Raw genomic sequence first — 72089 nt, forward strand, 5'->3', positions numbered from 1 at the left:
ATAGCTTCATCCATTGGTTCCTGGGCCATCGTCCACACCTATAGGAAGAAGAAGAATAGTAAGGGGGAGGTGCTTATAATAGTGTAATAAATATTTTTACCAGAAGTGCTGTTCAGTTGGTTATTCCGGGAGGTGCTTATGTCTCACTTTTTACCCAATAGTTATTCTATTACAAAAACTCCTTCAGTGCCCAAGCAGGAGAATTGGGGAGTTGCGTGGTCCGTCTCACCACAAATCCGGGCCTGTGCCCAAATGACTTGGTGCTACACATGTTCCCCAGTGTTCCCACGCCTGCTAAGAGAGACTGCTGAGCCTGTCTGGGGTTGCTGAGCACTCACTGTGCATGTGCAACTTGGTTCTAGAACGTTAAAAGGTATTGATACCAAATGTAAGGTGATTTCCGCACCTCCAGCAGTCAGTGGCACCGCACATGCTCAGTGAGCTCTGGTATTCTGTGGAGAAGCTTTGGGGACGTGGGAAATCAAGATCTTAGTGAGGACTTCATAGGACATAGAAGCTGATGCTACCGTACTGGTTATAAATTAATCCCGATACAGACTGCACTTATGACAGGAAAGGTATGGGGCAGTTACAGTAAGCAGTGGAAGGGTTAGGGGCAGTTACAGTAAGTAGTGGCAGTGCAGGGGCAGGTACAGTAAGTAATGGCAGGGTTAGGGGCAGTTACAGTAAGTAACGCCAGGGTTAGGGGCAGTTACAGTAAGTAGTGGAAGTGCAGGGGCAGGTACAGTAAGTAATGGCAGGGTTAGGAGCAGTTAAAGTAAGTAGTGGAAGCGTTAGGGGTAGTTACAGTAAATAGTGAAAGGGTAAGGGGCAGTTAAAGTAAGTAGTGGAAGGGTTAAGGGCAGTCACAGTGAGTAGTGGAAGGGTTGGGGCAGTTACAGTAATTAATGGAAGTGTTAGGGGCAGTTACAGTAAGTAGTGGAAGGGTTAGTGGCAGGTACAGTAAGTAATGGAAGTGTTAGGGGCAGTTACAGTAAGTAATGGAAGGGTTAAGGGCAGTCACAGTGAGTAGTGGAAGGGTTGGGGCAGTTACAGTAATTAATGGAAGTGTTAGGGGCAGTTACAGTAAGTAATGGAAGGGTTATGGGCAGTCACAGTAAGTAATGGAAGGGTTATGGGCAGTCACAGTAAGTAGTGTAAGGGTTGGGGCAGTTACAGTAAGTAATGAAAGGGTTAGGGGCAGTTACAGTAAGTAATGGAAGGGTTATGGGCAGTCAGAGTAAGTAGTGTAAGGGTTGGGGCAGTTACAGTAAGTAATGGAAGGGTTGGGGCAATTGAAGTAAGTAGTGGAAGGGTTAGGGGCAGTTACAGTAAGTAATGGAAGGGTTAGGGGCAGTTACAGTAAGTAATGGAAGGGTTGGGGGCAATTGAAGTAAGTAGTGGAATGTTAGGGGCAGTTACAGTAAGTAGTGGCAGGGTTGGGGGCAGTTACAGTAAGTAGTGGAAGGGTTGGGGCAATTGAAGTAAGTAGTGGAAGGGTTATGGGCAGTTACAGTAAGTAATGGAAGGGTTAGGGGCAGTTACAGTAAGTAATGGAAGGGTTGGGGGCAATTGAAGTAAGTAGTGGAATGTTAGGGGCAGTTACAGTAAGTAGTGGCAGGGTTGGGGGCAGTTACAGTAAGTAGTGGAAGGGTTAAGGGCAGTTACAGTAAGTAGTGGAAGGGTTGGGGCAGTTACAGTAAGTAATGGAAGGGTTAAGGGCAGTTACAGTAAGTAATGGAAGGGTTAAGGGCAGTTACAGTAAGTAGTGGAAGGGTTAAGGGCAGTCACAGTAAGTAATGGAAGGGTTGGGGCAGTTATAGTGACAATGAGCTGAAGATATTGGGGCAAATATATGAGGGAATGGACAAACACACACTTGGGGCAATACTATTGGTTATTGGTTACACAGGGAAGATAATGAGATCCCGGGAGCAGCCGGCTATTAATAAAACAACTGGCCCTACACGAGCTCTGTGTATGAATGAGTTGGCCCCGCACTTCCCCACTGAGAGCCGGAGTCGCGCATCGCTACGTCCCAAGGGGCGGCCCAGCTGGGAGGGGAAGTCGCTCCGGGATCCGCACACAGACACCCAGCCGGGTTTTAACTGCGATCCCCGAGCAGAGGAGAATCCGCCCCACCCCCGTCTGCAACAAAGAACAGACGGTCTGGCAACTGGAGCGGGAGGGAGCCTGAGCTCATCCTCTCCTCGCCCTGCCTCCTACTTCTCTATCCGCCCGGCTCCCTAGTCCAGTGCCCGGCCTCACCCTCCTTCCACTCCTCCCCTACCTGCTCCTCAATTGCCCGAGGAGGAACCGAATCCAGACTCCGGGTTCCAATCCGCTCCGGAAATCACGCAGGACCGGAAGAGCACAGTTGCCGCGCGGGTCATGCTGGGAAATGTAGTTTCTGAGGGAAGAGTGGCTGTTGTGTGTCGGACGTGTGATACTATTGGCTGCGGTGTTAATCCTGCCAGCCAATCACGCGAAGGTCTGCGGGAACGGCAATAAATCAATACGAACAATCGAATATGTGGCCTATCATGTGTTGTGGAACTGAAACACTCACCAACAGCCAACTGTCGAGTTGCACTGTTTTTTCTTTTTCTTCAAACAATGTTTAAAGGTCACAAATCACCTTAAATGGCATTGCTAAACCCTTATTGCTTGGTGGTGTTGTTCCTTTAAGTGGAGATGCAGGTGCAGCTGTTCCAAGCACATTGATAAGTCATTCCTCCGATGGGGATAGGCTTGCCACCTTTTCTGGAAAAAATACCTGCCTTCCTATATATTTATAATTTTTCCCTATTATTAACATTGGGATCAGCCATCATTTTTACTTGCCAGGCCTGTAAAATACCGTCCAGGTGGCAACCCTAGATGGGACTAGGGTTGCCACCTTTTTCTGGAGAAGAATACATTTGAAGAGTAAAATTAGCATCAAACATCATTATTACCGGCAAAGGTGGCAACACTAATGGAGACACGAGTCTCTAAACTCCACGAGCCCTGGTATCGGATTGACAAAACGCGTTACGCATCCGATAAGTCAGAATATATATAATATAAGGGCAGTATTGGACTGGGCCTGCAGGACCCCAGGAAAGAACCCAGCCAATTGGGCCGACCCAGGACAGTTCCCCTTCCATGAACATCAGAGTTAAAGTTAAAGGAACAGTAATATCAAGAAATGATATTGTTTTAAAGTAATAAAAATATAATGTAGTGTTTTCCTGCACTGTTACAACTAAACTATAGTTTATATAAACAAGCTGCTGTGTAGCCATGGGGGCAGCCATTCAAGCACAGGATACACAGTAGATAACAGATAAGTACTACTATAGTTTATATAAACAAGCTGCTGTGTAGCCATGGGGGCAGCCATTCAAGCACAGGATACACAGTAGATAACAGATAAGTACTACTATAGTTTATATAAACAAGCTGCTGTGTAGCCATGGAGGCAGCCATTCAAGCACAGGATACACAGTAGATAACAGATAAGTACTACTATAGTTTATATAAATGAGCTGCTGTGTAGCCATGGGGGCAGCCATTCAAGCACAGAATACATTGTAGATAACAGATAAGCTCTGCAGAACATAATGGTGTTATATGTTATGCACTATTTATATTGTGCCATATAGTCTTTTTTCAATTTCCACCATGGCTACACAGCAGCTTGTTTATATAAACTACAGTAGTACATTTCTGTTATCTACTGCTTATTCTGTGCTTGAATGGCTGCCCCCATGACTACACAGCAGCTTGTTTATATAAACTATAGTAGTACTTATCTGTTATCTACTGTGTATCCTGTGCTTGAATGGCTGCCCCCATGACTACACAGCAGCTTGTTTTACCAGTGCAGGGCAACAGTATATTATATTTCCATTACTTTAAAACACTTTCATTTTTTGGAATTACGGTTCCTTTAAGGAGGGGGGTGTGCATTGGGGGGGTGGAACACCTGGTGGAGGGCCGTTCCCCAGTGCCCCAGACCCCTCCAGTCCAATGCTGGTCTCTTCCCATTCTGGAAGTGAAACTGAAAGAGAATTATAAGGATCCTGTCTAAGGGACAATGGAGACCTAAAGGCTATGGCCAGACGATACAGATCTTGTCCTGCGGAAACACAAGATTTTGCATTTCGTGCATCTGGTTGCACCTGAGCCGAGGCAATGTATTTGGTTGCCGGGACGTTGAGAGCAGCGGAGGAGTGGATTCTTGGCCTGTGTTTCCCTACAAGCTGACATCCGCATTGGCACGACCTAAAGACAAGGCCAACCGCCTCCAGCCCTCCCTCCACTCGCGCATGCCCGAGCCTGACTTCCGGGTTCCTTTTATAGACCGACTCGCCCCACCAATGACGTCACAAAAGGGGCGGGCGAGCAGATGCGCTTCTATAAAAGTTCAACCTGGAAGTTGGAAGCTGGCATGGTCGGCACGAACCTGTCCAACCCAGCCTGCACGTCACTAAAGGCCACATGTAGCGGATCTCGGCCCAAACAGAATCCCTTCCTCTCCTGCTGCTCAGTTGCCACCAGAATACATTTCCTCACTCAGGTACAGGCAAATTTTGGTGCAAAATCTTACACTTCAGTGCAGAAATCCTCCATGTCTGTCTGCACCCAAGCTGAGGCAATGTATTCGGGAGGCCGAAAAGCAGCAGCAGAGGAACAGACTCTTGGCCTGCAGAGATCCACTACATGTAGTAGCCCTAGCCGTAGGGCTCCTACACACAGGCATTTGATAATGCGTTATGCAACTCACAAAAATGCATATAAGATATGGGATCTGTAATCCAGAATGCTCGGGATTGGGGAGTCTTCTGGATAAAGGAGCTTTCTGTAATTTGGGGCTGATTAAAATTTGTATTTCTAATTTGTTTTTACATTACTCTTTAAAAATGTGTGGGTTTTCTGTATTTCTGTAAAACTCTAAAATTTTGGACCATTTTTAACCAACTCAAACTTTTAGAGGTTTTAACATATAATTCTATATATATATATAATACACAAAAGCCATGAATATCTTGTAAATTATATCCTTATAAACGGTGAGTTCTGATGTCATCAGTTATAAACGGTGAGTTCTGATGTCATTTCTGTCACATGACTCACTGAAACTTGTGTATTATAATAAATAAAGTACCCCAGTTGTAAAATATGAGGATATTAGAAGTTACCTCGGAGTTCCATGACCTGTATAAAAACACTCGGCATTCGGCCTCGTGTTTTTATATGGTCATGAAACTCCTCGGTAACTTATAATATCCTTATATTTTACAAGAGGGGGTACTTTATTCACTATATATATATATATATATATATATATATATATATATATATATATATATATATATATATATATATATATATATATATATATATATATATATATATATAAAGTATGAGACTTGTAATCCAGAATGCTTTGGACCACGGGTTTTCCAGATAATGGATCTTTCCGTAATATGAATCTTCATACCTTAAGTCTACTAGAAAATCATGTAAACATTAAATAAACCTAATAGACTGGTTTTGCCTCCAATAAGGATTAATTATATCTTAGTTGGGATCAAGTACAAGCTACTGTTTTATTATTACAGAGAAAAAGGAAATCATTTTAAAAAATGTAGATTATTTGGATAAAATGGAGTCTGTGGTAAACGGCCTTCCTGTAATTTTTTCTGGATAACGGGTTTATGTAGAACAGATCCCAGACCTATGGATGCATTTTTCCTTGCTCGGAAATAAATGCCAGGCTGAACCCCAGAATCCTTTGTGAAAGATTTGGCCGAATACTGAACTGAATCCTAATTTGCATATGCAAATTAGGGGTGGGAAGGGGAAACATTTTTTACCTCCTTGTTTTGTGACAAAAAGTCACACGATTTCCCTCCCCACCCCTAATTTGCATATGCAAATTAGAAATCGGATTTGGTTCGGCCGGGCAGAAGAATTCGGCTGAATCCTGCTGTAGAAGGGCGAATCCCGAACCGAATCCTGGATTACTCCCTAGTAAGAGCCCTTATAGGAGTGAGGGGAACTGGGTAAAAGACATGTCATTTGTTTACCCTGGACGTATGCCGTTAAGCTGTAGAAATAAACATGGAAACACACGACATATGATAAAAAAAATTGTTTTTTTAATTAAAAACTTTATTTTCAAATCAAGGCAAACACATTTTTATCCGGAGATTTTGCAGAAGACGCGCGTCCTGCACCTCAGCAACCTGGACCGTCGCATTTTGTGTGGGTGTTTCAGCGGTGGGAGCAGCAGGAATGCGATTGGATGAATTATGCGTGTGGGCGGAGCTTCTACCTTTCTGTGCAAGTAGATGTAACATTCCCTGCTATTTTTTCTTAACAATCACCCCAAAAAGAGAATTTGAGAATCCAAAAAGAGAATTCAACATTCCAATTCCCGGCAGGACATTTTCCTCCAGGCGATCCTATTTCTAGCAGCACCAACACTGCCAATAAGTCTCTGTATAATGGTGGGCAGAGCCGATGGGCACGGGTATGTACTGGCTTTGTTATGTCATGCACCTTAATCAGCCAAATACTGGCACAATTGATATGCTGGTCTGGTCAGTGTGCCAATAAGGCAAAGTCACTATTCCTGCGTATTGTCAAAATGCCAGAGCACCATTTTTGCAGTGATAGATACAAATCTTTAAAGGATCTGGGACTTTCCCCTAAATTGGCTTATGGTCTGTATAGAAAGATGCCATAAAGCTATACCAGCATAGGTATTCCCCTGTACTAAGCACAATTCAGCAGGAACCGGCCCCTAAATTTGCTCATAGACTGTACAGAGAAATCCCATAAAACTATGGCAGCATAGGTATTCCCCTGCACTAAGCACAATTCAGCAGGAACAGCCCCCTAAATTTGCTCATAGTCTGTACAGAGAGATCCCATAAAACTAAGGCAGCATAGGTATTCCCCTGTACTAAGCACAATTCAGCAGGAGCAGCCCCCTAAGTTTGCTCATAGTCTGTACAGAGAGATCCCAAAAAACTATGGTAGCATAGGTATTCCCCTGTACTAAGCACAATTCAGCAGGAACAACCCCTAAGTTTACTCATAGACTGTACAGAGAGACCCCATAAAACTATGGCAGCATAGGTATTCCCCTGTACTAAGCACTATTCAGCAGGAGCAGCCCCCTAAGTTTGCTCATAGTCTGTACAGAGAGATCCCAAAAAACTATGGCAGCATAGGTATTCCCCTGTACTAAGCACTATTCAGCAGGAGCAGCCCCCTAAGTTTGCTCATAGTCTGTACAGAGAGATCCCAAAAAACTATGGCAGCATAGGTATTCCCTGTACTAAGCACAATTCAGCAGGAACAGCCCACTAAGTTTGCTCATAGCCTGTACAGAGAGACCCCATAAAACTATGGCAGCATAGGTATTCCCCTGTACTAAGCACTATTCAGCAGGAGCAGCCCCCTAAATTTGCTCATAGTCTGTACAGAGAGATCCCAAAAAACTATGGCAGCATAGGTATTCCCCTGTACTAAGCACAATTCAGCAGGAACAGCCCACTAAGTTTGCTCATAGACTGTACAGAGAGACCCCATAAAACTATGGCAGCATAGGTATTCCTCTGTACTAAGCACAATTCAGCAGGAACAGCCCCCTACGTTTGCTCATAGTCTGCACAGAGAGATATTAGCATAGGTAATGTCCAGTACAGTGTCTACATTGCAGAGCAGTAAGTCACAATACAGCAGACAGTCTATAAGGAATATGGTTTCCGAAATGGAAATGAATCTTCTAAAGAATGTGAACTCATAAATAGTCTTTATTGCATATCTTCATTTCATTTAATTTCATTTAAAAAAAAAGTCAATATTTCAGTGTTTTATAAAAACTTTTTCTTGCAGCAGAAATGCCAACAGAACCCAGTGCCACCCACCTCGGGGCACAAGCCCGTCACTGCCTTGAGCGAATGGATATGGACTCTTTGGCTCTAGAACCTTTATATTTACTAATAATAACATTATAGTGGTGGGTTTAAATGAAAAGGGAAGTTCACCTTTATAGTAACGCTTAGTAACCCTTATTCTGTGTATATCCAACTTCAGCAACCCAAAACAGATCAACCGTGAGACTTCCTTTCATGTTCTTTTTAACTGCTTGTCTTTTTTATTTGGCCCTTTCCTGCTAATCTTCCATTCAAACTTCTGAACTGCTGCCGGTTGCTATGGTAATTAAGCCCCAGAAACCAGTAAGGAGCAGACATTCCAAACCTCGCAGTTGCAAAACAAAACAATTAAATATTTCAAAAACCAGAAAAAAAAAGACTAATTGCAAATGACATTGTGCTAAAAGTTGATTTTAAGGTGAATTTCCCTGCTGCTATTGAGAAGCTAAGAGTTTAGGCTAGTGCAATAAGTTCAGTATATAACAGATGGCATTTTTAGCCATATTCATTTTTAGGGTTTAGTTCTCCTTTAAAAGAATAGGGACAGTGATTAAAAAATTGAAATCAGTATTATAAGCTAAATGGAGACATGTTTAATGGGAGTACCAATTTCAGTGCTTAGGAGAAAATAAATCAATAATTTATTATATCAATTTCTTCCGTGCTCTCACATTAAAGGGATACTGTCATGGGAAAACATGTTTTTTTCAAAACCCATCAGAAATCTGTTTTTTAAAAGAGCAAACAGATTTTGTTGTATTCAATTTTGAAATCTGACATGGGGCTAGACATATTGTCAATTTCCCAGCTGCCCCAAGTCATGTGACTTGTGCTCTGATAGACTTCAATCACTCTTTACTGCTGTACTGCAAGTTGGAGTGATATCACCGCCTCCCTTTCCCCCCCTGAAGCCTAACAACAGAACAATGGGAAGGTAACGAGATAGTTAGATCCCTAACACAAGATAACAGCTCCCTGGAATATCTAAGAACAGCACTTAATAGTAAAAGCCAAGTCCCACTGAGACTGATTCAGTTACATTATGTAGGAGAAATAACAGCCTGCCAGAAAGTAATTCCATCCTAAAGTGCAGGCACAAGTCACATGACTGGGGGCAGCTGGGAAACTGACAATATGTCTAGCCCCATGTCAGATTTCAAAATTAAATATAAAAAAATCTGTTTGCTCTTTTGAGAAACGGATTTCAGTGCAGAAGTCTGCTGGAGCAGCACTATTAACTGATGCATTTTGAAAAAAACATGTTTTCCCATGACAGTATACCTTTAAATAAAGGTCAAGTTCTCTGCACCATGAAGATAATACACTGTTTCTATCTAAAGCTGAGTGGAGCAGTACTGACAGGCTTGTGATCACCAGACTGATCTCCAATCTACTTAATTGGCAAAGCTTACCCACTAGGGAGCCCAGGCAGGCAGTGGGCCAATGACATGGGCCCTTGGGGAAGGTGGGCTGGCAACTAAGAAGAAGGGGGCGCTATGATGTCTGGCCCTAACTTCAGTTAGGATTCATAGCAGCTATAGCAGTTCCAGCTGAAAGGCTGCTGGAACGCTGCTGATCCCCAAAACAGATAGTCATACCTGCCATCTTTGCTCAGCAAATACTTTAGATCCTTTGTCCAAACCCAAATCTGCAAATAACGCCACCCACTTTCCCCCATTTGCCAAAACTCCGGAGAATCCTGGGGAAAATATCCGGCAGGTATGAGATATGCTGCATAATAACTTTGTATGGCTTGTAATGCAACCTGATGTCAAACTTCACACTGCAGGAGAGTTACCCTGGATAATGTGTTTGCAATACACTTTGATGCATTAGCAGCTATGTTTAAAGGGGAAATATTCCATATTTAGAAACAGGGCTGATCGGTTTAATTTCTCATAAATAAAAATATCACAACATACTACATTGTATGCGCATTCTTTTTTTGAACTAAAACAACACCACCTATAGATCACAATGTTCTTATTTTTGAAAAAAAATGTCATTAACTTCTTAATTCTACCCTGACTAAAGAATAGAACACGCCTGCTTCTAAACTGTATATTTAAGTACTTGCCCTTTAAACGTTATTCCTCTTGAGTCCCCAGAAGACCAAAGGATACCCGCATTACAAAATGCATATAACTCTCTTCTTGCCCGTTCACCCCAGGCAAGCAGCAGCCCATCCAGGCAACACACTGTAGTCATTCAAAAATTCACAATTTAAAATTAATTTAAAAAAAAAAATTCTACTCCATGATTTATTTAAAAAAAAACAAACAAAGACCAAAACACACCCATAAGAGTCACAAGTTCCTATTTTTTAAGGTGCCATTAGTTGAATGTTCATGCAAGGTTGGCTACACCCTTTTCAAATGTACCATACCTCCCAATTTTACCAATTTAAGGATATTTATAGCCCCCCACCCAAGAAACACTCCCATTCATGCCTAATCTTCCCACTTTCATCTGACTAGGATGAGCATGGAGGTATGTGGAACCTGATATAGCCTAAAAATGGGTCACATCATAAGCGGTCACCTTGAAAGATGTTAATGGGTCAAGCCAAGATGCCAACAGAGCTTCTGGCAAATTAGGGACCCACACAATTCCTACAACTTGTTTCAGCATCTTCCTTTGTCGTTTGTTATAATAATATCATTATATTAATAAGGACTTCTCTTTATGTACAGTAGTTGTATATACATTGAGTTTATAGGACCTAATGTGATTATAATACGCACAATACAGTGAAGGAGCCTGAGAATAGAGCTTCTCGTTGCCTATATAAAGTCATCTACGTACCTAAGCCTGAGCAAGCTCCGGTAATTGGTTCCCTGAAATCCTATGTGAATTATCCCAGTCTGGGCCAGACACAGTGCATAGGAAAGCACCAATGCAGCAAAGCTTGCACGGATATGAATCAATGAGAATTCAGCATCAGCAAGCATTGCTATAACCATTGTACCTGCCAATAAGTGTTTAGTAGGTGTGATGAGCCGCTGTTTTGGACTGCACTCATTACATGCATAGGGGAACTACAGTAAATAAAGCTGCCCTGTGTTCTCTATAAGACAAAGGCTCTCTGGAAACTCGTGGCACAAGCCAGTCACTTCTAACGGTGATTTCAAAACAAGCATAAATATATTGCTACCAAGGTACTAAAGCCCTTTCCCAAGGCTTATCCGTTCCGCCTTCCATCAAGACGTTGGCTTTATTGCAAGCAATGCTATTTTCCTTCCCTGCCCGCCAGGGTGAAGAGAAAGTTCTTATGGCTTTTTCTGGGCTTCAAAAAAAAAAAAAACCTCACAGTGTTGAGCTATAGGAAAAAGGAGTGTTCACAGGTTCTGTAAATTCCTCCTGGGGCAAGGGGGTAACTCCATGATCTAGTGCAAAAGGCATCCATGCACAGATAGAAATGCCGATATGTAGCCTTGAAATTAAAGGTCTTTAGTTCCCTGTCGGGGGGGCCTGAGGTGGGCTCTTGCCTTTGTTCTTGGAGCGCTTCCTGTGCAGGAGTCGAGAGAGAGTCGCTCCCTTCTTGGGGTGTTCTACAGATCTTGGTGTCTCCAGGTAGACAAGGTCATTTTGGGACTGACTCATACCTGGCTCTTTCTGTTGGTGCCTTCTTCGGAAAAAGAGCTTTGCCCCTTTCTTTAAAAATCCCCCTATGGAAGACAGACGGATAAAGTTCAGAGATTCAGATTTATTCCAACAGTGTCATAGTCTACAGCCTCAATCCTCAATGCAATCATTGTTCCCTAGGAGGAAATAGTACAGTTTGCTTTGATAAAGTGAAAATAAAAAGGCAAAACATTTTTTTTACCAGTTAAATGATCTAATATGGGCTAATGTGTCCTTATGCGGGGCATGCAAGCTTAGATTTGGTCTTCCAATTTGCCCAACTTCAACCATACTTCTAGACTATCACCTCGAGAGGCAGTTTCAATGAGCTTAATGGATCACAATCAACCTGTCCAAACCAGAATTTGTAACCATCGGCATGAGCAAATGAAATTTTCACTTTGGACAGACTGCAATCTGATTGGAGCAATTAACAATAGCTGCTGGTTTTCTCCTCACAAAAAGGGCTTTTTTAAAGGAGAAGGAAAGGCTGGAGACACTTGGGGGTGCCAAACGTTAGGCACCCCCAAGTGATTGTAGCGACTTACCAAAAACCCAGGGCCGGTGCTCCTATCAGGAGAAATCTGCACTGGCCCCGGGTTATAGGAGCAAGCACCATGGAGAGATCTACTTCCGTCTTCGCGCAGCTGCACATGTGCATTAGAACTAAAAGCCGAACTTTAACTTTAAAGTCGGCTTTTTCGTTCAAATGCGCATGCGTCAGTCCGGGGGAAATGCGTAGCTGCGCGAAGACGGAAGTAGATAACTCTGTGGTGCTCGCTCCTATAACCCGGGGCCGGTGCAGATTTCTCCTGATAGGAGCACATTTCCGCCATTGCTACTCAGCAACTTGTTTATATGAACTAGTAGAGTTTCTGAAGCAAACAGATCAGTTTTACCAGTGCAGGTCAACACTACATGATATTTTCATTACTTTAAAACACTTAAATTTTTTGGTGTTACTGTTCCTTTAAGCTAAGGGTTGAATTCTCCTTTAAGCCTCTTTGTTCCCATAAATAAATAGGGAATGACCATGCAATAGGACAAATGGCTAAAAGCAGGAGGCCCACTGACACTGGCAGTTCTCCTGGTATCCCGGTGGGCCAGTCCCACACTGCACTGCTTACTATGATACTAACCCACGTGCACAACATGGTACAGCTGATGCCTCACAGTACTGTATGCAAGCATGGCCAATGTGGTCAGAAATCATCCATTTTCTCCACTGCTTAAAACAAAATAAATATGGGAGGCGGATGATTGTCTTCTTCTATGAGGTATGTGGGGTATATCATAATGAAATTCTGTAGAGCTGCTGTCCGCAGAGAAGGCCTTCATTTCAGATCAAATCTTGCTCTTCTAGAGAGTAAAGCTGGCCATAGACGCAAAGATCTGATCGTACGAATCGAGGATTCGTACGATTTTCGGACCGTGTGTGGAGAGTCCCGACATTTTTCGTCCGGCGGAGATCGGTCGTTTGGTCGATCGGACAGGTTAGAAAATTTCTGTCGGCTGCCGATAATATCTCTGCGTGTATTGCCGATCGTACGATTTTCAGTGGGAGACTGACACCAGCTTTGGTTGGACATAGATATCGTACGATTGCTGTCAGGGGCACAACATTGCTGATCTGTTCTTTAACTAATCTGACTGGTAAGACTTTGATCTGAATGGTTAGTGGCGGGTCGGGAGATGGGAAAGTCCGATTGTACGATCATTCGTACGATCGGATCTTTGCATCTATGGCCAGCATTACTTATACATAGGAAACATCCCCTTAAAGGAGAAGGAAACCCCCTGGGGGCAAAAACCCTTCCCCCTCCCCTGTGTTGCTTCCCCTCCCTCCTTCCCCCTGGCCTACCTGTCCCGCTGGGCAAATGCCCCTAACTTGTTACTTACCCTTCTGCGCAGGTCCAGTCCACGGAGTTCACAGACGCCATCTTCTTCCACGCGATCTTCTTCCTGCTTTGACCGGCGCATGCGCAGTAGGAGCATTTCGCTCATGCGCAGTAGATCCGTACCGGCGAAATGCTCCTACTGCGCATGCGCCAAAACGCCGGTCAAAGCAGGAAGAAGATTGCGTGGAAGAAGATGGCATCTGCCCAGCAGGACAGGTAGGCCGGGGGGGGGGGAGGGAGGGGAAGCAACACAGGGGAGGGGGGAGAGTTTTTGCGCCCAGGGGGTTTCCTTCTCCTTTAAACTTCAGCTGAACTTGAGCGCTGCCTTGGACACCCCTGACCTGAAGCCACTGCTTTTGAGTGCCTGAGAATGAAAGGAGCATCTGGAGACCTTTATTTAGACCTGCCTATACTTTGTATCTCGCACAGAGGCAGATTAATGCATAGGCTTGCGCAGGCTATAGCCTAGTGGTCCAGTGAGATCAGGGGCCCATCTAGCTTTTTTTTTTTAATTACTATTTCTCTCTATTTTGGATGCACCTGGGAGAAGAAGTCAGGCAAGGCCCATGCGTGATGAGTGTGCACCTGAGCTCTCTACATCAGGTTGGGTTTGGCATGCACCAATAATGTCACTGGTGTGCCTCTGGGGTCTTGTGGTTAGTGTAGCCTAGGGGCCTCACATCTCATTAATCCTCCACTGACCTCACAAAGATACTGTATACACTATATAGCCAAAAGTATTGGGACACCTGCTTGTCCTTCCCAAACAAAGGTATATAGATTTGGTCTTACCGTTGCATCTCGATCAGCCTCTATTCTTATCAGAGGGCTTCCCAACAGATGTTGGTATATTGTTGGTGGCAACAGATTGGACACTAATGTTGGAAGATCAGGCCTGGCTTGCAGTCCCAAGTATGTGTAAAACTATGCCAGCATAGCTCTAAAGACAATTCACTAAAATTGTTTGTGGCATGTAAAGAAGAATAGCATAAACCCGTGCCAGCATATCTTGTATGAAGCAGACTTTTGCAAGAAAATTGAGGGTTTTAAAAGCTGCTATGCCAAGAAAGTCAGGAGAAAATCTGCCTGCCAAGACACACATTAGACATTGTACCAAGCTCAGACCTTTGGATTTCTTTATGCTTCCTGTTTCAGAGATGCTCAGGTTGCTGATGGATATTCCTTCACAATCTTGGTCCTCCAAACCATTGATGTTCCACTCCTCTAGTTCACTGCTTTGCTCCCATGTACCAAGTCCATCCTCAGAGATCGGAGACGGGAGAGTTGGCACAGAGACCTCCAAGTGGTCTTCATCTGCAGCTGAGGTGCAGGTGGCAATTTCATTTTTGGAATGGGGAGAGTTCATAACTGAGTTGTCCATGGCCTCAGCGTAATTAAACATGAGTGACGCCTCTTCATCCTGAGATACGGTAGTCTGAATAAAATAAACAGCACAAATGAATTTTAGAAGTATTGACACAAATCAGAATAAAAACAAGAGGTAATAACAATAAACATTAAGGACCATTGGTTCTTTCAGCATACATATTATATTTATGAAGTTTAAAGAAAACAGATACAGATAGCTAGAATCTCAGCCATAAAGCAGGGAAGGACTGCTGCTTTCAATGGGGATCAGGTAGGATCTGTGCAGCCACTGGGAGATGCTCTGTTATACAGATAGCTAGAATATCAGCCATAAAGCAGAGCAGGACTGCACCACTAGTTAAGATGTAATGAATGTTAGTCAATGTGCACATACCGTGGAGATCCCTGATATAATAATTGTGCTCTTCTTTCTTGGAGACTTTATTGACTGTTTGGAAGATTCCCGGAGCTGGCGGATAGCAGCCTCTGCAACAGGATCTGAGCCATTCAGAAACAAAAGCTCTGCATGGGAAAGAAATTATAGGATAGTCAATACTTTCTTCTACTTTCCACAGCTTTGTATAAATACTTTAACTTCTGACAAGGCCAGATAAGGTAGTATTTTGAGTGCTTATTTGCTGCTCATGAAACTTCTATAAATCTATAGCAGGGTGACTGTTACCCCAATGTTTCTATATATCTGTAACCTTGTTATGAGCTAAGGGGGCCCAGCCTGAAGGCCAGTTAGGGGGAGATTTTGGGTGAACTACATGGGGTATAGATGAAATTTATAGAAGGGATAAGTACCCCCCAATCCTGGCTAAGCTGACCATTACCTGTGTCTGACGATGACAAGGCTTTGCTGACCATGGTGCTCTCAGAAGGCATAACTTGCACAGATAAGTCCCTCTCTATCACCTTCACTTTAGGAGGAGTCTTTGCAGGGGATTCTACAAAGAGAGAAAAACACAGATAAAGTCATAAATATAGAATGAGCAGTTTGGTTCTCCAGTCATCAATCCTGACACCAGTGAATGAATTGCTGTATTGGACAACGAGAGAGAGAGTTGCACTAACTACCCATCAGGGGGCAATAAAAGCCAGTGGAATCAGAATGAAGAGATGGATCACTGTCATTAGACCGCTTGTAGCCTGAGGAATCACTGTTCCCAATAACAGACGGGTAATTGCAGAAAGTGAAAGCAGGTTTATATCTGTCCAGTCGGCACATACATATGAACTGTATTTGGAAACACATTTCCTTTATTATGAGACAGATTTTTATTCTAAAGTTCTGTACTTAGGCACGGTTGGCATTTGTTCTGTCTCCTTATAACCGCTGCTTAACTGCCAGCTGCTATGCAAATGTGTGCCCTACTGCCCTATTTCAGCTTAATGGCTGCCCCGAGCCTATGCAGCAGCTTATCTATAGAAATAATATCGGAGCGTGTGAAGCAAACACACACTTTGTACCAGCACTTTATATTTAGACACATAGGAAAACCTTTTTTTGTGTTGGTGTTCAATTTCCACTATATATCCTCCCACTGAGCACATTGCACAGATGAGTTAGTGACTACTATTCCCAAAGCGGATATATTTCCTCGCATCGTTATCCAATTGAAATCGTCGGAGGCATGATCTGGGATGATGGTTTCAATTATGCATTGTGTGTCAGACCATCTGCAGAACAGGGCAATACATGAGTCAGACACCCAGGCTGCTGAATAATGTAAGAGTAGAGTATAGAGCTTGTGCAACATCCTCTCTTATTTGTGAGGGCCTGTTAGTTTGCTGAGACTGTTGTACCCATACTGTACTATGGAATAATCTGTTATGCCAACACCATTATGGAACTGTCAGATCCACACTAATGGATCTTTTTTTTTCCAAATTGAATTGCTTTCCCCTGTACTCCCCATATCTCTGAGCTGGACCCTTCCTGTCCACTGTCCTCATCATAGTTCTAAATTAGCAATAATCACGCCTCGGTTGTACATCAGTGGCTTCCAAACTGAACCTTTGGAGTCCCTTATATTTAGCATTGTTCTGAGATAGACCCTTCCCCACCCTTGTTCACCATAGCTCTGATCTAGACCCTTCCTGTCCCTTGTATTCGCCATAGCTCTGATCTGGACCCTTCATGTCCCTTGTTTTCACCATAGCTTTGATCTAGACCCTTCCTGTCCCTTCTCGTCCCTGGTACTCACCATAACTTTCACATGGAAACTACCCTACCCTTGTACATACCATAGCTCTGATCTAGACCCTTCCTGTCCCTTCTCGTCCCTGGTACTCACCATAACTTTCACATGGAAACTACCCTACCCTTGAACACACCATAGCTCTGATCTCGACCCTTCCTGTCCCTTCTTGTCCCTGGTACTCACCATAGCTTTCACATGAAAACTACCCTACACTTGTACTAACCATAGCTCTTATCTGGACCTTTCTCGTCCCTTGTATTCACCATAGCTCTGACCTGGAACCTTCCCCATCCTTGTATTAACCATAGCTCTGATCTGGGCCCCTCTCATCCCTCATCCTCACCATAGCTCCGAGTTTGACCCTTCCCATCAATTATACTCACCATAGCTTTGAACTGGACCCTTCCCATCCAGCCGAGGCTTTGACGTCACCGATGTCACTGTCGTGACCACAGTCCCACAAGGCATCACCGTCCGATCCTTCTCTACCTTCTTTGCAGCGACTGGTGTTGGAATCGTCCAGGATTTTCCATCGCTCGGTTCAATATAAAGGAACTGAAGAGTCATAATGAGAACAATGATAATAAGAATCAAACAAAGCACCACTAGGGCATAGATATTCTGATTCATATTAAGCAAAGCGCCTATACACGTAGGAATGTTAGGTACACAGGAGTATCTTCGGATACACGTCCACTTACTCGCTTTCATGTGCTATAGAAACCAAGATTCTCCCAAAGGGAAGAAGCTGCTGGCTGTTTTCTGTTCTCTGGTTTTGATACCTGAAACAATGTAGCAGAAGCCAGTTAATTAATAGGTATGTTGAAAGACTGATTCCTGATACCTTGTTTCAAGAGTGAGAACCAAGGAACAAAAAGAGACAAATACTGCTCTCCATTGCAAGTGACTCACAAGCCTTACACTGCAGCATCTATAATTGTTAAATAACGTGCATTCCTATTAGCTACTTTTTTAGTTTTGAGCAGGTTTGGGATATCAAGCCCCTAATGTCAGTGTAACATGGATGGATGAGCTTTACAGGGGCATTTCGGGGGAGTCCTTGCATCCCTGAGGCAACCTTTCTAATGCCGCTCCCCTTCGCACCTGGTGCAGACCGTTTTGTGCGCCAGAACAGATGTCGGGGGGCGCATCACTAGCGTAGAGAGCTCAATTGCGCTCGGAATTTTGGCTCTTAAACTTACCAGGAGCGGCTTTTTTGCTGCACTAGTAACTTGCGGGCTGCTGCCGCCTAAGGCGAGTTTCTCAAGAGCAAACTGAATAGCTGTTGTACGAACCTGAGCACTGACCAATCCGCACACAGCCTTGCCCGAAGAACCTCTCAGAGGGAAACTCTGCCACCCCGACGGCTGCTTATGGAACAGATCCAAGGGCACATTGGCTGAAGCCAGAGGGACACCTTTCACCAAAAAAAAAAAAAAGGAAAAAAAAACATTATTACTAAGGAGACGAGACCAATACTGGATACAATGGAGTCATAATTAACAATATATATATATATATATATATATATATATATATATATATATATATATATATATATAGTAAGCTGTGGGGCTTGCTCTAAGCAGTGGAGGGGGAGTTGGTATACCCACCCATTTTATGCACAGGAAAAGGTGGCCATAGACGCTACATTAGGATCAAGATCTTTCCAAGAAAGATGGTACGTTTCAATACACACGTGTAGAGCTGAATCGTCAGATATACAGGTAGAAACAATAAAATTCCACCTGCATCTGATGAATCAGCACTAACAATGGCTGCCCAATCAAAATATTCTGGCCTACCAATGTCTTCTGCCGATATCGGTCGGCTTGCCTTCCACCATACACGCACCGAATATAATTCAAAGATTCGTTTTGTACGATATTATCAGTACGTCCATGGCCACCTTAAGCCATTGGTAGGGATTTGCACTGTGTACATTGCCCAATCAGACGGCTGCTCTTATAATTCTGTAAAAGCTACCTGCTTGTAGGTTGCCATGGGTTACTAGACTGAGGGAAATCTGACATCACTTCCCAAGTGTTTATTTCAGCAACAGCTAATAGACATGAACAAAATACTTACCCACTGGGGACTTCCCTGCGTCCACAATCTCTAGCTCCAGCTCCCTGGATTTAGCACTAAGTTCACTGCCAAAGTAAAAGAAAATATACTTTACACATAAAGGCGGGAGCTTCTATACTGATTCCCATGCCAGTTATTCATGCACACAGAACATTCCTTCTCTTTACACTTGTATTCATGCATAGCTTGGGTATCAATGATCCTGCTTTCCAGCATTCCAAAAAGTAGCATAAGGCTGGCCATCTCCTGGCCAATATAACCATCTCAGTCTGAGGGGCTTGTGTAGAGGACTTCCCAACAACCTGCCCAACCAATATTTGACTAAAAGTTTGGGCAGAATAAAAATCCTGTTGGTTCCTCTCCAACGACTCCAATAGGGACAAACAATCAGATCAAGCTGATGTAGGCCAGCACATGGGTGGACAAACTGGGCTAAGATCTCCTCATTTAGAGTTATTTTTGTATATATCCAGCTTGTAAGTGATACTGATACCAAAAAAAGACAGTGGGTCAACAAACGTACAAGGTGAATTCTTCTTCCCATGATGGACTTGTAGTGTTGGAAGCTCCTGTAGTGACATTCTGGACGGGGTCATTTATCTGGATTGTGCAGGCTGCACTCGAGATCCCTGCAAAGGACACAAGGGCACATACATATTCAGCTATACAAAACTTCTGATACACACTGTAAATTCATAAGAAACCTCACCCTACTACATGTCCCTTGTATCTCTGGATAAAGGGCTCAGGTGTGGGTGGCAGGTGGGGTTACACAATACAAAATAACTGAAGCAGTAGAAAGTTCTGCATGAAACATTTGCACCTCTGTACAACCTCCTCCTCTGTACCAGCTGCAGCACATGCACTGTGATTAAATACCAAGTAGTGATGCACGGTATTTAAATTCCAAGCCTTACCCCTTCCAGTGAGGTAAGGGATAAGATCAGGTATGGTTGGAAAGATCACCAGAGGAGGTGGGATATTGGTGGTGACATCCCAAGGGTTGTTTGGTAGCCCAAACCTGTCCAGCTTGCAAGTTTTGGTTCAACTCTACCATCATTGCTACCAAGTCCATCCTGTACCTGATAGGTCATCTCCAGAGAGAGTTGCTCTGATCCCCTTCAGCTGAAGCTTCAAGTCATGAACTCTCGGTGGCTTGGGAGGACACATTAACTGAGAATTGGCTCCATGAATATTCTGAAGAAGAACAGACAGAAAAATGTCATGTAAATACTTAACGTGGGCAAGGGTAATGGCAAAGGCCAAGCAGTTTTTAGCATTTTGTTGTCTAGTAACCCCATGGGCAGGGGACAAAACACTGGAAACGCCCACCATTCATGGTGCACATTGGCCTTTTTTTACTTTTTTTCACTTGTGCTGTTCTCAGCACAAAGAAAGGAACAGCATTCATCACAGGAAAGGCACTTAATTGTCCAAGTATTCATTTTGGAACTAAGAGATGCTCAGCCTCAGTGGGAGATTTATAGACAATGTTAACACATTACCAAGGAGAGGTAAAGTGTAAATTACTGAGGGCACCGCCCTAGTGATTGTAATCATTTACCAGATACCCCAGGCTTGTGTCTCTATTGTGAACACCATGGAGTCATCTCCTTCTTCCCTATTCTTTTCTTCAATGCCCAGGGCAGACACATAAGCAGTAGAGTGAAAGCCATCTTTTTTGTTAAAGTTCAGCTTTTTACTCTACCTCACACCCATGTGAAGAAAGAAGATACAGGAAGATAATTGCTCCATGGTGCTTGTTGAGAAGAACCCCAGGCCCCAAGCTGGTGCAATTTTCTGCTAACTGCAGTACCCGTTTGGGGTATCAGGAAAACGATTACAATTATTGGGGGTGCCTAAATTTGACATTCCAGTGATTTATACTTTTTCTTCTCCTTTAAGGATTGCCATGTCCACTTGGGTTACTATGGAAACAGAGCAAACTCTTGGCACACGTTTCCCATTAAATCCAAATGGAACCTAGAGGACTTACTCCTGTAGGTCTGGTGCTGAGATCTACTGATGGCTGGACCAACGTCATCAAGTTCTTCAGAATATCTTCGAGGGCTTCCAATACTGCACTTGCTCCAGGGGTCTGCTAATAAATATGTCCATTAGTGAAGAAAGTAAGGCAATATTAATATAGATCAATAACCAGTGCAATGAGGAATGAACCCATCATGGCCTTCTCTTCTTATACTTCTCTTTATACTCATAAATGACACTGATGGACCCAAAATCACCTGATGGTGGTGTCTCTTGTAGCAAGCAAGGTGTACATGGCAAGAGCATCAGTAAATTGGTATTTCCAGCGTCAGTTCCTAGTTCTCTGAGCTCCAACCAGTGCCTGAGAGAAACATGTTCCCTCCCCTTTGATGGTGCCTCAAAGCATTTTTGAACTGATGGCTTGAAGGAAAGTTTTGGAGGCATAAAGTCACAAATTCACTCCTGAATTAAGCCCACTGCTGGTGACAGCCCACATGGTGCAACAAACCTTATTTGGCAACCCCCATTAATTTTTTACATGCTTATGTGGATCCCCAACACTTTTATATATTTGAATGTGGTTTACGGAATAAGGGTGTTGAGGACATCTGTACATTCATAATGAGCGCTTCTCAGTCACAGCAGTATAGGGTACAATATGAGCAGAGCAACACCCTTCCCTGGTTCATAGTAAGTTATATGCAGCCAGGACCAGTGAATCACACACATTAAATTGCAAATGACACACTAATGAGGGTGTGCTTATGGGGAATCATTATTAGATGATTAGGAGTGTTGCTGAACCAGCTCTTTTGGGCAGAGAACATGCTTGGCTTAACTAGAATTCATTTTACAATTGACATAAACACAGTTATAATTAGTTACATGAAATTAACATATTCTGCATCATGAACACAAACCATCTCGTTGACATTCATGATTAGATTGCACAACACTGCCAATACTAAGATAGGTAGGACTTGGTTAATTCCCAAACATCTACACCTATCCAAGCCCTGGTCATATATAGATCAGGAAGCCATCATTTTGGCCCCATACATGGTTGTATTTGCTGTAGACATAGTAACAGAGTAACAAACCATAGTCAAACTGTTGGCTGTTCACTGTTTCCTTCAGTTAATGGTAATGTGTTTGGAGTTGCACCTTCTCAACAAACACAACCTGACCAGCCAACACAACAATAACACTCCCATAGCTAAAAGGATTAAATTTGGCTCACACCAGTACATTGTTTCAAACCTACACAGCAGAACTGCAAATATCAAGATGAATAAAAAAGAGAAAATGAAGCAAACACGACTGACCTCTAATTTGCTCTTTGGCTGAACCTGGAGATTGAGATTTGCAAAGTTCCCCATAGTCCAGAGAACCCGAATGTTTTCGCTGCTTTCCTCTTTCACATGCAGCTCCAGCTGTTTGAGGGGGGAGGGCAGAGAGATATGATGAACAACTTAGTCCTTTTAGCAAAGGAATGGGACTTTTCTGGGAATGCTACTTAAGGTCCATACAGCTTTATGCACAGGACACCCTTGTGTTAATCTGACTGATTGGACAGAAGTTCAGGGCACAGTTTAACTTGACCATGTTTGTCCCAAAAGAATGGATCTGAAGGGAGGTGCTCAGAAGGTGGATCAACACATTAAATATTCAGAATGGACAGAATGTGCTCTAATTCAACCACGGTAGAGTCTTTCAGATTGGAGGTAACATATGGATTATTATTATGACTACCACTTTTGACGTCCAACGTTTGGTCAGTGGCCCTCCTTACTTGTGTTCATGACTAATGAAGAGACTTTTATATCACATAAGGTCCAAGAAACACAAAATGTGTTCACCCCAGTTCCAACCTAATTCTCAAACTGGCCTTCTAAGTGTATTTAGGTGTAGAAATCTCATACCAACTGGGCAGCCCAAGAGCAGGGGGAGTTAAGCTCCATCATACACTTAGCCCATGACCACTGGTGGACCTTGAATACACATAGCACCATCTAAGTGTAGTCAAAGTCCACCAGTGGTCACAGGTCCATTAATCAACATCACACAGACGCAAGAATAATAGCTGTTGCGTACAGATATCTAGAAACTGGCTTCATGGTCCATGGGTCAAGCAATTTATTACTATCTATCCTTAGTTAACACTGAAGCCTACAGCAAATGAATTTCAAGGCCTAGTAGGAAAAAAACACTGTTACAATCACCCAAAAAATAGATTTAAAACTTACATTGAGCTGGAGAGGGGTGACCCGGACGCTGTACACCTGGCACCCTGAGTTGGCTGGGACGGTGCGAGTAACGCGCACTGTAAACTGTATGGAATCTCCAACGACACTGCATGATACAACCTACCAACAGAAAGAGTTGTTCAGGATGGCAAATGCATAGGTTAGTAGGCTATTCAGAACAATTGCCCATAGATTTAATGAGCAAGCAGCATACAAATCGTCCCCATATTTGTCCCGTGTATGGGCAGCTTTAGTTTCTTGAGGCCCTGGCTAACCCTGGCAATATGGTTGATATTAGGTTGCTTGCATGGCTCAGCCAAGCTACTAAATGACACCATTATTATGCATTATGTTCTGTGCACGCTTGAATAGCAAAATTGTAAAGACAGATTTGCTTAGAATCATCTGATCTGAATAATGGGACATGTTGTTCGAAAATTACCCAGAAAGGGCCGAAAATAGATCTAAAATTAAAAAAAAATTAATGCGAGTAATCAGGGCACACGTGACTTGCATAATTCCCTCGGAAACACTAAACATAATCCGGAGAAACGATGCTCATATGCAGCAACAGATGGCTGATTAGTGTGCCGGGGAGCGGCGTTTCCTAAGTGATAACTACTGCTGCTTAATTGCTAATAGGGAAGTGATGAGTCTGGAGGGATTCCAAGTTCTTCTAGGGATCCACTCGCATCCAATGTAAACATGTCACACCCAAGCTCATTAAACAGCTGCAGTTAATGTATTAAGCCTATAAATGGCCCAATCAGTGGAAAACACATAAACCTACCTTATGGCGCTGTAATATATGTACAAGAACACAGACACAGACTGAGGATAAACAGAAAGAAGAAAAACTTTGGCCACCCAAATGCTGATCCGAATGTTTGTCCCTAAACCCAACAGTGGGGCTACACTGCCCTCTGTGGTCCATGGCTGAAGGTATTTTTTTAATCTGGTTCAATCAGATATGGCTGAGGCAATATTGAGGGCTGTTCCTGCTGGCACGTCAAATGTCAAGGTATGAGGAACATCTCTAAAATCTAAAATTGGAAGAAGGCCTCATATAGACAACATAGACCCACTCGCAGTTATCAATTTTGGCCACCTAGGTGGTGTGCCTTATCATTCTTATCCAATTATTTGGATAACCAAACTTCTTATCCAATTGTTTGAATAACCAGACCATAGCAGGGGCCTAGTTAGATGTGTTGAAAGAGGACCGCATCCACAGCCTGATATTGGTTTGGAAATATGACACTTTACTCATATACGGCCCAACATTAGCTGTCAACTCAGCCTCTCCAGACGCAGTTGGCAGCTGTTAGCCCAAGTATGACTAGCTTTATTTTATTAGTACGTCTCTTTCTATTCAGAGTTTCACCATTTCATCTTACAGTCTGTCATTCAAGCCACTACCTGGTTACTAGGCTAAATTGGACCCCACTAAGTAGATAACATTTTAAATGCTTAACTAAAGAGCTGTAGAACAAAAAATATTCTAAAAAATAAGAATACAATTGTCCACAAAACACCAAGAGTTTATATTTACGGTACACATGCCATGGCCCATTACCTTCTCTTTGTCTGATTTCACAACGCTCTTTACTTCTTTCACAGACAGCTCCAAGGGATGTTGCCCATTGTCATCCTCAAAAGACAGCCGAAGGGTCCCCTGGAACGGCAGAGACCTGAATTTAGATGGGCCCACATGCACATACAGCCATTATCTTGCCCTAATTAAAATACATGGACTCAACTGTGATTTATATATTACCAACTTATTTACATTGCCATGTAGTATAATTGGCAGAACAAGATGGAGAATTGGTGCACATCAACCTGACAGGAACCTTGAGCGGCTCTTGCTATAAGCATATACAGGTATGGGACCTGTTATCCAGAATACTCGAGACGTGGGGTTTTCTGGATAGGGAATGTTTTTGGATCTCCATACCTTAAGTCTACTTGAAAATAATTTAGATATTAAATAAACCCAATAGGATTGCTTTGTCCTTTGCCTCCAACAAGGATGAACTGTATCTTAGTTGGAATCAAGTACAAGGTACTGTTTTATTATTACAGAGAAAAAGGAAATCATTGTATTGACTGTAATAGAGTCTATGGGAGATGGCCTTCCTGTAATTCAGAGCTTTTTGGATAACGGGTTTCTGGATAATGGATTCAATACCAGTAAATATATTAGCTAAGCATGATTGAAAAAAATTCTCTAAAAATATTCCATTGCACAAGTTAACTGGAGTTTAGAGTTGGTTTTGGAGAATCTGCTAGAGAATTATCTTTTCAGCCATATATATATATATGCTTAATCTTCTGTCTTGAACGGACCTTGTGGGTCATTCCTGAACATTGTGATTCCTAGAAAATGGGTAAGGTGTGGCAAGACCAGTGGGGATATATACCTCCCAACATAACCACAATCAGCCCTGGCCATGCTCATAGCAGCGAATACATGGTCCTAATTCACCTGGAACTCATAAGTTAGTGTTGCACCATTATTGGAGTCTCCAAATGGGTAGTGTAACACAGAAGTAGAGATAACAGGGAGATTTTGTAGTTCCAGTGTTATGTTCTCACTATCCACAGGCAGGTCTAGCTCTACAAATGTCCTTATGCTGATATTGTCTATAGAATCCAGTCCTGTACAGAGCTACTAGTAGCTCTGTGTGTCTTCACCCTTAAAAGAGAACTCTTTGTATGATCTAAGGTTCTATTAGCTAGTTGGTCTAGCCTTCAGAACATTTTGATTGGTTGTTCCAGAACCATTAATGGTTTATGTGTTCTGAATGGTTACAGATAAAAAATAAATGTTCTCATAATTGATTAGCTAGAAGAAGGTTGTCCAACTGGAGGCCTGTGAGCCCCTCCAAGAGATTTGTATTGCCCCCAGACTGCATCAGAGCTCCAGTAATGGAAACAATGGGCCAGTTAGGGAAAGCTACAAAATTTTGAAGACTTGAAGGTTGAGAATCACATCAGTATAACTATTTGCATTTCCAACCAACCGTACCTTATTCCCAGCCAGACACATTCAGCTCTATGCAAACCCTGGCTATTGCTCTAAAGACCGAGTAATGTCAATGAATTCACTTTCCCACATTATTAAAGAGTGCACGGCCAAGAAAAACAGGGGAACTTTCTAAGCGCCGGTTTGTCAGAGTTCCAACATTCTGCTTCCATACAAAGCCAACTTCTATTGTAGCATCAGGGGGAATTTATAGTGTTTAGTTTGTTGCCAAAACTAGGATAAACCCTTAATTAAGTCACTTACAGATTTCCTTTACAGCACCAACTTTGGGGATAAAACTGCCTTTTTTCTCACTGTACAACATTTGCACAGAGATAACCTACAGGGCCCAATGTCCTGCCCTTCTATTGATAATGGACAACTACCTGCCATTGCCTACATTGCCTTTCTTGGTATCTTGGTCCCTCTCTTGGTATGCCCCAGCCCACCCAGTTACTCCTCCGATACACCCAGTTACACTTCCAAGGTATAGTATTGCTCTCCATCTAACCCAGCTCCTCTCCACTCCACCAAGCAACCCCTGCATAAGTTTTAAGTGTAAGGTTGGTAAGCCTAGGGCATGTAAGCACCTATCTACAGGATGGTGTTGGAGGGGTAAGGGCTTTTACTGTTGGATAATCTTTGATGCTAGTAATTTTGCTGCTAACTGGGGATATTAAAGGGGTTGTTCACCTTCAAATAAAATTTTAGTATGATGTAGAAAGTGATATTCTGAGACAATTTGTAGTGAGTTTTGTTTTTTCATTATTTGTCTTTTTTTAGTTATTTAGTTTTTTATTTAGTATACTGTGCTTGAAAGGCTGCCCATATGGCTACAAAGCAGCTTGTTTATATAAACTATAGTAGTACTTATCTGTTATCTACTGTGTATCCTGTGCTTGAATCGCTGCCCCCATGGCTACACAACAGCTTGTTTATATAAACTATAGTAGTACTTATCTGTTATCTACTGTGTATCCTGTGCTTGAATCGCTGCCCCCCATGGCTACACAACAGCTTGTTTATATAAACTATAGTAGTACTTATCTGTTATCTACTGTGTATCATGTGCTTGAATGGCTGCCCCCATGGCTACACAGCAGCTTGTTTATATAAACTATAGTAGCACTTATCTGTTATCTACTGTGTATCCTGTGCTTGAATCGCTGCCCCCCATGGCTACACAACAGCTTGTTTATATAAACTATAGTAGTACTAATCTGTTATCTACTGTGTATCCTGTGCTTGAATGACTGCCCCCATGGCTACACAGCAGCTTGTTTATATAAACTATAGTAGTACTTATCTGTTATCTACTGTGTACCCTGTGCTTGAATGGCTGCCCCATGGCTACACAGCAGCTTGTTTATATAAACTATAGTAGTACTTATCTGTTATCTACTGTGTATCATGTGCTTGAATGGCTGCCCCCATGGCTACACAGCAGCTTGTTTATATAAACTATAGAAACGTTTCTGAAGCAAACACAGAACTTTCACTAGTGCAGGGTAACCGTACATTAAATTGTAATTACTTTAATACACCTTCATTTTTTGGTCTTATTGTTCCTTTAATTTAAAGGTGAGCCACCCTTTTAACAGAGCTAAAAGCTGCCATATCTGGAGATTCCTTGCATTCCCCAGTGCAGACATTCCATCCCCAAAACTGAATCCTGATTATTCTTCACACACACTGTAAACTGTCAGAGCCCTTGTAAAAACCTCTATTATTAATACAGAACATTTATACATTATATTTCACTGGGACGCTGGGATTAGTAAAAACTATTAACACTTCGCTACTCACTTAGCGGCTGAAACCCAGAGCACAAAAACTGCCTGCCAAATGATTTATTTTACATTTCACCCCTCTCCTCAATTCTGCAGAGCAATTGTGGGAGCTGTCTAATGTATTTAATCATATTCTCATTCTACTTCTGTTATCTGCATAATGATCACCTCCTTATCTGTAAGACTGAGACACAGGCAGCAGGTAGGGCACATGCGTCATGACGGCGCAGGGTGTTAAGTGTAAATTTTCTTGCCCTTTATACTTCGTCCCATGTCTTTTGCCTTAGGGGCAAATTGGGAGCGTTGGGTAGTGCTGTATGCAATGGGTGTGGCACATGGGTCATTCAGAACATACAAAATGGTGAAATATTAAAATGAATTCTCCACTTTTTCATCAGGAGGCACTTACAAATATACCCATTAAAACCCTTCACTTTGGAATGACAAGGTGTGTAGTTATTCAAGATGAAAACAGTTGTCTTTTATCAGATGGAATATGCGGTAGGTAAGTTTCACTAGGAATGAGCCGGGCTCAGGCATTGCCAGATTAGGATCTGTGAGTGTGTATTTAGGAGACAGCTGCCTGGCCCATCAATAGAAACATTCTATGAATTCTTTCCCTGCAGCAGTTCCATGAGAGCTACACAAATGCCTGGGGGGAGTGACGTCACAATGTGCAAGGGTGGTGATCCTCCTGGGCCTCCCAAGGTTTGTCTCTGCTTTATGCTACAATGAACACATCCTGTGGCTTCTTCCTGCGGAGATCCTAATTATTTTTCCAGGCTGACAGTGTTTTCTTCTGTTGTGGAAGATACAGTTCAGCAACACTATGAAGCTTTCCTATCATCCGTCATGTTCTGACATCTAGTAGCACAGCAAGCAGATTGGAGACCTGCACAGGCCTAAATGAATGGACTGGCACTGAGCTTTGTACTGCAACATGCATTATTTTATTTGTTTGGACTCACTATCTGATTCACAATATGTTTACCCACAGGTCCCCAAAATGTCTAGAGTTTGACCCAAGGGTAGAACTATCGAGGTGTAGAAATACTGGTAGAACAGGAGCATTTTTGCAGCACTCAGCAAAAGCAGCAAGAAGAGGTACTCTACAGGGATGGAGATCCTTGGGGTGATGGCCTCCTAGTGGACCCAAGATTCCCCAGTAAGACACTGAGCACTGCTCTTAAAGGAACAGTAACACAAAAAAAAGGAAGTGTTTTAAAAAAAAAAATGGCAGTATTATGTAATGTTTTCCTGTACTGGTAAAACTGGTATGTTTGCTTCAGAAAAATACAGTAACTATAGTTGATATAAACAAGCTGCTGTGTAGCCATGGGGGCAGCCATTCAAGCACAGGATACACAGTAGATAACAGATAAGTACTACTATAGTTTATATAAACAAGCTGCTGTGTAGCCATGGGGGCAGCCATTCAAGCACAGGATATACAGTAGAAAACAGATAAGTTCTGAAGAATCCCATTGTATACTACAGAGCTTATCTGTTATCTGCTGTGTATCCTGTGCTTGAATGGCTGCCCCCATGGCTACACAACAGCTTATTTATATAAACTATAGTAGTACTTATCTGTTATCTACTGTGTATCCTGTGCTTGAATGGCTGCCCCCATGGCTACACAGCAGCTTGTTTATATAAACTATAGTAGTACTTATCTGTTATCTACTGTGTATCCTGTGCTTGAATGGCTGCCCACATGGCTACACAGCAGCTTATTTATATAAACTATAGTAGTACTTATCTGTTATCTACTGTGTATCCTGTGCTTGAATGGCTGACCCCATGGCTACACAGCAGCTTGTTTATATAAACTATAGTAAAGTTTATGAAGCCAACACACCAGTTGTACCAGTGCAGGGCAACAGTACGTTAAATTTTTATTACTTTAAAACATTTTCATTTTTGGTATAACTGTTCCTTTAATGTTCATGTTGCCTTGGACCTTTTCGGCAACCCAGAAACATCCCAGTGCCCAGCTAGTGCTGAAGTATATCTCACTGCATCCACCGATGGCTGAAGTGAGATCATGGGAAACCAGGCACTAGAAATAATAAAATAAATGTACAGGCATGGGACCTGAGGTTTTCCGGATAATGGATCTTTCTGTAATTTGGATCTTCATACCTAATATTAATATTATATTATATTATTCATATAGTAAGTCTACTAGAAAATCATAAATCATTAAATAAACCCTATAAACTGGTTTTGCTTCCAATAAGGATTAATTATATCTTAGTTGGGATCAAGTACAAGCTACTGTTTTATTATAACAGAGAAAAAGGATTTTTTTTTTTCTTTTAAATTTAATTATTTGATTATACAGTAATGGAGTCTATGGGAGATGGCCTTTGTGTAATTCGGATAACAGGCTTCCTGATAACGGATCCAATACCTGTATAATAATAACAATAAGAAAGGTATTATCTGTGGATTTATATTTGGTACATGGTGCAGCCCATAAGCAGATGTGGAGCACAGAAAATGCAGCGATTGCACAGAAAGTTTAAATTGGGGTAAAATGCCGTTGTTTGTACACGTGAATCCTGTGTCGGCCCTAAGAAAGGGAAATATGTAGGTTATGCACCTGAATATTCTGGCACGTGCACATCCACCCTGGGACTGAGCAAAGGCACAGCCCCCATTAGCAGAACAATGTCTATTCACAGCACATTGAGCTCGAGGGCCCTGGAGCATCACATGCTGAACTGATTATGTGTGTGTTCCATTTCTCATCTCAGGTGAACAGAGAACCCAGATAAAGCAGGATCTTTGTTCCTGAAATTAGAAAAGAACAATACCCAAAGCACAAGGTGAGATTAAAGGGGCAGTATTATGCCAGTGTTTGGAACTGTTCCTGAAACAATGTGGGACATTTTGTAAAATACAGTCATTTAACATTCTAGCTTTATAACAGCATTCTCTGATCCCCATTGTAAGCAGCAGTCCTGCCCTGCTTTATGGCAGCTGAGATTCTAACTATCTGTATAACATAGTATTATATCTCAGTGGCTGCACATATCCTATCTGATCCCAATTGGAAACAGCAGTCCTGCCCTGCTTTATGGCAGCTGAGATTCTAACTATCTGTATAACAGAACATTCTGTCCCAGTGGCTGCACAGATCTTATCTGATCCCCGTTGTAAGCAGCAGTCCTGCCCTGCTTTATGGCTGAGATTCTAGCTATCTGTATAACAGAGCATTCTCTCCCAGTGGCTGCACAGATCTTATCTGATCCCCATTGGAAGCAGCAGTCCTGCCCTGCTTTATGGCTGAGATTCTAGCTATCTGTATAACAGAGCATTCTCTCCCAGTGGCTGCACAGATCCCATCTGATCCCCATTGGAAGCAGCAGTTCTGCCCTGCTTTATGGCTGAAATTCTAGCTATCTGTTAAACAAAGGCTTTTGCACTTTTTGCCTCCTTGTTTGAAAGGCCTCTCTTTTAAAATTTATACCAAAAACACCACAATCAGAAATGTTATCAGTCCCAAATACCATGTTCTCCTTTCCCGGGTTACGGGCAGTAGGACCACGGCACGCACAAGCACAGCTGTCTTAGCCTAACACTTGGCTGAGCAGCTGTTTGGGCCGGAGCCAGAGAGTCGCAGAGCAAACAATCGCTCAGTCACGGAGGAGCTTGATGACAAATGACAAACTCTGCCTTCCTATTTCAAATGGACATTTCCTACAAAAGGCTGAGGGGTTTCATGTGCTGTATCTTAGAGGGGAAATGATGGCCATTCTCAGTTTTTCTCTGTAACATCCCACTTATCTCCTCCATGCAGCCTGCTCTTCGAAGAGAGTGTGGCGCGGCCATCACACTGTCAGTGCAGTTTTTGAATGAGCTCAGTAATGATACAAAGCCCATTAAGTGCCTCATTTAAATTCATTCTGCATCGGGATCTTTCCCGTTAAATAAAAGCCTTTTAGTAGCATATAAAAATAGCGCAGAGAAGTGTTTAGAGATCTGTCATTATGATGGCGTGTGTTGGCCTCTGACATCATCGACTGCGGGAAAAATCTAGCGGCTCAGCAGAATTTGATTTTTTGGACCCCATTACTCATCTCGAGGTTCAGGCATTCTGTTTCACATGGTATAAATGAATCAGTGAAGGCAAAACCTGGATATGAGGAAGAGCTCGTATAAACTATGGCGTGCACTGTACATGCTTTACTGAGCATTCCTAAGAAGGGAAAGTAACCGGGAACCTTGTTTTTATTATAAATAGATATGATATATTTTTAGAGTTCTAAATACAAAGAGCAAGAGAGACAGATAAAGGAACGAGGAGCATGGGAAACCAACGCACAATCAGATGCAGGTTTGGGTGGGGGCCCTAGATATCGACTGGGTCCCCAGAGCTCAATGTCTCTGGGCAAAGGGGATTCCAAGCAGTTGTTTTCTGATAGTGATATAAAAGGCTGCAGCCAAATAACATCTGTGACCCAATATTTCTTTTTTTTTTTTGTGTATAACCAGTACATTCTGGGATTTGTGGCGAATAGATCTCGTGCTGGCATTAGACGAGGGACGAAAGGCTGGATATCTAACTCTAGGTAAATCTTCATACATCAGGGATGTCAGGCTCTTTCCCTCTGCCCTGATCATTTTGCACTAATTAATGTGGTTAAGGCAGTGATTCCCCAGGGAAGGCCCAGGGCTTGCTGGTGTCTCCTCTATGCTCAGCTCTGACCCTCACCTCTGTGGGTTCCATTGAGAAGCCCTATCTATTGCTTGCTCTGATATTCTACACTGTGTATACAAGTTTTCGGGGTATGAATATAACAAAGCCATTCACACGGCCACATTCACATGAACCACTGCCTCGTATACCACCCAGGGAGCAATGCCACTCTAGTTCCTCCTGGGATCTCCCAAAGCTGCGCTGGGTGTCTCTGTATCTGGTTGAGATAATTTTAGTGAGATGCTAGATACACTGGACAGAATGAGTGCAAAGTACTTACCTGGCAGAATTATTATTATTATTATTTTATCATTATTAACATGTATTTATATAGTGCCAACATATTGCGTAGCACTGTAAAGTAAATGTGATTATACAACTAAATCACATGAAATTATATACATAGAACATATGGAGTTACATACATCACAATCAATACCGGTACAAAAGGTGAGGAAGGCCCTATGCAGAAAGAGCTTACACTCTAAAGGGAAGGAAGTAATACACAAGGTGTGGGAGTGGGCAAGATCGAATTAAGTGGGTGAGAAATGTGGTGTTGTATGTGGTGTTGCGTTTGGTAGTTAAGCAGAGTGAGGGTAGGCTTCTCGAAAGAAGTGTGTTTTAAGAGATTTCTTGAAAGCAGAAAGGTTAGGAGAAAGTTGGACAGACCATGGGAGAGCGTTCCAGAGGAGGGGTGCAGCCGTTGCAAAGTCTTGAATGCGAGCATGTGAGGAGGTAATGAGAGAAGAGTTGAGTAGCAGGTAAGTAGAGGAGCGTAATAGGTGGTTGGGTGAGTATATAGAGATGAGTTCAGAGATGTAGGGTGGGGCAGAGTTATGAAGTCCTTTGAATGTCAGGGTCATTAATTTGAATTTAATTCTGAGAGGTAGTGGAAGCCAGTGCAGGGATTAACAGAATGGTGTGGCAGAGGAGGAACGGTTGCTGAGGTGTATGAGCCTCGCAGCAGTGTTCATTATGGACTGGAGAGGTGACAGTCTCTGGAGGGGAAAGCCAATTAAAAGAGAGTTACAGTAGTCTAGATGTGATATGACGAGGGAGTGAATAAGAATTTTGGCGGCATCCAGAAAATGCTATTCCGTTGTAGGAGACATTGAAGGAACGATTGGTGATATAAGAAGAGAACCAGGACAGGGCTGTGTCACGAAGGCCAAGCGACTGGAGGGACTGGAGGAGGAGAGGGTGATCTACAGTGTCAAATGCAGCTGAGAGATCAAGCAGTATTAGTAGTGAGAAATGATTGTTGGCTTTAGCAGTTAAAAGGTCATTAGTTAGTCGGGTCAGGGCAGTTTCAGTGGAGTGTTGTGGCTTAAAACCAGATTATAGGGGGTCCAGCAGGTTCTTGTCAGAGAGGAATGAGGTTAGTAGGTTGTAGACTAGGTACTCAAGTAGTTTAGAGATGAAAGGTAGCAATAGATAGGAAAGATAGACTAAGTGAGAGCGTGATTTATAAAAATTGTAAATTGTAAAAAGGCTCACTGTAAAGGCTAATAAAGAGCAAAAAGATAAGAGTTGCAGGACAAACCACATGTTCGCCACTCCCCATTGAATATAACAGCTTGGAAATGCCCCTAAGAAACCTCTTATTTGGCCACAGGCTACAGTCTTGTAAAACAGGTTTGAAAACTGATATCTGACCCCTGTAATAGAATGCTCTGTTATATATAGCTAGAATCTCAGCCATAAAGCAGGGCAGGACTGCTGCTTCCAATGGGGATCAGATAGGATCTGTGCAGCCACTGGGACAGAATGTTCTGTTATACAGATAGCTAGAATCTCAGCTATAAACATTCCCTTTGTAGTGAATTTGTAAATGACTTGCAGAACTCCTGTTTTACAGAAGCCATAAAAAGTAAAATGACTAGAGTGCCCGTGTACCCCCTCTCGTAGGTGTGACTTTCCCTTTTGTGTAAGTATTTCTCATAGCTGCCAATCATTTCTGTTCTAGAAGGAAAATGACTGTGGTTTTGTTTGCTTTAATTTCACGTTGTACATACAGAATCTCAGCCACTCCATATTGATGCTCTGCATGTTCATTAAAGTCTCTGTAACAGTCGGAAACCAACGGCCGCGATCCAACAGGATTTTTTGTCCCATCCGATCGAGATCTGTCCGACTTTCGGCCAGATCTCAATCGGGGAAGCCTGTCGGGGGGCCCCATACACGTGCCAATAAGTTGCCGACTTGGTCTGTCAGCAGCTTTTATCGGCCCGTGTATGGCCACCTTTAGCCAATGTCTCCCCTTGTATAGACAGCTAAAGAACCAGCAAGTGCACAGTCAGAGCATACAATGTTAACATGGCTGAGCCAATCTATAGTCATTTAGAGCATGGGACTATTGGCATGGTATGACCTGTCTCCCAATAAGGTATTAGAATGTTCACATGACTAAATTAAAGGAGTTGTGTGATGTAGAGAGTTATATTCTTAGACAATTGGCAATTTGCCTTTAATGTTTATTATTTGTGGTTTTTGAGTTATTTTGCTTTTTATTCAGCAGCTCTCCAGATTGCAGTCTCAGCCATCTGGTTGCTAGAGTCCAAACTGCCCTAGCAACCATGAACTGATTTGAATATGAGACTGGAATATGAATAGGACAGAGTCTGAATAAAAAGGTGAATAATAAAAAGTAGCAATAACAATAAATTTGTAGCCTTGCAAAGTTTTTGTCTTTTAAATGGGGTCAGCGACCCATCCATTTGAAAGCTGGAAAGAGTCAGATGAAAAAAGCAAATAATTAAAAAACAATTATGAAGGCCAATTGAAAGGTTGATTAAGATTAGCCGTACTATAACTTACTGAAAGCTAACCTACAGGTGAACCACCCCTTTAACATGTAGCCAATCAGAGCCTAAAGATACCCAATTTATACAATTAGCAAAGCCCAAACAGTATTTCATCCTGATTCCTAGAAACTAGTTTCTCTGGGACGCTTCTATAATGTGCTGGAGGGCCCACTCGCCTGTGCTGTTCCTGCATAAATGGGATCATTTAAGAAATGGAGGTCTGTACCACTTATTGCCAGCTATGGGGAGATTGTTTCTGTTGGGCATAAGAGAAGGGCCCTGGTATCTGAGACACTGAGGTTTGGGAAATGGAATAACTGCTGGACGGAGAGAGGCCCAGCCCTTGCCTTAAATGAACTGAAAGACATTTGTTGCATAATCTGATACATATCTTTTTCCTTCCATTAAAAAAAAAAAACACACCCCACTTTTAAAGGGAAAGGAAAGCCTGCTTCATCTGTCTCCAACCTATATTGCTGAGCACAAGATCCATCACCCTCGGCTTTACCGTTTTAAGAAAATATAGACTTTAGTGATGCACTAAACTAATCTCAGGCCTGGGTTGAAAATGTATTTAAAGGCCTGAATCTAAGCCACCAACCCAGCTGACTTGTCTGATGAAGCCAAACTGACACTCTGAGCTGTTAAACTGATACATTAGTTGCTGTTCTTACGGCAGCTAATCCATAGTGATACATTATGTGCTTAAGGATAGAGATACATTATGTGCTGGCAAAAGGTCAACCAAGTTGGTGAAATAGTGACAGGGCTTATGGAGAAAGAGGTGAATGGGAACGCCAAATGGATTCATTTAACATGTACACTAAAAAAATAAGTAAAGAATAGAACTTTTTTTTTTTAAAAAAAAGGTAATTATTTGGGGTATAAAATTTAAAAAAACAAAACAAAGCCTACAAAGCCAAGACGACGTTCACTCCTCTTTAAAGAGGTAGAACTTGTGCGTCGACTTCTGCCGTTTCATTTTATTAATTAAGAATCAAATTTTAAGAGCAAATTCTTATGTCTGGATACAAGAAAGTCTTTACAGAATCACTGGAAGTACAACTAAGGGCTTTCAATATGGCAAAAGCACATAACAATACAGGAATTTAACCTAGAAATGACCTTAAACTACTGAAAGAGATGTATGACATAACTGTAGCCATTCTAATACGGAACTTTCTCTCTCTCTCTCTCTCTCTCGCTCTAGGATTCCTACAAATACAAGGAAACAATTTTCCGAGCATTTTTATTACTTAAAGGGGACGTTTGTTAAAAAGGAAACGGTACTATTTGACTCAATTGTCATAGGGATCCTGTACCTCTAGGCTTGGACAGCAGCCCAGTGTAATAAAATACATAGGTTAAATTGTCTTGAGTTATTGGATGAAGGCACATATCCAGTTGCCAATCAAAGCAATGTAAATAAAACCATAGGAAAAAACAGAAAATGATTTGCTGCTTCTTCAAACAAACTTGTGAAAATAAGGGCATACCTTTTTGTGAGCATCTCTCTCTCTCTCTCATATATACAGTATATAAATATATATATAAAGCAGAAGATGCCATATTGCCTGAACAGAGGCATTTTCCATTGTCTAGGTCATTGATCCCCAACCAGTGGCATGCAAACAACATGTTACTCCCCAACCCCTTGGATGTTGCTCCCAGTGGCCTCAAAGCAGGTGCTTATTTTTTGAATTCCAGGCATGGAGGCAAGTTTTGGTTGCATAAAAACCAGGCATACTGTCAGTCCAATAGGGGCTATTATAGCCCTTATTTGGCACCTGGGAACTTTTTTTTCATGCTTGTCTTGCTCCCCAACTCATTTTAAATTTGAATGTAGCTCAAGGGTAAGAGTTGGGGACCCCTGGTCTAGGACAACAAGTTATGACCTATATGTATGATAAATTATGTTTATACACAGAAATGCAGCACAACCAACCACAGTTTTCCAAGTAATACTTACTCCTCTTTTTCCAGCTTCCTCGTTGAGGGCACTTATCCAAGCATTCAGCCATTGGCTCCTCCAACTGTTCAAAGACAGGATCCAAGAAAGAAGTGAATCAGCTTCACTTTGAGTTTTAGAGAGAGATTTTCCTCTGCGTCTCCAGATACCGCCAAGAACATACTGGAACAGGTAAACCCCAAGCGTGACCAGGGCAGCGACAAAAAGAGACACCAATATAAACCACTGAGCTTCACCAAGCCACGGCATGACTCGATAGAATGTTGAAAGAGCCAAGAGAAATAGTCAATACAGGGGTAATTCCACACAACTCCCAATTACAATCCTTTGGGCACCGGCCAATTTGTAGTGGACGTTTGAAAAAGTTAAAAAATTCATTGTTCCCAGGCTACACAAGTGTAGATCATGTCAGGATACAGACCTTGGGGCTGGCGACATTAATTTCCTCCTGAGCTCCTCCATATCCCACAAAGAATGAGACAAACAGTGTATCACAGGGCAGATATTCCCAGCGAGACCAAGGGGAGGAATGTTGTACGAATTCAGGAAAGGTTGGGTAGGTTCCCAGCATTACTGTTCCTCAGAGCAATGGAAGGATGTCGTGCCACAGAAGTTGGCAAGAGCAGTGCTAGAAAGCCCCTGGCATCAACGACGCCGGGAGTCCAATCCAAGCTTTTCTTCCTGCAAAGGCTTTAAGGCGAAAGTGAAATGTAAAAAATAAACAGGAAGAGCCTGTAGAACCCTCCAAGTGCCGGTTATTTTCTGCCATTCGGAAACAGACACCATCTTCCTTCAGCTCTGGAGATTCCCATTGGTCTCAGTTTGATTGAAGAGGACAACGGCAACAGAACTGAAATGAGCAGAAAGCACGTGATACTAGTTATAAGAAATTGGCTACAATTGTTACAGGGGAACTGTTTCCTTCCATACACGCACCAAATATCGTAAAAAATGTTTTCATACAATATTATCAGTGCGTCTATGGCCACCTTAATTCCTACTGTCTCGCCATTCAAAAGTTCTCAAGGCAAATAACCAGAGTAACTCACTCTGGAACCAGCCAATTAGAGCAGAGAAAGTCTGTCAATGACTCACAGCATGAGTGTAGCCAGAAAAATGTTAGACTGAGGAACTTAAAAATGGCTAAACACGTAAACAATTGTAAGAAATAATAATAACGTGTGAAAGCAAAGTAATAAACATCTACTAAAGTCTATTTACTTAAGTGTTGATTCCCCTTTAAAGAGACAATAAACCCTGCTGCACTGCTCAACCACACTTTACTGAGTTGTTGCTGGACTACAAATCCCAGCATACTTTAACATATCAAAGTTAAGGCATGCTGGGAACTGTAGTCCAGCAACATCAGGGTTGTATATTGAAAGCAACATTGCACAAAAAAACTTTACTCCAGAATTAAAATGCAAATGAAAATTCTCCAATGAGAATCCCAGCTGATGGGTGTAAATCTGGCTCCATGTTATTTGTTTCTGCAACTGGAGTTGGAAGCTTTAAGTCCAGTTCCCCAGCACTGAAGAAGTCTGTCCTTTATACCCAAGTTTGATTCCAGTGTTATATAATGACCCCAAAATAGCACAATAAGCTCTGTAGGTCTGGATGGCTGACCTAGCGCTGGGAATCAGCATTCTCATTGGACGATTCTCTTGCATCTGTAATGAAGTTTTTGGTCAGTAGAATTCCCATTGGTGAATTGGTTTCTATGTGTATTAAGTTTTTTTTCATTCGATAGATAACTAGGGGTGCAGTGGGACACCTTTATGATTGAGTTTAGAGTCCCTTCAAGGTTTTACACTTGCCTACAAACTTACAGCCGTGGCCAAAGACAAACTCCCAGAATTCCATGTCATTCAGAGATGCTGGGAGTTGTAGGCAGCTGGGCAGGGCAGGCACATCTTCTTGAGAGGCCGTGAGTGTTATTGTTTCTTTGCAGTAATCACTAATCCTGGTTTACCACAGTGCTGATCCATTGAACCCGGAGGTGTAGTAAAAAGGTAACACTGTGATTAACCTATAACATGCAAGAGGCTAAATTATTCCCAATGTCCTGTATCAGTCCCCATTTGCTCTCTATATTAGGATATGTGAAGCTTTCATGTACTGGAGGAAACAATGGCTATTAGCTGCTAGAATATAATAAAACAAGTTTGTTTCCTGCCGCTGAAAACAAAAGAAGTATTTTCCTCCCCTTCTGGGTCAGGAGTGGGTGGGCAGGGGCAATAACACAAGTGCAGAATGAGAAACACAATGTGGGCTGATTATTCCCTAAAGTGCTGAGCTTGGCACTGATTTACAGTAGAGGTAAGTATGTAGCCAGCTGCTGCGTTCTCCGTAGGGGGCCATTCAGTGTCCTCTTTGCATTCTCTCTGCTCCCTGCATGAGGCGCAGGGCTGACAAAGGGTTAAATAAAAGTGAAAGAGCCCTATCACACAGCAGGGGTGGCTGGGGAGCCCATTGAGATGTGAAGTTTGTGCATTGTGTTTGCAGAACAAACAGGAACTCAGCCCTTACAGTTCTCAGGATGAGACCCCGAGAGTAATGTATATAGTGCATAGTTCTCTGATGACCCAGTTGTAGGACAGGCAGTTTGGGTTGAGCTGGGTATAAAGGGGCCACTGGGTGCCCATAGATGAACCTTCTATCCATATAAAGTACAAGGATGGTTCCTTTCCCCTCCGCTAGGAACATTGGATCTCTCTCCTCTCCAATTAAACCAAGGCAGCGATGCTCCAAAGCAGCCAACTGATCAGCTCAATGTCACCCTCCCACTGTTCCCTTATAGTGCCCCCACCAACAAGACTGTGTGCCTCCCCTTCCACTGATCTGCCCTCCCCTGCTGCAGCAGTCACAATACAGGGTGCAAGTGGCACTGGAGCTTGGGCACCCACCCCGTCACCCACTGTCCTGCGTCCCCTCTCCTTCCTCCTACCTGTGACTCAGCAGTCCCCCGGCTCCCAGGCCTCTCATCTCACACTGCAGCTGTGCTGGCTGGAGGAAATCTGAGTGTATGGGGGCGTGGCATTGGTGGGTGTGATTTGCATAGGGGGTGTGTCACTGGAACTAAGGAAGGACAGAGTGTGCACAGGGCTGAGAGATGATTGGTCTCATAGGCTGGTCTTATTAACCTCATAGTGCCCAGGAAGAGGGGGATCAAGTTACAAGCTCAGTTAATTAACTGCTTCCCGACTGGCAAGAAGAAGAGCAGGTTACACACTGGAATTATTAACTACTTGGTGCCCAGCAAGAAGAAGAACAAGTTACATGCTGGGTTTATTAACTGTTTAGTGCCCAACAAGGAGAGCAGATTACAGGCTGGACATATTAACTGTTTAGTGCCCAGCAAGACAGAGAGCAGGTTACACACTGGACTTATTAACAACTTAGTGCCCAGCAAGAAGAAGAAAAAGTTAAATGCTGGGTTTTATTAACTGTTTAGTGCCCAGCAAGGAGAGCAGATTACAGGCTGGACATATTAACTGTTTAGTGCCCAGCAAGAAAGAAAGCAGGTTACACACTGGACATATTAACTAGTTAGTGCCCAGCAAGAATAAGAACAAGTTATATGCTGGGTTTATTAACTGTTTATTAACTGTTTAGTGCCCAGCAAGGAGAGCAGGTTCACACTGGACTTATTAACAACTTAGTGTCCATCAGGAGGGAGAACAAGTTACATGCTGGGCTTATTAACTATTTAGTGCTGCCCAGCAAGGAGAGCAGGTTACTGGACTTATTAACTATTTAGTGTCCATCAGGAGGGAGAACAAGTTACAGGCTGGGTTTATTAACTGTTTAGTGCCCAGGCGCGATCCTGGCCCCTCCGCTGCCCCCCCTCACCGGGAAATTCGCTCTTAAAGTACCAGGAGCAGCATTTTTACTTCCTTAAATAAGGGCCAGAACCGACACCTGTTTTTTCACAGAATAACCTCACTAATTGAACTCCACACTGCTATTATTTGGAAAAAGCCTCAATGAATGATTCAGTGGCACAGAATCATCAGCATGTCATGAGGGGTTTCTATTACTCTACTACAACTAACAAATTATTTGCCATGTACAAATATCATTTCTACAAAAAACAGTGATTATCAGGAGTGATGTTGGACTACTAACAGAACTGCATGTGATCATTTCCATAACGCTCTAGGGAATTCAACATCCCAAACCAGTCATGATTTTGGCATGTCTGGAATCACAAAAAACAATAGTTGGACAATAATAAATATCAATATGTATCTAAGGAATTGAACTACCCTAAAAATTCCACGAAAGTTTGGAATGCCTGGGGATTGTTTAGGACTGAACTTTTATAGATGACTCCCATATTTCTGACCCCTTAATAACGCATGGGACATTTATAATGTTGCTCATTCTGTGGCTTATCTGAGAGTGGGACCTGGGTGGCAGGTTCTCTGGTGGACCAGTCCAATCGGTTTAGAAGCATGGTGTCTTACCCTTTATCTATGGATACCAGATGATCTGATTGCACTGCATAATATTTGCTTGTCTCCTCCTTTGAAATGTCACCCATCCCTGCAAGACTGGAAATGTTCTGAAAAAAGGACAATAGCTAGAGGAACTGACTTCCTTTTTCTGTTGTCATAGATAATACACTCAAGTTTAGATCTTTACACAACCCCAAAGTGGGCTCTAACGGGTCACAACGCAAGTTGTGACAAATCATATTAATAGCTAGGAATGCACCGAATTCAGAATTTGGCCTTTTTCAGCAGGATTTGGATTCCGCCGAATCCCTCTGCCCGGCTGAACTGAATCCTAATTTGCATACGCAAATTAGGGGCGGTGGCAAATCACGTGAATTTTTGTCACAAAACAAGGATGTAAAAAATGTTTCCCCCTCCCCACCCCTAATTTGCATATGCAAATTAGGATTCGACCGAATCTTTTGCGAAGGATCCGGGGGTTCGGCCGAATCCAAAATAGTGGATTTGGTACATCCCTATTAATAGCAGAAGAGGACATCCAGACAATTGCTTGACCCACACTTAGGATCTGGAACACTTCCAATAGAGACTTACCCAAAACTCTATTGACAACTACATCAGTTGGAACAATACTAGGAATGTACCTAAATGTTCTTTAACCCACTGAAGTTACTATCTAATTGCAGATTCTGAACTACCATTCCATGTAGGCCACCTATACATTAGGTCTATCTACACATCAATTGGGACCACCAAACTCTCACTCCAGCATCTTAAAGTGATACTGACACTATAAAACGACTTTTTAAAATATGAATGTGCATTAAAAGTTACCTATAGGTCATGAAGTTTCTAAACCTGACTGTCCCATCTTAGTTTACAATGCTAATGGACTCCTGCTGCACACATATGGCAGCCCCCTTATACAGGAACACGGGGCATCAGACAGGTAATGTAAAAGCAAAAATACTTTATGGCAAAGTTATAAGTAGCTTTCAAAGGCAATATTATGACAGATGTAAAAAAAGTTAAATTCCTGGTGTCAGTATCCCTTTAAGGCATACTACTGCCATTGTTCAGCCTAATGTCCTAACCCACATCTACATATATCGTCTACCTCTACCTTATGCTTAAACCAGTTCACTGTTACTGGGTTGAGGGAGCATAAACTATTCCAGCATTTCTTATGGATATCAGTTAGTTCAGGGATTTGTGGATGACGTACCTGAACTGCAATAATAGAAAGCGGCCATGCAATGATTGGTCCATCATATAGTATCCATCCAGATCGGTCCGATTACTGGGATGAGCAGCCCATGTATTGTAATTTGTAGCCATAAGCTTCCACTGCCTCAGCCTGCCAGATTTAACCTTCATTGGCAATACAGGTGGGCAATAGGAAGTATTATTATCCAAGAAGCTAGCAAGGGATCACTAGGTTTTGACCATCTGAAAAATAACAAATGTTCTTATATTTGCATGTGCAAATCCAGCATTGCAACAAAAACTTCAGAAATAAATTAAACAATAATATCAAGGTGGTAAAGCTGCTAGATCATACTAAAACAGATACTTGCCCTTGGTCTAGCCAGACCTGCTGTACATCATTACACACATGGTGATCGCGTTGCATGATCCAGCCCTTTTGGAACCAGCAAGGAGGTCACAGGCAGTGAGAATCCAAGCAGTAACAATGCTGAATATGCTATAAACTGCCATGGCCATGTCCAAATATACCGTATATCATTAGTATACAAGATGGAGAAAATGCAGAGAAGAACGGGCAGGTCAGGACTACATAAACCCATACTTCGAGCACAGTAATAGTAGATATCACTATAGCATTTGCGCTATAACTCACAAAGCCTCTCTCCAGATTTACAGCAAAGGTGTCCTATAAATCAATGTTTTCCCTTTGGCTATATCCTGGCCTGCAACATTTGAAACCGAACGTAATTAGCTTATGATGCATAAAATTCTATGTTTGAACTGGAAGGCCAATGAAAAATGATTGTTGATGGATTGTACCTTCTTGGATATGATGCTATACTTCTGTTTACTCCTGCACCCCCTTCATTACCCACTCCCTACCCTTTTCATATCTCTGTTCATATTCATGCACATATAACTATACAGCCTTATTAAAATTTTACTGCAGCACAAACATTCCATGTGGGACCTGCCTCTTGAGAATGACCCTGTGGCAAAGGTTCACATAATTCAAATATGGTCCCTGGAGTCAATGACTGGAGAACATACAGTATACAGTATATCCCACAAATGTGTGTTGTAAGGGGGTTGGGGTGCAGTTCAGTAACAGCTGGAGAACGGATGTTTGATAAATACTACATTACAGCGGGTGTGGCAGATGTTTACAGGAGGTGGAGTCCTGCAACGGATCAGGTACCCACGTTACCCGCAAAAACCTGCGGTACCTTGCGGGTAGATGTTCCGGGTGCGGGTATAGACGCAGGTCGGCGGTTCTGCAGGTCGCGGGTCTTTTCAATAGCGATGTTTACTCCTTTTTTCTGATCATGTTTCGCCAAAAATTTGCCGCTAGTGAAATGTCACCGACGCCATTAAAGTATAAGGAAAGCTCAAAACAGTTTATTGTCAACAGATTAGCCACAATAGTGCAAGCTAGAATGCTATATTTATTCTGCAGAATGCTTTACCATACCTGAGTAAACAGCTCTAGACACTGTCTCTGTTTGTTTAGGATAGAAGCTGCCATATAAGCTTGATCTATAAGCTGACATCACTTCCTGCCTCAGTCTCTCCCTGCTCACATACAGCTCTGAGCTCAGATTACAGCAGGGATGGGAAGAGGGAGGGGGAGAGGAGCAAACTGAGCATGCTCAAACCCTAGCCCTGGAGGTTTATGCTGAAAACAGGAAGTCTGATACAGAAGCCCATGAGTACACAATAGTAGGAAAGAAATGTAGTGTTTCTTTTGACAGAGGACTCAGAGCATCATTACTTTGAGGGTTTACTGGTGTATTTATATAGACCTTTCTGATAAAGCTTACTTAATTTTAGCCTTTCCTTCTCCTTTAAAGTCTATGGGCGTCAAACTTTTTTGACGCGCATCTTTTTTTTTTTTGACGCACAACGCCATACAAGTCTAAGGGCGTCATTTCCGTGGCGAAAAAAGGTGAAAAAATCCGCCCATCCCTAATCACGTCTACTTCACATGATGTCACTTCCGGTTTACAATAACAGCACTTCCTGTTTTATTCCTTTTTTTTCTGATCACGCCTACTTCAGATGATGTCACTTCCGGCTTACAATGACAGCACTTCCTGATTCTTGATGATCAGCGGGTCGCGGGTCCGGGTTGCAGATAAGGTACTTGCGGGTCGGATAGCGGGGAAGAATTAGGATTGCGGGTACGGGTTCCAAAAAATTGACCCACGCAGGACTCAACAGGAGGGACCCAGTACCACACAATAATGGCTGGAGGGGTTCCGGTTCCAACACCTATGCTAGTGGGGTGTAACCAGTGTTACAGGTGCAAGGTCTGGAGCAATACAGAGAGCCACTTGTGTGCAAAGTATAGCTATACTTAACACATGCCACAATCATCCCTTGGTGCTCCCTTGTCACTTCTGTATGCAGTTTGGATAAAGCATAAGGTGCAACACTTCTAGAATGAAGAGCAATGATTTTTAACTCTAGACACAATAAGCAAATTGCATCCAGGCAAAATGCTACTTCCCTCCCCACACCCTTATATAGCACGCCAGTCACAAAAACAGAATTTCTGAGACAGAAGAGCACCAGTGTTTTAATGCAACACAATTTATAGAACATACAAAGCTTTGGGGTGTTGCCCTTTATTATTTATACATTTTTTTATTATTACACTTTCTAGTCTGTTTTAAAAACTTTCAACTCCTTGTTAAACTGGCCTGATTATGTCCAACTTGGCCCCTCCAGATGAAGTCACAAACCTATTCGGCCAGTTATTCACCAAGCAGGTTTAAAAATCGTGTCAGGTGAGGACCCCATTGGTGTGTTAATGCAGTGTTGACCGATGGGTCTTGTACCACAATGTGATTACATTTCATTAAACCCACTTGTTTTTTAGACCTAGCACAAACAAGTGGATCTCAATAATTGCCCAGCTTTATTCTTATTTTTAATTACTTATCTTTCTTTTCATGTCCTGCCATTGACTGTTCGTTCAGACTTTCAAACTGCTGCTGGATTTCTAAGGTAATTAGTAACTAAGAAGTAGCAAATGAAAAAAAAAAAACACATTGCACAACAAATTTGTCATTAAAGGGATACTGTCATGGGAAAAATTTTTTTTTTTCAAAATGAATCAGTTAATAGTGCTGCTCCAGTAGAATTCTGCACTGAAATCCATTTCTCAAAAGAGCAAACAGATTTTTTTATATTCAATTTTGAAATCTGACATGGGGCTAGACATCTTGTCAATTTCCCAGCTGCCCCATGTCATGTGACTTGTGCCTGCACTTTAGGAGAGAAATGCTTTCTGGCAGGCTGCTGTTTTTCCTTCTCAATGTAACTGAATGTGTCTCAGTGAGACATGGGTTTTTACTATTAAGTGCTGTTCTTAGATCTACCAGGCAGGTCCGGACTGAGAATTAAAATAGGCCCTGACATTTCAGGTACACAGAGGCCCACCCAGCCCCCAAATACTGATTTTCTATGGCACTGTATAGCAGCCCCTCTGGCATTTGCCATAACCCACAGATTGCCAGTCCGGGCCTGCTACCAGGCAGCTGTTATCTTGTGTTAGGAAGCTGTTATCTGGTTACCTTCCCATTGTTCTTTTGTTTGGCTGCTGGGGGGGGGAGGGGGGGTGATATCACTCTAATTTGCAGTACAGCAGTAAAGAGTGATTGAAGTTTATCAGAGCACAAGTCACATGACTTGGGGCAGCTGGGGAATTGACAATATGTCTAGCCCCATGTCAGATTTCAAAATGTAATATAAAAAAATCGGTTTGCTCTTTTGAGAAATGGATTTCAGTGCAGAATTCTGCTGGAGCAGCACAATTAACTAATTTATTACTGACAGTATCCCTTTAAGGCCCTGGCCCCTCTACTATTGCCCTTCAGTCTTAATCTGGCCATGCACCTTAGGATACACTTTAGTGATTTTACCAAATACAGAACTTCACCCAATTTTTCCACCGAAATGAAGCGTCAACCCCCCAGATCCAATTGTTCAGCCCCCGATTGGATGATAATGACCTGTTGGCAGAGGACCACATGAGGGGATCAGTGGAGTCCTTGACTGACGGAATCTTCTAAGCTGCTTGATTTCCCTTCAAGAAGAGCTCTATAGTCAGTCTGGCAGCACCAAGTTGACATTTATCAGCCTGCCTATGGTCAGTTTACCATTAACTACCTAAGTTCAGTGGAAAGGGAATCCTTCGAAGGCAACACAATTGGCTTCCATCATTTCGTTTATATAAGTTTAATTTGAAATATTTAAACATCAAACATTGTGTAAATTGTTAGTGCAATCATTGTGCTTTTCCTTGTTTCTGCCTTTTATAAGGATAATAGTGAATAATAAATAAATCAGCAGTCCTACTTCTATTACAGAAAATGTTATATTAATGTTGAAACTCTGTGAAGGGAATCTCCCTGCTCTTGGGTAATATAAAAAATCAATGCTTTTGACTTCACGAGTAGGAAAGTTTAGGGTCGTCCGATTCGGAATTCAATCCCTCAAATGAAGAAAAAAAAAATTATATATATTAAATATAAAATGTGCACATGTTTAAGGTGCTAACACACAGCGTAGTTATTTGGGGAGAAAATCTAGTCGAAATGGTTGCCAGAGGATTAAGGGGCATATTTATCAAGAATCGAATGTGTGAGGGGTTTTCTACCTCGGATAAACTCAACTGTTTGCGTGTCTATAGGAAAATCTGAATCTCAAAAACTTGCATGAAAAACGACAGGGGTTCATGTTCTGAAAACACTTAATAGATCGAATTTTCGAAAAAAAAAAAAATTACATTCAAAGTTTTTTCTTATTAAATCACAGACATTTGATTTTTTGAAAATATAACTCAAATGTGTGAATTTGGGTGCAAAAAAAATTGTAATCGTGGAAAAAAAAAAATCACATTCAATTTTTGATAAATCTGCCCCTAAATGTAAATATTACCTTTGTATAGAAGTTTTATTTTAGGTTTTAGCTCAAATTAACTATGATAATGAAACATTTTCACTGAAACAAAAAAAAAAAAACTCAGTTGCCACTGTTTTTCAAGAAATTAAAAAAATATATACTCAAAAAAAAATTTAAAAAAGTTAACAGTGACTGCTGGGTAGGTGTCCCTTAAAAGGTAAATGACATGGGGTGAAATATTTGTTCCCCCCCCCAATACATTATCAGCAATCTCTTCAATAAAATTGAACAGAATATTCAGAAACTGCACTCCAATCCAAATCTGAGCTTTACAACGATTTGTACTTTGTACAAAAAGAAAAATATATATATAACTGTCAAAAAAAATTATACAAATAAAGAAATTAAAGGGTATGTAAACCTAAAAATAAATTCTGCCTATTAAACCACAACGTAATTCTAAGCAATAAAAGGTACAACCAAGGTTAAAACGAATAAAAATCTGTAAGTAATGTTGATGAGAAAATTGCTTAGTACCAAATTTTCTTTCATTAGGCCAAAGTTTATTTTGGAATTTTCATCCCCTTTTTAGCAGGGCATTCACATGGATGTGTAATATTTTCAAGTCTGTACACAGCTCCAATTCTAAGGGGGAAAAGAACAATATAAAAAAAAGGAAAAGAAAAGGACAGGAATTCTTGCACATGTGGGAAAAAAACATATTGATTATTAACAGCTTAACCAACAACCTATTAGACTGCGTGAACATCATCTGATTTATCTAACACCAAGAGAAATTGGTCAGATGTCAAGATCTTCAGAGGCTATTTTTTCTAAGTGGTAATAAGAAATTCAAATGTATTCATTTAGGACCAGTGTTCAAAGAATTTTAATTGTGTGTCTGCTCATGACTCCACAAGCTGAAAGCAGTCTTGAATGTCCTATGACAAAGTTTACACATGAACTGCCTTTTAAAAGTGATGGCTGAAAGGGGGGGAGCATGATAAAAGAGAGTGTCTGACTCTTGAGGAGCAAACATTTTTGGAGGAGCGATTTTATCGGGGGATGTTGCATGGCTGCCCTGTATTGCAGGTTGAAGTTTAGGTGGGGGAGGAGAAGGTGGTGGTGCAGGAGGTGGTGGTGATGGGGAGCTTACAGGAGCACTAATTTCAGGTTCTTTCAAAGGAGAGTCTGCTCCATGCGACATATGGGACTGAAAATGACTCCACAAGCGGAAGTTGGTTCGGAATGCTTTGTTGCATACATGACAAATGAATGGTTTCACAGAACACAGCAGCTCCTGGTGCCGCTCCAGCTGCTTATGCACGGTGAAAATCTTTCCACATTTCTCACAAGCCCACACTCCCCTTTCAGAATCAGAGAGCTCTTCTTTGTGACCATAGTTTGATTCACTGTCATCTTCCATGTCATCTGCAGGTTCTTCTTTGACCTGTCCAATGAACTGCTTTGAAAGGCTAAGATCCTCAGGCAGACAATTGGAGTCCTCAGAATCGAAGGTCATATGGTCCGATGAATCACTGTAAATTTCATCTTCTTTCGATGCAAGAAAGCTATTGACTTGGCTTGACTCTGCCAACGATCTCATCCTTGATGCATCCCTTACTTCTCCATTGTGATCGATCAACGGCAAGGATAAGTTCTCTGTTGGAGCCATAGTGTTTTGGTTATGAACTTCCACCTGATGTCGCCAGATACTGAAAGAAGACTTAAATGTACGCATACACTCAAGACATGTAAGCTTCTTGTACTCACATTTCCTTTCATGTTCATTTTTTAGATCTGGCGAAGCAAAACGAAGACTACAATAAGGGCACAGTGTTGCATTTCTACACATCCGCTCATGGTTACCTTGCTCCACAAAAGATGGAAACTTGGCATTGCAGAGCCGGCAGTTGAACTCTTGGTTTTCCTCTGGGCTCTTTGGAGGAGAAGGCTCTTTGTGCTTATTTGGCTTGCTCTCAAATGGATTTTTTTCCCCTGGGTGCATCTTGCAGTGCTGTTTAAACTGAGAGAGAAAGCGGTAAGATTTGCCACAATGATTACATATGTAAGAGCTTTTTGATCTTGTCCGTAAACTTCTTCGTAGGGCTTGTGCTTGACTACTTGAAGATCCTTGAAAGCCCTGTTTTCCACGCCTTAACCTAAATAAAAGTGCTTTTTTAATCTCTCTTTCTCTTACCATGTCAATTAATTTTCGTTGAAATTTGTCATCCAATACAGTGCTACCACTTGATGCAGGAGATGGATTCCTAACAATGCCATGCTGAGTCTGGCAGTGTGTCCATACTTTAAAGTTTGTGTGAAACCTTTTATGACAAATGTCACAGGCATACGGTTTTTCCGGGTTATGGTACATGTTTACATGTCGGTTAAGTCCTGCAGTTGACCGAAATATTTTAAGGCAATGTTTACACTTAAACTTTTTATTTTGTCTTCTTTCACTCCCTTCACCATAAAGCTCTTTGCTGCTTTCTGAATCTGAAGAGTCGGCATCTAAAATCAAAGATCCTTCTCCAAGAGAATTATCTTGGTCAGGGGAATCCTCAGCTTTCATTTTTACTCTTCTAGATGGCAGCATACGTCTATCAGCTTGAAGTTTTCTTTTAATTGGCATTTTAATTATATTTGGAATGTCATTCCCTTTAACAGGAACTTGTCTATTTGAAGGTGGCGAAGCATCTCCCACTGTAACCCTAAATATCTCACTTGATTCCGAAGGAGGGCTACCAAGTTCTTTCTTTATATGAACATCCTTTTCTGGTATTGACTCCCTGGAATGTGGCTTAGACGATACAAAGGAGATTTTTAAATTTTCTTTGTCTATAGAATCTAGGGTTGTCCCTGTTTTTGATTGGCTCTGGAATCCTGTACTTGCCATCGCCTTATTAGAGTTATCAATCATTGCTGATGTTCCATCTAAAGATTGAAATTCTGCAGAATGTGAATATGCCGGGACTTGACTATCCATTGATAAAGACCTTTGGAGAAGACTTTTGACAAGTGGCCCACTATGGTCAGTGTTTTTATTTGTTGACCCAACTGAAGTTAGTTCAAGCTTAGAGTAATATACAACACTTTCTTCTTCTTCCTCTTTAACTGGAACACTTTCCTTTTTTCTTACTAAACCGGAATATGGATATTCTGAGGAGGAGTAAGAAGATGGAACTGGTGCCAACGTTTGCTTCTCAAATATTTCGGGTGTATTTCCCAACAAACATCCACTTTCTAGTTTGGGAGAGGATTTTTGAGGCAAAGTGGATTTTCTTTTTACCCGTCTGCTTATACCTTGATCATCTGAGGCATAAGAGTTACGCCATTTTCTTTCAGCCAGCAAACAGTTTGGTGGTTCTGATAACCTCAAGTGCTGCCTATTTCCATGTGTCTTCCCTTGAGGCAATAATGAAGGTTTTAAAGGATGGCTTTTGGCATGCTGTACATGACTAATGTCTCTATCTTGAGCCTCAAGTCGGCTCTGACAAACAATAACACTTCTTTTTTCATCATCTTCTTTAAAATCAGCATTTGCAAAGGAAGAAAAGGGTGTTTGTGGTGTTTTGGAAAGTATATTTGTCAGGAAATTGATTCCCAGACTATAACCCAGTTCCTGAACAATTGCAAGACTGCTCTTCTCCACAAGTATTGATGAGGAATATATGTAGTTTAAAACACTTTCAAATGCATCTGCTTCGCAAAAATCGAGCTGAAAGACCATTTGGGATTCATTATTCGTTTCATTAAACAGACTTTGGAAGTATTCACTGGTAGCAGCCAATATATTTTTGTGAGCACGGAATTTCTGGTCCCCAACAATTAGAAGAACATCACAAAATTGTTCTTTCAGACGTTCTTCATTTAAAGCATTTAGCATGCAGCTTGCATGCTCCGGATTTATGTAATGCATGAGTCCTTCCATTTTTTCAGATGTATCTGTTAAAAAAACAAACAAATTTAACTATAATCTGCTTCACAAGAGAGCTATAAGATACAGAGAAACAAGAGAATATAGTCTATGTCTACATAATATTAATAGAACAGCAAGATTTTTTAAATATGTGGAGACACCAGGTGTCCTTTCATATGCTAAACCTTACCAAGGTAACTGCACCCAGGAAACCTTTACAGTGGAGTGCAACAGCTAATATCTTCCTTGACACCCCACCCCACAACAGCAGATGATGAGTGCCACTTTCCTTTTGTTATAGATCTCACTTTTCCCTTTTGTTATAGATTTCCACCACCATCTAATAAGTCAGTGGTGAGTCAGAGAGTTAAAACTCCAAGTTTTGCCTATCATTCTATGTAGCTGAGCCCAAAAATTTTACTCTGCAAATAATTGCCTTCCTGCAATCTTGCTAGCAACATTACTGTTTGGTACAAACACACACACAACGAGCAGACAAAGAGGTCTACATGCATTATCAGATCACCCATAACCAGCCAGCCACCCCATTTATTGCTCAACTATATACCCCATCATTTGTCACAGCTTTCCAAAACTATTATGTTGCCTAATATAAATCACTGAAGGAGGGGATTCCCAACCATTTGCGGCCTTAAATGGAATTCCAGGCAAAGAGGGTATTTCAAGCTCCCGAGTCAACAAGTTGGTCTAATAATTTATACAAAGTATGAAAATGAAGGTGGTTTCCAGCCAACAGGTTTAAACAAATTTAATGTCTGCTGAGCATCATAAAGAAGCATATTTCACAACAAAATGCCATAATTAAGAGTTACTTAAAGGGGATCTAACTGAATAAATGAATTGAATCTTCTCCAATTTACATTATCAATTGTAGAAGTTTCCAAGATATTTGCACTTTGAGACTGCCAATAGCAGACTTTTGGCTCAGCTGAGGGATAACCAAGCCTAGAAAGACCTCCATAAAACTGCTGAGCTAAAAGCCTGCTTAGAAGTATAATTCTGTGCGAATATCTGAAAAAACACCAAAATAAAAAATGAATGTAAATTGTAAAAGTGCTCAAAGGATCAGTCTACGTGAATTAATTTTTTTGGGTTTAGATTCCCTAAGCTGCAGTGTCAATGTAGCACTTCAGTAGGACCATTGAAGAATGAAGGAGCAGAAGACGATCCATGTTGCTCCTACAGAAATACCCTAAGCCAGGGAAGTTTTCAGAGACCATGCGCTATGGCTCAGGCTATCAAGTGATTATAAACACTTGGTGGGTGTCTAACATTGGTCACCCCAAAGATTTCAAATTGTTTCTCCATTAATTGTGCTACCAGGCCGTTCAATTCCAGGACTCTGATTCTGCTCACATTCTTGCCCGGCACATCGCCTTTGCTGCCAGCTAGCAGTGGCTTCCCAGTACTTCTCCTGTTACTGTAAGACTGAGTTTGCATATTGCAAATGAGAGAGCAGTGTGGAATGAGCAAGGGGACATTCAGAGAACTGTCAAATCTCTCCCGTCGCTCATTCATTTGGAACAGCGATAGAACTAAGAGTCCATGCTCTGTCTTAGTGTAGAAGGAGAATACAAGGAAGGAAAAAGACTTAACTCCAGTTGTACAAGAAAGGGGATGGGGCAACAAATAGAAAATAGGAGACAGGAGAATCTAAAAGTAAAAATGAAGCAAAAGAGAAATGGGGAGGCTGAGGAAAGGTCTGGGATGCATGGAAGCAGCTAAGGCAAAAGAGACAAGGTCTTAAAGGAGAATTCAACCCGTAGTTTAAACCGCCCCCCCTTACCCTGGGTAGACCCCCCTCTCCCTCCTCCCCCCTGGCAAATGCCCCTAATTATTTACTCACCCCTCCGTGCTGATTCTGGCTTAGGAGTTCACGTCAGCCATCTTCTTCTTCTCCAGTAATCTTTGTGTATTGAGGGCATTTTCAGCGCATGCGCAGTTGGAGTAGATTTCCGGTCCCGAACCACTGCGCCAAAAGTCATGGACATTTCTCAAATTTTTTTGGAAATTTTCGTGTCTTTCGGCGCATGCACAGTGGCTCGGGACTGGAAATCCACTCCAACTGCGCATGCACCGAAACTTCCAAAAAAGACCGAAGAAAGAAAATGGCTGCAGTGAACTCCGAGGCCAGAATCAGAGTAAAAAATTAGGCTTAAAGGGGAACTATGGCGAAAATTAAAATGTAATATAAGCTTCAGCATACTGAAATAACTTTCTAAATACAATTAATTAAAAATTCTGTATCGTTTCTGAAATAATCAAGTTTCTTCATTCTCTCTACATGCAGCAGTTGGATGTCAGATATTCATTGACAGTTAGATCCAATATATCTTATAGGGGGAGCTTTGTTTCCTAGAAGAGGAATTAAAATTCACTCAAATAACTGATTCCAGTACAAACAAAATCTAAGAAAAGAACTGCCTTTTGCACAAATTCTGCATGTAGAGAGACGTGATGTCTGATGATTTTAATAGAGTGAGCTCTAATACATCTTCTAGGCAAAAGGAGCCCCCCCTATAAGATATATTGGATCTAACTGTCAATGAAAATCTGACACCCATCTCCTGAATGAAGACAGAATGAAGAGAAACAGATGCAGAGAGAGGAATAGTGAAGATAAACTTGATTATTTCAGAAACTCTACAGAATTTTTAATTGATTGTGTTTAGAAAGTTTCTTATTTCAATATGTTGAAGCTTATATTAAATTTTCATGATAGTTCCACTTTAAGGAAGGGAAGAGAGAAACTGAGAAGATGAGAGGAATATGGGAGGTAGTGATGTGCGGGCTAGCCCAAAACCCGTTTATTGAGTTGAGTGGGTTCGGGCCGACTCCTACACAAAATCTTCGGGTCCAGTAAAGCTTTCTCCTGCTCTCCCCGGCCGCGACCTAGCACTTGCGGCACTGAAATTTATAGACTTGTGCCCGCCCCACAGTGAAGTCACAAAAGGGGCTGGAAGTGCTAGGTCGCGGGTGGAGAGAGCAGCAGAAGAGCTCGACCAAAGCGATTGGGCGTGGATCTATAAATAGAGGGGCAGCAGCGGGCCGGGTGCGGATTGGGAGGGTGCGGGTCGAGAAATTCTCGACCCGCACATCACTAATGGGAGGAATATGGGAGGCTGGAGTAGGGGAGTGACTGGCAATGGGACTTCAAGCAAGGACACGCGGGTAGATTGGGGGAGATTAGTCGCCCCGGCAACTAGCCGACTAGCGAATCTCCAGCAGGATGGCACTAGTGGCGATTGTTTTCCAAAGTCGCCCGAAGTTTCAGCAACTTCAGAAGACGAATCGCTGCGAGTGCCATCCTGCTGGTGATTTTTCAATATAGCAGGCGGGAAGGTAGGGGAAGGCAGTTTGGGGAGATTGTTGCCCCGAAGAAGACGCGGTTTGTTGCCAGGGCGACTAATCTCCCTGAATCTGCCCGTGTGTCATTACCCTTAGGGAAAAGAGAGAACAAGGGGACAGGACAAGAGGAAAAGGAAAGAAAAATGAGAGCTGAAGGAGAAGAAGTTGCTAATGTGGAAGGTGGAAAGAAGACACTTTGTGGAGGAGAATAGAGAAGGGAAGAGCGGGAAAAGTGAGAGATACAAGGCCAGAATGAGAGAGGTATGAGGCCAAAATGTTAGAGAATGAGGAGAGAATGTGGAAGAGACAAGGAGATCAGAAAGAGAAGAGGTAGAGGGTGGGACACACTAACAGAAGGAGACAGAAGTGAGGGAAGTTTGGGATACTGAGAGAAACACTATCATTCAATAACTATACCGGCCACACACTGCAGACGTTCTCAGCAAAACTATTACAGTCCATCTCCTGGGCTCCTGCCTGACAGATAATCCTGACGTCATGTTTTCATCTCGCGAGACGCAGCACGTCATGAACAAAAAAACAGACAGACGGACACATGGGTTGCTCTAAGATTTATATAGCGCTATAATAAGTGTGAGAAGGTTCGAGACTATTCCGAGGAAGTAGCTGCTTTAAGCTGGTTTAATGGGTTAAGCGATCACGTCACCACAATGATCGCTCCAGAACTGGCACAAGGGACGTAGCAAGAAAGTTGTTGCAGGTAGCCAATAGCTGCCCGAAGAGAGGCTCACGTGGCCATCTCCCGCCAGAGGCGCTCGCTATGCTCAGCACATTGACGCATGCGCAGTAAGCGGTTGTATAAGGGGTGCAAGGTGGCTGCTTGTTCTTGAAGGAGGATATAGTTCAGCAGGGGCTTAGGAAAGCTAAGAAAAATGCGGGTAAACCAACCCTGAGTTACAATCGATGGGGTCGTTTGTGCAGAGCCAAAAGCCCGTAGAAACATTGCCTGGATGCGCCCTCCGTACCTCACAGCTTAATTGTTTCGTAGCGTTCTCGTCTTGTTCCGCCGCCTCTCGGGTTTATTCGCTAAGTCGCCGTTGTGCGGCCGCCGCTGTGATTCCATCCATCTTGAATTTGACGTCATCCCACCAGAGATGAGGTCATCTCCGAGCGGCTTCGAGCGTGCGCTCTGTCCTGACGGGGGATGGGCAGGAGGAAGCGAGTGTGATCGCTGGTGACACATGTCTCGTTGCCATGGTTTATGGGGCCCTAAATGCCGTTGTTGGCTCCCAGTCTTAGAGGGGCTTCAGCTGTATCACCCCTGCTGTGTGTGTAGCCAAGGAGCAGATTCAAGATCCTTCACCAACTCTGTCTGCCCTAAGGGACTTCAATGGGCGCTTTGCCTTTCAGTTCACTTTTACTATGTTACACAATGGCTAATTCTAAGCAACTTTTCAACTGGACGTGATGTTTTCTATAGTTTATTTGCTGTTGCTTCTGTGTAGCTTTCAATTAGGGTTTAGGTGTCACTGACCCCATCTATAAAACAAGGGCTCTGTAAGGCTACACGTGTAGTTATTGCTACTTTTTTATTACTCCTCTTTCTATTTAGGCCTCTTATATTCATATTCCAGTCTCATATTCGAATCAGTGCTTGGTTGCTAGGGTAATTTGGGCTCTAGCAACTAGATTGCTGAAACTGCATACCCTAAAAGCTGCTGAATAAAAAGCTAAATAACTCAAACCACAAATAATAAAAAATTAAAACCAACGAAAGTACTACTATAGCCTATATAAACAAGCTGCTGTGTAGCCATGAGAGCAGCCATTCAAGCACAGGATACTCAGTAGATAACAGATAAGTACTACTATAGTTTATATAAACAAGATGCTGTGTAGCCATGGGGGCAGCCATTCCATCACAGGATACTCAGTAGATAACAGATAAGTACTAATATAGTTTATATAAACAAGCGGCTGTTTAACCACTGGGGCAGTCATTGTTGCTTGCAGCTTTTTTATATAAATCAAAATCAGTTATTATCCCAATCGACCCACTTCTCCTGGGTCACCCCCCCCCCACAAATCAGTCACCTCCAAGTGGTGCAGTCATTCAAATACTTGGGAATATGTTGTGCAAGCTAATATACAGTAACTCCAATAGTTAGATCACTGTCTACCAAAATTAACAACTGGCTACAGCTAACCTCACTCTTCCTAGTAGAATCAGCCTCTTTAAAATGGTGTTTCTCCCCCTTTACCAGAGAGGGACTGGCACTCCCCAACTTTAAATTATACTTCCTGGCCAGCCAATTGACATACGCACACTGGTGGCTGGTGCCACAGTTATACAACACTGCCTTTGAGGCCAATGTGCTGTGCTCAATAGAGTAGCTCGCCAATCTGCTATACAGGGACCCCTCCCCATTTTACACACTAACCTTCCCAATAGTTACGGTGTTCCAAGTGTTTTTCAAAAGCTCAGAAGTGGGGCCAAGGACCACAGCTGATTTGGTCAGGGTGGACACCACTCTGGGGAAACACTGATAAAACCCATTGATAAAAAATACCCTGTTGTTACATTCTTCTGTTCATCCAGTACATATTAAAAAATCAGTACCAAAATCACAGTTTTCAAGGGTAAATAGAATAGTATCAGAGAAGACAATTTTGTCTCAAAGACTGGATGAGATGGAGAGTAAATTTTTAACCAGAGGATATCCAAAGAAATTGTTAGATTAATGTAAAGGGGAAGTAACGTCACATAATAAAGGCAACATGAAAAATAAGAAACCGGTGGATAGATTATCTATCTTTTGTGACCAGTTACAATAATCTATCCAGAGAAATTGAGAAGGTGATCCGCATACATTGGAATATAGTGAGGGTGGAACTTCCTGATGTGCCAATATTTCAGAAGCCCCCATTAATTTCATACAAAAGGGCTCCATCATTAAAAGATAAGTTGGTTAAGGCAGATATAGGTCCAGGGAGATTGTTACGCCAAGAGACACTATGTGGCCAAAAAATGGCACATTTCCCTTCTTAACAGGTAGACATTGTAGCAGTTATTTTAAAGGGGATATAGTATATCATCCACATAAGGGCATTGGCATTAAAATAAAGGGATATCTAACTTCCTTTCTAGTTTAGTTTATAAATGTGGGTTTTTATATATAGGTCAGGCAACTAGTCAGTTGAAAGATAGAATAGGTGAGCATAAATCTGACATCAGGAGAAATGTTAAACAAAGTCCAATTGCAAGCCATTTTAATGATGCAGGTTATTACTAGGTAATATACTAGGTAATATTACCTAGGAGGGGTGGAGACAGAATAAAACAGTTACTTAAATGTGAAGCAAACTGGATTAAAAAAACTGGTTACTTTAATGCCTGGGGGGTCTCAATAAAGAATATGAACTAACCCAGTTGATCTAATTAGGATGTATATATGGCTCAGTTGTTTCTTTAATTTTAATTGTTACTCTTATGTTTTATCCTGTAGTGGCCATCAATGAGTCTACATGTGCAAGTGGAACAGTAAACACAAGTAGGCTTGTATGAACAAAATTTTCAAAATTATGAAAATGTATACATGAATCTTGCAATATGTAACACTAGATGCATAAAAAAGTTTTTTTTTTTTTTTTTTTTTTTTTTTGGCTATGATTGCTGATGGAAATATGTATAGTTTTAAATATGTATAGTTCTATACTTGTACCACTAGGAGGCAATGTGTTATATGGGTATTTAATGAAGTTGTAATTAGCTGCAATTGATACTCTGACAGCTTGAGAAAGCACCTGGAGGGTCCGAAACGTTGCTGGAGTTGCCGTATGAAATAATAAAGGTGGTTTTATCTTCACAAGATGGGAGTGCTGCTATCTTTTGACTTTGAAATGCTGCTCTCCCACACTTTACCTCACTTCCAGACATAGCCCAATGGGCATTGTGGGGGGTTAAACTGTAGTCGGATATAGTGGACCACGGTGAAATCAAACAATTCCAAACACTTGAAGAAAGTCATTACATAACATAAGTCCATGTTTTTTTTTTTAGATATCTGCAACATGCCTTTCATGCCCAATTCCCCTCCCTAGTAGAAACCACTCTTGAAATCTAATTACATAGGGAGGAACTTACCAAGCCCTTATCCTGGTCCTACAATATTTTGTGGCAGGCTTGTCCTGACCCACTCGCTAGGGCAAGAGAAAGATGGCTTTGAGATATACTTGAGCTCGTAGAAGATACATCAGTTGACGTACTGAAACAAATACTAATATCAATCAGAGACAGATACATTCAAATGAAGTTCTCAGCCTATATATGCTGTCAAATATATATCCAAATGTCTGTGATACTTGTATTAAATGTGAACATGAGGTTGGGACATATTTGCATATATTCTGGGACTGTCCAATTATTCATGGTTTTTTGGAAAGAAGTTTTACATTATATTCGAATGCCCTTAACCACCTAAGAATTTTATCTCAAATGGTCTGTCTGCTGGGAATAGTGGAGAATTGTAGTATTGGACGCTATGAAACTCTGTTTTCTTCAACTTCTCTACTACACTAAAAAAAGCCATTCTTCTCCACTGGAAAGCCTTATCACCCCTCACTCCCCTTTTGGAGAACCTTGGTAAACAACACTCTTTCCTATCAAAAACTTACCTGCATCTCAAGAGTCTGCCCCAAAAACGTTGATGTGGTATTGCCATCCACAGGATCCCCAGCTCCAATTGGGACTGGAACACATGATGATACCCTTGTAACAATGTTAAATTCTCCCTCACCTTTTTTCCCTTTTTCCCCTTTTGCTTTCTTCTCTTCTACATTTTGTTAAGCAAGATAAAAATGTTTTTTTTTTATTGTATTCATTGTATAATTGCTTTGCAAATAATAGGCGTTATTAAAATAGTTAATTCGAATAATTAGAAGGGTACCCAGTCTCATACCTCATGCACAAACAAGTGCTCAAACTAGGGCGAAGGAGGGCAAGGGTCTTATATTGCCTCATGGCAGGAACAGCTCTAGACAGTCATAGAAACAGGAAGAAAATAGTCCCCTTCTCCCACTCACTAAACCATTTTAAAGGTTTTCATGCAGCTTTGAAGAGAAGTGTTTTGTGTTGCAGAGACAATAAAAAGTCACCCCAAAAGCCAAAAATGTTGTTGTAATTTGTTGATTGGTTGTAACCGTAGGGGTTGTGCTGACTTCACTTGGAACCCGTGCTAAAAAATATTTGTAATTACCAAAATCCACCAACATCCACTAGATGGCACATGTGCATAAGGGCTCTTCCTATTTGCTTCCATAACATTACAAAGGCATTCAGTTGGTTTGGCAGCATTGCCTTTTATAATATGTTCCCAAAACAGATGCCCTTTAGAGCAGGGATCTCCAACCTTTCTTACTCGTGAGCCACAGTTAAATGTAAAAAGAATTGGCGCAGAACACAGCTATGATAAAAGTTCCTGGGGCAGTGTTAAACTTGCCCACTGGGATACCAGGAAAACTCCTGGTGGGCCCAGGTGTCAGTGGCCCCTCATACTGCTAAACATTTGGCCTATTTCATGGATATTCATTATTTCTATGAGTACAAAGCGGCTAAATAGATTAAATAATAGATTATTGTATGTAAAGAAAAGAGACTAGGAGAATAAAGGTTGTGAGGAGAGGAAGAAGAATAAGTACTCAGAGTGGGCCACTGGTGTCCCAGTCCAACATTGTCCTCGGTTACCAAATATGATTGGCTATTTAGTAGGCTCTGTGTGGATTATCAGCCTCTAGGTGGCACTGTTTGGCAGTATGTCTTGTTTTATTTAACCAAAATTTGCCACAAAGCCGGGAATCTAAATATAAGCACCTGCTTCAGGGACAGTAAAGGAGAAGGAAACCCATTGGGCGCAAAAACCCTCCCCCCCTCCCCTGTGTTGCTTCCCCTCCCCCCTGGCCTACCTGTCCCGCTGGGCAAATGCCCCTAACTTGTTACTTACCCTTCTGCGCAGGTCCAGTCCATGGAGTTCACAGGCACCATCTTCTTCCACGCGATCTTCTTCCTGCTTTGACCGGGGGTTTTGGCGCATGTGCAGTAGGAGCATGTCGCCGGTACGGATCTACTGCGCATGTGCCAAAAGTCACAAAGTTTTCCGACTCGTGACTTTTGGCGCACGTGCAGTAGATCCATACCGGTGAAATGCTCCTACTGTGCATGCTCCGGTCAAAGCAGGAAGAAGATCGCGTGGAAGAAGATGTCGACTGTGAACTCCGTAGACAGGACCTGCGCAGAAGGGTAAGTAACAAGTTAGGGGCATTTGCCCAGCGGGACAGGTAGGCCAGAGGGGAGGAGGGAGGGGAAGCAACACAGGGGAGGGGGGAGGGTTTTTGTGCCCACTGGGTTTCCTTCTCCTTTAAGAGCAACATACAAGGGGTTGGTGAGCAATATGTTGCTCAAGAGCCACTGGTTGGGGAACATTGCTTTAGAGCCATCCCCCATTCCAATACATACCTCATTCATGGCATTTATCTCCTATCTTTTTTTTTAGCACAAGCTAGGGATTAAATATTTGAACAGTGGGTTGAACAGATGCCTTTATTTCAGCTTTATAATAGTGTTATTCATGTAGCCCTTTTTTAGGCAGTTTATGGCATTCTGATCCAAACAATAGGTAAACATGTCTGGAAAATGCCATAATGTGTTTCATGTCTGAAATTAGCATTGTGTTCTTTGATACTTGTACTTCCCACTCGCCAGGGGATCATCTATTGCCACTGCCCAAATCTGCCCTGGAGCAGTAACCTATAGCAACCACTGTATGAAGGGTCATTTACTTATAGCATGGCTCTGCAATGGGGGGCAGTGCATGGTACTACAAGTACTCTGGAATCAGTGAACTGTACTACTACAGTAGAAAAGTAGAAACGTGATTTTATTAAAGTTTATTCATTTTATTTCAGTTCTAATTTAGTTAAATGATACATTAATGTCAATTATAAATCATTATTGTTTCAGACAACTGGTTCTATGAGGCATCAAGAATGGGGAACTTTCACAGTAACAAAGTAGTCAGAGCTGATAAAAGACACATGTCTATCAATTCCATTCAAATATAACTTGCCTAACTGCCAGTTGATCCAAGGAAAGCCATGAATTGCTATACATTTTTTTGTATAAAGCCTTTTTTATAAGCTGTTCTCATAAATCAATTGCTAGGGGGTAGTCAGGAAATTTTTATATTTTTGTCATGAGGTCATGAAAAAGCATTTAATGAAAAGCAATGTGGTCAATTGGAGCATTTATAATGCCTTTCTGTAGTATTATTGTATGCAATCAATTGCAATGCCAGTTATTACTACATGACAATGGAAAGAAGTACAAAGCTTTAGTTTCAACAATCCTATATCCTCCATTTGTTTCACTTTTTACCGTGAGAAGAGACTGCAGTTGGCACCACCTGCTTCCTTGTTCTTGGTTCAACTGTTTCCTATGGTTTTGACTATTCTTCATTGTTTGGGGGGAGTTTCCATTGGCCATGCATATAGCATGGTGCCAGACATTAAACAAATTGTATCATTGACGTGTGCAATATCTTATCACTAACAATGTGGTGGTTCTGCCCTAGGAAAATGAATAGTCATCGGAGAACATTTTACATCAACTCAACTCAAGATCGTGTGATAAACTCATTGACCAGTTTATCATTCATACAGACCATGATATACAGTATCTAGTAGAATTAAGTCTAAACCCACTGGACTTCCTGAGTTTTATTGAAACTCCAGAGTTCAACATTTGAACTGAAGAAGATGTTCAATTGAGTGGTAACATGTTTTAAAGAAAAGGAAAGGAACAACTCAGAAAACCCAGACCAATATTATCCAGGATAAAATCTAACAGCTCAATTTACAATAAACTACAACCAGATTCCATCCAGTGGTTCCCACACTGTTAGGCTGATCTTGGATTAATCGCATGGAGTTCATAGTAGGGTGAGATCTGTTTGAAATGCCTTTTTGCTCCTCTAGATACTCCTGAACGTGTAGCCTGGAAGTCTGTTAGGGTGATGTTCGGGATGAAAATCTATTTTCTGCTTTCCGATATCTGTAACCGTGCCATGTGCCAAAGTTTGCCCTGACCAAAGGCTGGAGCTCAAAGGGGAGCTTGAGCTGAAAGAGTCCTACAATAGTGCTCTAGATAATTGTAATCAACCAACAAGATGCAGCAGATTGAAGAGCCACTTGTTGATTTCCACTTTTAACTAGAAGCAGAGCCAAGCATAGTTTTCTGTTGATTTATAAAGGCTCATTTACAGGCACATCTGCCATTGCTGTAATGAAAAATTGATGTGGTTGTTGCTCTCATTGACACCATTGATTTAAGGGACTTCCATCTAAATACACCTCCTTGTATGTCCCAATAGTTGCACTGAAAACCAATGTATCCACGTACTTTAATAAAATCCGGACTCCGTGGGTCACGTTTCAGTGGTGGTCTATCTGGGAACTTCGCTGCTCAACAGTTCCATGTATACAGCAGTAACCAGGAAGATTCATATGGCACACACATAGCAAAATGTGCTTAAACTTTGTGATTTATTTGGATCTCTGCAGAGATCCAAATAAATCACAAAGGATAAGCACATTTTGATATGTGTGTGCCATCTGAATCTTCTTGGTTACTGATGCACCAATGTATCCATCCTGCCTCCGGTTCTTATTATGGTAACGATAATCCCTATGACATTAAATTCTACGTGCAGTATCACGTGGAACATATTGATTTACTTGATTTGACCTTTCATGTACGGGATTATAGGGTGATGTCTAAATTATATAGGAAAGGAATAGATGGGAATACTATTTTAAGGAAAGACTCTCATCCTGCCCACACAGTGAAATCTATCCTTTATGCCTAGTTAGTGAGAGTTTATCATAATTGCACAGATGAGAAGGTTTTTTTTTTATCAACAGGCTCAAGAAGATGTGACGGATTAAGCTCCAGGGGTTGCAAAAGGGGAGGTTATTTATTCAAGTCCGATGTTTTGTGGTTGAAATTTAAAAGGGAAAAACACAATTTTTTCATGGAAATGGAAACTTGAATATTTTAAGATTTATTAAATCCCGATGGGGTTAAAAGTCTGAATAAAAAAGTACTCCAACTCAGACCTGCCAAATTTATGTGGAAATCAGTGGCAGATGTCCCGTTTACATTTAGAAGATATCCTGATCTGTGCTGGGTTTTGTTCAATAATCCAAACTCACATGTTTTGGGCTTCAAATCCAAAAAAATCACAGGTTTCAGTGTCAAATCCGAAAAATTAGTATGATTCGGATTTTTTCCTGATTTTATCTAGCCTTTTCGAGCACAAGACATTTTCGTGAAAATGTATTGATAAATTGGGGGAAAAGTCTGTGCAGATTTGGCCTAAGTGGTTTTCAGAAAATAGTGAGAACATTTCAGATTTTGATACATAACCCCCAATGTGTGATTTAATAGAAGCAATTAAGAAAGTTGAAACATTAAAAGGTTAAAAAGGTAAGAAAAAAGATGTGGTAAAAAAGAGCTATTGTAGAAAAGGAGGAGAAGAAATGATATGCATTTTAGAATATGGAATGCAGTATGGAGTGGTAAAGAAAAGTATTTTAAAGAATTGGAGTTTTTTAAATGTGGACCTGGTTATTCTGGGCCTTAAATCTAACCTCAATAGTTATTAGTGAGAAAGCTAAGTCAATTGCTAGTGCAATTCCCCCAAATAAATTACGTAAGGAACAAAAAAGAATTGCGGTGGTGGCTGAGCGCGCTCATGCGTGAATTGTCGCTATCGCAAGCGCATGTGTAAGTTGTCGCTCTTGCATATGCATGCATGCATTTACGCTCACGTGCGCACACACGGATTGATGCGCTGAAGTGCAAAAAAAACCGGGAGACAGCACCCACAATCAGGGAGAGGGGTCCGGACATGGGGTAGGTGACAGAGTAGGTACGTGCCTGGCACCCCCCCCCCCCAGCTTTGCTCCCTAGGCACGTGCCTACTCTGCCTATCCCCAGTTCCGGGCCCTGGTTGGGAACTTTAGAGGGATTTTTCCCAGGAGTCAGGAGTTTTAGATACAGAAAGTAATAACTTGTTCCACAAAGCTTGTGGTGTATGACACACAGTGTCAATGTGTGTGCCCTATATGTTGGTCAGACTATTAGGCAACTACAAGTAAGATTAGGAGAACATTTGAGGGTATTTAGAATAAAGAAGTAGGATAGCCCTATATTTAAGCATTTTGAAGTTGTTTATAGTGGGTCTATTCATGAATTTAAAATGTTTGGAATTGATAGTGTAGATCAGATCCAACCGGTGGCCCCCGCATGAAAGTCTGCCTGTTGTGTCTGCTTACCATGTGTAAACTTTTAAAGATATCACTACAGAGATTAAGTGGCCCTGCATTGTTTAGACCTCAAATCCAGGCTGTAATCCCCTGTTCAAACATATAATCCCGTCTGCAGTGTTCACACTATTAATACCTCATTGTTCATATTGTTTAAGAAAAAAGAAACCCCACCACATAGAGGGTTACTATATCTATACCAAGTAGACTCACAACAAAAATTACAAAACCAAAATAATCAATGAGGATAATAATTCATTCATAAAGGTGCTAACTAATAAATTAGGTAAAGTGCTAGTGCAATTAATTAAAGTGAGAACGATCAGTCTAAGGACTGATAAAAATTGATTATTCTTGAATCAAAAGGGTGTGTTACCCCACCAGTAGATTCCAGAAACACCCCTTAATAAATAAGTTCATTAATTGATTATTATATAAAGTGTGGTTAATCAAAATAGATTTGGCGAAATGATTCTACAATAAGTTACACCAATAAAGTTCAGTGCAATAAATAGGCTAAAAAATGAGGCTTGGTAATTGATTAAATGGTTAAAAAGGATTTAGTAAAAAATGGCCAGAAGAAAAGTTTTTTTATATATATATGGGTTAAAAAAAAATAATTCGGTCATATTCCAAGAATAAGGTTAAGAGAAATTTGAAAAATATAGAGGGTGGAGTTGTCCCAAAAACTAACTGCCTATTTCGTTTCTAAGGCCTGGGACACCACAAAGTTAAGGCAGGACAGGGTAACCGGAGCTGTGGCCTTGTATTTTAATTTACCCTAAACGTTAAGAGAGGCTAACTAGCCCTAAAAAGCCACAAACTCACGGCCCCTTAGAATGGAAGGAAGATAGAAGAGGTGGTAAAGCAAAGAATCTAGACCGAAAATTCAGAATATCCAGTATATTCCCCTTTTTTCTTAAACAATATTAACATTTTTATCTGACTTTGTCAGACCTCTACCTATAGTTTGGGCTAAATAAGGATTAAATATATATATATACATACAGGGATACCAACCAGTGTTGCTACCTCTATTGTTCACACACTAAAGGCCTGTACTGTTCAGACCTGAGACCCAGACTGAAACTGCCCACATTGTTTATCTGTTCACACTCATACAAACTGCTGGAGAGCCACTAGCACTGTGTCACTATATGTAGTACATTTTAGAGTGGTCCTGCTCTGTTCTGCCTTCCTTATGCTCCCTGTGTGTGCCATACTCTGCCTGCCCTATGCTCCCTGTGTGTGCCTTACTCTGCCTGCCCTATGCTCCCTGTGTGTGCCTTACTTTGCCTGCCCTATGCTCCCTGTGTGTGCCATACTCTGACTGCCCTATGCTCCATGTATGTGCCTTACTTTGCCTGCCCTATTCTATCTGTGTGTGTTATACTCTGCCTGCCCTATGTTCCCTGTATGTGCCATACTCTGCCTGCCCTTTGCTCCCTGTATGTGCCTTACTCTGCCTGCCCTATGCTACCTGTGTGTGCCATACTCTGCCTGTGTCGAGGTAATTTGGCCACCAAATTGTTAAGATTAGAATCAAGTTGGATTTTTAGGTTGTGGACAGTGATACCCAAGGGAATAAAATATTTTGAATTAAAACTATTTCTTACATCAGTATGGAATTAATATTATTGATTTTAATGTATTTTTAATTTATAGGGTCTGATTTGCTTTTTAATCTGCTATGTTTTTTATTCTACACATGTACTTTCACATGCACTTTAATTGGAGTAAAACTGGTTGAATATTTGTAAAATTTGTGGTTATCTTAAAGGGATACTGTCATGGGAAAAAATGTTTTTTCCCAAAATGCATCAGTTAATAGTGCTGCTCCAGCAGACTTCTGTACTGAAATTCATTTTTTAAAAAGAGAAAACTGATTATTTATATCTCATTTTGAAATTTGACATCGGGCTAGACATATTGTCATTTTCCCAGGTGCCCTCAGTCATGTGACTTGTGCTCTGATAAACTTCAGTCACTCTTTACTGCTGCACTGCAAGTTGGAGTGATATCATCCCCCTCCAAGAAGCCCATCAACAGAACAATGGGAAGGTAACCAGATAACAGCTCCCTGGTAGATATAAGAACAACACTTAATAGTAAAAATCCATGGCTCACTGCGACTCCTTTAGTTACATTGAGTAGGAGAAACAACAACCTGCCAGAAAGCAGTTCTACTCTAAAGTGCTGGTTCTTTCTAAAAAAGCACATGACCAGGCAAAATTACCCGAGATGGCGCCACACCAATATTACATGTTTAAAGAAATACAGTTGTTGGGTTAGCAATTCAATTTTACATAGTAGAGTGAATTATTTGCAGTGTAAAAGGTGTAATTTAGAAATAAAAACTACACCATAAATATCAGGACATAATCCCTTAAATGCACTTTGATATTTGGCAAGATATATGCACTTTATTAGTATAAAATGTAAAAGTACTATGCAAATTAAGCATTTAGACAGTTCTGATTCTGGTTAATTTACTGTATATCTAACGTAGATTAATTTATAAAATGTGGAATTGTGATTACATATGAGTAGTTTGCTGTTTTTGAATAGAAATGTATAGGTCTGCATCACTTATTATTATATCATTCCTTTGATTATGTATAAAAAATAAAAAGAAACCCTATTTACAGTAGGGTAACAACTGTCTTGAGACATGGATAAAATGAAAGTATTTGGAATAATATAACAATGAACCCTTTTACATGCATTTAAATATATTTTTATCGAAGGAATAGTGGAAGATAACGTATCCATGTCTATGTAATGAATAGGTAGAACATCTTTAGTTGCCCTGTGGTATGGCTTTCATAATATAGTGAATAATAAACCCTGAAAAATGTATTGGGACAAATGTGCAGATATATAAGGGATGTGACCTAGGATAGCCACACCTTCTCTGATGAAGCTCCCAATGATGCAAAACGTGCCATGAGGGAGTGGTATGCAGCCAGGTGGAAGACACTGCCTTTGGGTATATTTAGATATAATGCTTATACAGTTATGGGACCTGTTATCCAGAATGCGGGGGGCCTGGGGTTTCCGGATAATGGATCTTTCCGTAATTTGGATCTTGATACCTTAAGTCTACTAGAATATCATGTAAACATTAAATAAACCCAATAGGCGGGTACTGCTTCCAATGAGGATAAATTATATCTTAGTTTGGATCAAGTAAAAGCTACTGTTTTATTATTTATGATTAGTGCATTGTTATGTATTGCTTATATATATGTTTTACAAAAGTTGTATTGATGTTTTTGCACTGTTGTAACCTTAATAAAGCGGTGGCCATTTATCAGTCAGTCAGGTGAGTGTGGTGTAGGATGATGCATGAGTCATGAACTTACTATACAAGCCCAGAGGTTCAACAGCTCTGTAGCAGAAATGACCCAGGCCTAATGTGTCCACAGCAGCTCCCCATCTTGGAATTTGTTAGGCCATTTTTTTGAGTGTCAGTGGCTCTGCACATGCTCAGTGTGGTCTGGGCTGCTGTTGAGAAGCTAAGCATAAAAATTAATCAAACCATACCTCCCAACATTTTGGAAATAAAAAGAGGGACATAGGGGCAAATTCACTAAGATGCGAAGTTGCGCCAGGTGCAACTTCGCCGCACTTCGCCAGGCGTAGTTTCGCCAGGGCTCCGCAAATTCACTAAAATCCGAAGTTGCGTACAGGGGTAGCGTAAGGTTGCGAAGTTGCGCTAGCGTTGATTTGCTATATAAAGCGAAGTTACGCTAGCGAAGGCTAATTTGCCTACGGCGCGAAATTCGAATTTCAATGGAGGAACACGTATCTGCACTACAAATGCCTAGAAAACCTTCAAATCAGCAAATAAAAATTTTATTTTGCCCTACACATGTTCCCACTGTCTAGGTAAGTTGCCATGAGTCAGGAAATGTAGGGGGGAGGAAGGGGAGCCCCAAAATTTTTCGATCTTTTTCAGCCTATCAGCCATCATGTAGAAAACACGCCAGCGTTTTTTTGGGACTTAGAAAAAAAATTGACTTTTTTTTAAACAATCCCTATCTACTCTATTGCGCTTCGCCAGGTCTGAGGTGGCGAAGGAAGTCTAGCGTAAAAGGTAGCGTTCAGTACACTGCGCAAGTTAGTGAATTTGCGTAGTTTTGTCGCTAGCGAAAATTCGCCTGGCGTAAGGTTGCGAAGTAACACTAGCGAAACTACACCAGCGTTCGTTAGTGGATTTGCGCAGTAGCGAAAATGCCAAACGCTAGCGAATTAACTAAGGCTTCGCGCCTTAGTGAATTTGCCCCATAGTGCGGCAATGTTTTTGGCCACACCCATTTTTGTGGCCACACCCCCTAAGTACCATGTTAATTTAAAAAAATTGGCAGATTATGAAAGTTTGAACACATTTCTGTGTTTTTTTTTTTCAGTTATAACAGTTTTGTTAATAAAGGTGAATTGCACTTTAAGCTGAGATTCACAGTTTCCCCAAGAGACCTGCTTATGTTAAATATTTACAAATACTTATTTGCTTATCTGAAAATGTTACAAAAGTTTCCAAGTGCAACTGGTGGCTGTTCTGGGCTCTCTGCCAAAAGCCAATTAAGTAAGAAACATTGTTTCTTTTTCTAGCTGTTCAATGCAGAGAAAAACTTGACTTTCCAGTAAAAATTAGGGACTTCAGGTTGAGCTTTGAAAAGAGGGACTGTCCCACTAAAAACGGGACAGTTAGGTAGGCATGAAAAGCTTTAGTATAAAGTGAGGCTATATCCAGTATATTATACCAAATGATGTACTCCCTGTTGTATAAAATGAGAATGTTATACATAAAAGGCCACATAATTCCCTGGTATTATTTTTATATGTTACAGTACGGGTTACCTGACCCCTGTATATTCTGCAAATATGTATTATTCCCTACTCTGTACACCTGAATAGTTGTTGTGTAACTGCTTCAGACAATTAACTGCATCTTTTGAAACTCTTCCAATTACCTCAATAAAAGAGATAAACAATTAGCTGCTTTCATGCCAACATTTATAGACAAGATTTCTACAGTAGAACTTTCTGAAGAAGATATTTTTTGAAGCTGTGACTGAAAGGATCATTGGCAATGAACATGTCTCACAGTCTTGTGACCTTAAGAACAATTATCTCATGTTTGTCTCTCCTCCTAGCTACACTGAACAGACAATACAATTTGGAAAGAACCCTGAGTGCAGTACAAAATATAGGGAGGTGGTGGATTCATAGCCACTAGTTTTGCTGTGGAATGAACCTTGGCTCTAAGGGACAAATTCACAAAATTCTCGCCAGTGTCCCAAGTTTGTTACCAATACACTAAGGAGCACATTTACTTAGGGTCAACTATCGAGGGTTAATTAACCCTCGATATTCGACTGTCGAAGTTAAATCCTTCGACTTCGAATATCGAAGTCAAGGATTTAGCGCTAGTCGTTCGATTGAACGATCGAAGGAATAATCGTTCGATCGAACGATTAAATCCTTCTAATCGAACGAAATTCCTGCGATCAGAAATTTGCTAGAAAACCTACGGGGACCTTCCCCATAGGCTAACATTGATGCTCGGTAGGTTTTAGGTGGCGAAGTAGGTGGTCCAAGTTTTTTTTAAAGAGACAGTACTTCGACTATCGAATAGTCGAACGATTTTTAGTTTGAATCGTTCAATTCGAAGTCGTACTCGAAGGCCGAAGTAGCCAATTCGATGGTCGAAGTAGCCCAAAAAAAAACATTCGAAATTAAAAGTTTTTTTCCTTCTAATCCTTCACTCGAGCTAGTAAGTAAAGTAAAGCAAGTAAATGTGCCCCTTATTCACTAATATGCAACATTGCAACATTGCATCCAAGCAGCTGAACACTGGACAATTTTTGCTGGTGTTACATCAGCTGGGCGAGCATTTCATATCGAATTTTCACAATCGTTCATTTATGCCTAGCAAAACTTCGCTAGCACTCTATGGATGTCTTTAATAGTAATGTTGGTGCAAATGCTTGAAGTGGCCACTTTTTCAAACACATTTCCAATGAGCTATAATAAAGACAGAGGAGATCCTCTAATGCCCTAGACATAAGCCCACTCTTAAACTAATGTGGCATGCCCCTGAAATTTATTTAAAATAATTCCTCACACATAAATCTTTAATAGTCTGGACTTTTGAAGGCAATCCGGCTTAAAAAAAGAAAAGTCACCAGCGTTTTTTTTACAACTTTAATGCATTTCCG

At 41.5% G+C, this 72089-nt stretch overlaps 3 protein-coding genes across 16 annotated transcripts in view; all 3 read right to left on the reverse strand.

The window, feature by feature from the left end:
- prdm15.S (PR domain 15 S homeolog) overlaps positions 1–2427 on the reverse strand; it is a 22474-nt gene extending 20047 nt beyond the window's left edge. For 4 of the 9 annotated variants that reach the window (XM_018248930.2, XM_018248929.2, XM_018248933.2 and 1 more), the window contains exons 1-2: positions 2291–2426; positions 1–38 (exon numbers count right to left, since the gene is read on the reverse strand). The exon at positions 1–38 is cut by the window's left edge and continues 8 nt beyond it. In XM_018248930.2, the coding sequence (XP_018104419.1) occupies positions 1–29 (29 nt within the window). In that variant the 5' untranslated portion in view covers positions 30–38; positions 2291–2426. Of the gene's footprint in view, positions 39–406; positions 2254–2290 lie in introns of those variants that run through there. The other 5 variants (XM_018248934.2, XM_018248931.2, XM_041583440.1 and 2 more) reach the window with 3 other exon arrangements.
- Positions 2428–10170: 7743 nt separating this feature from the next.
- Positions 10171–40721, reverse strand: c2cd2.S (C2 calcium-dependent domain containing 2 S homeolog). Of its 4 annotated transcripts, none has more exons than XM_018248938.2 (15): positions 40604–40721; positions 37657–38506; positions 24934–25032; positions 23358–23477; positions 22437–22544; positions 21119–21220; positions 20205–20319; positions 19646–19751; positions 19123–19187; positions 18330–18451; positions 17418–17589; positions 15664–15777; positions 15222–15349; positions 14585–14894; positions 10171–11605 (listed from the first exon to the last, which is right to left on the reverse strand). In XM_018248938.2, the coding sequence occupies exons 2-15, from the start codon at positions 37903–37905 to the stop codon at positions 11388–11390; spliced, it is 2028 nt and encodes a 675-aa protein (XP_018104427.1). In that variant the 5' UTR covers positions 37906–38506; positions 40604–40721; the 3' UTR covers positions 10171–11387. The 4 variants fall into 4 exon arrangements, with proteins under 4 accessions (XP_018104427.1, XP_018104424.1, XP_018104425.1 ...); XM_018248935.2 differs by having other exon boundaries at positions 21119–21223; XM_018248936.2 differs by lacking the exon at positions 40604–40721 and adding an exon at positions 39486–40439 and having other exon boundaries at positions 21119–21223.
- An 8058-nt stretch (positions 40722–48779) lies between these two features.
- On the reverse strand, positions 48780–57052 carry zbtb21.S (zinc finger and BTB domain containing 21 S homeolog). 3 transcript variants are annotated; one of them, XM_018248942.2, is made up of 2 exons: positions 56511–57052; positions 48780–52181 (listed from the first exon to the last, which is right to left on the reverse strand). In XM_018248942.2, the coding sequence occupies exon 2, from the start codon at positions 52165–52167 to the stop codon at positions 49123–49125; it is 3045 nt and encodes a 1014-aa protein (XP_018104431.1). In that variant the 5' UTR covers positions 52168–52181; positions 56511–57052; the 3' UTR covers positions 48780–49122. The 3 variants fall into 3 exon arrangements, with proteins under 3 accessions (XP_018104431.1, XP_018104429.1, XP_041439376.1); XM_018248940.2 differs by having other exon boundaries at positions 55942–57052; XM_041583442.1 differs by lacking the exon at positions 56511–57052 and adding an exon at positions 54023–54205.
- Between the last annotated feature and the right edge of the window lie 15037 nt (positions 57053–72089).

The sequence above is a fragment of the Xenopus laevis genome, chromosome 2S (genome assembly GCF_017654675.1).
Source record: "Xenopus laevis strain J_2021 chromosome 2S, Xenopus_laevis_v10.1, whole genome shotgun sequence".
Taxonomy (NCBI): Eukaryota; Metazoa; Chordata; class Amphibia; order Anura; family Pipidae; genus Xenopus; species Xenopus laevis.

Bases quoted from the DNA above. Each gene is read 5' to 3' on its own strand.
- c2cd2.S (XM_018248935.2), bottom strand. From the start codon at position 37,905: ATGCCGTGGCTTGGTGAAGCTCAGTGGTTTATATTGGTGTCTCTTTTT. The intron at 20,320-21,118 runs GTAAGTCCTCTA...GTTCTTCTTCAG, and splicing joins TCAGCACCAGACCTACAGGA to AATATTCATGGAGCCAATTC. The intron at 15,350-15,663 runs GTAATGGTCAGC...TTTCCCATGCAG, and splicing joins CTTGTCATCGTCAGACACAG to AGCTTTTGTTTCTGAATGGC.
- zbtb21.S (XM_018248942.2), bottom strand. From the start codon at position 52,167: ATGGAAGGACTCATGCATTACATAAATCCGGAGCATGCAAGCTGCATG.